Raw genomic sequence first — 54673 nt, forward strand, 5'->3', positions numbered from 1 at the left:
TCTCTCGCATTTTCTGTCAGCTGCCGTTGAATTAAATTAAAGACGAAGTGATCAAGCTTCAATTAATAGAATAACATTTTTTTTTCTAAAACAAGCATCTTTTTTTTTAAATATGAGTACATAAAACAGAAACGTTCAACTTGTAAGTCTTATGGGCACTATAAAAGAGTTTTCGAAATTTATGCAATATTTCAAAAAATTATGCAATAAAAATTCTTCTGAATTATCATAAAATTCAATTTTTAGTTTCATTTTCAAAAGAATTTAAATGACGTAAATAAGACTCTTTTTGGCGTTCATTCAAGAATATTCCTGACCAATTCTTTCCTTGTCGGAATCATTCATTTTTTTTTTTTTTTTGTCTTATAACAACATCATGTTTTTCCAAAATTTTACAATGAAGGACTTTTTAATTCCACTGCAGTTTACTTTCATATGTATTAAAAATCTCTAGTTTATCTTTAAAAAAAAAATTGTTTTTTTGTTTTTGTAATTTATTTGGAGGCAACACTGGCTTGCGGTCATTCAACAGATCTCAAGCTAGTCCTGGCAGCTGTTTCTTTAAACCAATCCAGATCGCTCTGGTCCAGACAAAAGAATGTAAACCTTATCCTATGGGGAAAAAATTACTCCCAAATGCTTCCTTACAAGTGTAGTAAGAAATTCCATGAACATCAGTTGTTAACGCTAGTTAAAATTAAAGAATCGATTAATTTTCTATTTCAAAACTTTTAACTTTAAATAATCCACGCCACGATTCATCCACCATGATCGCATTAAGTTATGTCCTTTGTAATAACACTGTGGATAAACGTTGGTGTCAGTGGATGAATGGTAAGATTGAAAATGATTTAATACACATTTGCATTAGAAAAAAGATTTCCTACAATAAAGATTGTATTTTAAAAATTAAAACAACAACTTAAAACAACTGCAGATGATATTGGATATCTGTTTCTGAGTTTTTGCTAAACTTTAAATCATCATATTATCGATTTGGCCATGAATCCGGTAGAAGAAATAAGTGTTCATTCTTAAGGTGATATGGAATATAATCTTTTTCATTTCAAGAAACCAAACTACTTTCTAAAAATTTATTTGACAAAATATATACTATTAAATCAGTGATGTATTTTCATATAAAAATGGCATATAAAATGAAGTAAAACAAGTAATATTTACCTTTTCCGGCCCAAATTTTAATTTTAAAAATTAATTTTAATTAATAATTATTTAACTAATTGTAATTAATAAAGCAAAAATGCATATAAAAGCAAATTACTAGTAGCGTAGCTAAATGATATCATTGGACGGAAAGGATTAACTGCATATGTGCGAAAGCTTGAATGGTATGACACCCTGACAGTCTTTTTCAGAACTTGAGAACATGAGAAGTTGGTCCCTTTCAGCAGGTCGTCCTTGATAAAGTGAGATCGTTCTTGCAGACAAAGAAGATGCTGAACAAGGTATAATATAAATTCAGAATTTGGACTTGATGAAAGAACACACAAAGAACACAACGAGCAGCCAGAACACAACGGCCCAGAGAAAATTGTAATCGCCTTGGTCTGAATTCATCTGAAAAAGAAAATAAAGATATTTAAAGATATAGCTTTTTAAGATATTTAAAAATAACTAACAATGCAAATATTTTTGACATGTATATACTTTTTTATTTGCAAAGAGTAGAAATCATTTATAAATTCCTCTTGGCAAGCTAGAAAGCAAAGGTAGATTCCTTTACATCTACAACTGTCTGGCAACATAAATTATTGATGTTAAAATCAATCAAAATTAAAGATTGAAAATCACTTTTGAACCCCTAACTTCTAAGATATTGTAGTTATAGAAAAACTTTACAAGAGAAAGTTGTTCGTCTTAAGGAGGTGCTAATCTGGCTAACTGGATTTGTTTTTCTGTCTTCAATATTAAGAAAGTTGTGGTGAAATGAAAATCCCTTCCCCACCATTTACATCACTTTTGGGTCAGATGGAAAATTTACGAACATTATATATATATATATACAGGGTGATCAAGAAATAACAGTATTGTTCGGAGCCCTGTGGCGTGTTATGTACTGGACGAAATATAACAAAATTTGGACACCATACCACATACACATTAAAGTATGCGGTTTTGATTTATCAAGAAAAAAAATTAGTACCAAAAATGTCGATAAGGGAAATCCTGGCGCTGCAAGCGCATAATATGTGGGAAAAGAATACATAACTGCCAATGAAAACAGTAAATAACAACACACCAAGTATCAATGAAAAACGTTTATTATAGTAACTTACAAATTTAGCTCAAGGTGACCAACAACTTGATATTCCAATAATTGCATGCGGTACACGAGGTTTTCGACGGTGGCTCGCAGCATATCGGCATTTATTCGTTTGACATGTAACATTATTTGATGTTTTAAAGTAAGAGTGTTAGTAACATGCCCTTGACACAGAACGTCTTTCAAGTGAACCAGAAACTGCACCACAACAAGAAATTACCAAGATTCAGATCAGTGTCATCAGATAAAGGTTGTTATCTTATACGGATTAAATTTCAGGATCTTACGCAATATTTACATCGGGATAGGAGTGTATTAAATTATCAAAATTAGTGTGTTATATCAAATTATCAATTATCAAACTTTGTGTATAAGAAAGATGATTCGGAGATAATTTTTTGTACTTTTCGGAAATACGGGTATTTTATTTTTTTTTTTGTATTCTTTCAGGTAGTAATAAGACAATAGCGAGTTTTATATGTCTGTTGACTATCTTCAGACTATTTGAAATCTGGTATGAAACAGGTAGGACTGGTCTCCCAGAAATTTTTTCGCAAATTTGATAATGAATGCTCTTATGTAACCAAGAAACATACTAATATACTAGAAGTTAGTATTTTGACAGTAGTTGGTACTTTTCTTGTATTAGCCGTATACCATTGACGAAAAACACTTATGGAAGAGCCTATTAGAGTGCGATCTTTGGCATTTTTTCAGGCGATTAATCGCTGAGGCGCAGTTAGTACGAAAGTACTAGAAAAGGGAATATGTATTAGGAATGTTTTTTTCCAGACTGATTAAAACCAAAATTTGACGGAGAATTACAATTATAATGACAAAATCACATATTAAGTTTCATATATTTAGTCATTGCGTTTTTCAACTGTCGCGTTTACATTCTCGTGGAAAAACAGACCCAGAGACTGCCTACCAGCCAATAGACAGATTATTTCCAAATTCGATAAATATTTACATTTTCAATAATAAACCGATGTACCAAATTTTATCCATTTAACTCTCTTCGTTTCACAGTTATCGTGTTAACTTATATTCGGGCAGCCAAACGGACAAATTTTTTCTGAACGGATTTCGTTCAAAAATTGAGGAAAAATCCACAACTTTGGAGTAGAGCCCATGTTCGTTAGATTAGTTCAACACGTTTTGGAATCGTATTCACAGTGAGACAAGACATGATTCCAAAAACATGTTTTTCTGACTCTGGGCAGTCTAACACGTGGAGATTCGTCAAAATATCCCATTAAAATATTTTGACGATTGCAATACTTCTTTTTTGAGTACTTCGTAGAAGAGAAAGTAAAACCGATAATCATTATAAAGGCACATTAATTCCACATATATTGAAATTGTAATTCTGAAAGAAGACTAATTAATTATCTGACAAACTATATATTTTCAGGATATATATATAATTTTTTAAATTGTCTGACAAACGGTATATTTTCAGAAAATATAATAATTTTTAAATTTATTTATTGATAACGTATTGACCTTCTTTTTCGAGAAACACGCATTTAGAAATTTTTAGATGGCTTTTATTTCATTTTTTTTTTTTTTTTGTATCGAAATCGTCTACTTCGTCCTTAAACTAACAAAAAAGTAAAATTTTAATGATCGCATATAAGTTGCTGAAATGATTCTGATAACTACGTTACAAACTAGGGGTCTTTACCTCCTGTTCGATAATTTTTGGCAACCCGCAGAAAGATAACATAACAATCCATCGCACGCATGCTGTGTTCACACTGCTTACTTCGTTAAATACAATGACTACAATAATTTGAGTTACAATCATAAATTTGGCTATAGTACATATTTTGAAAGGGAAAAATTAATAAAAGTAGTAGTTTTTTAAAAAGTATAAATGCAAATCCAATTTAAAAATCAGCGGGAATGGTTACTCCAAAACTTTCTCGCATACTCTCTAATAAACTTGTGATGCCAGAGAATGCCTTACGTGGCATTTGCGTACAACAATTATATTAACTTTTGGCGTGAATTTAGCATTTGTACTGAATCTATCGTATCGTCCATGGCAATATTTTTTTTAGCGATAAATCCCTGGCATATGGTTAATAGCATCCAAAAATTGAATTTATGTTTTAAATGCGTTTTTCTCAATCGATTGAAACCAAGATTTGGCACAAAACTGCACTTGTAATTACAAAATCCAATACTTCAATTGGTATATTTAAGTCATTGCATTTTTGAATTATAGTGTTTACATATTTCAACATACAGTCAAATGCAGACACGAGAATTCGTAGTAGAGTGAATTCTCTTTTTGAAATGTTATTCTCCAGCAAGTTCTATCTGAAAGGTTTCTACATTTGGCTTCATTAAATAACTATTTGCTGTGTGTTTATTATTGATTTTTAAAGACTTTGTTTTTGTATACATTTCAGTTATGATATTCTGCCAATGGTTTCAAGTTTTTTTTTTTCATAGAATGAAATATAGTTATCTGTTATAGACTTTGTTCGACTCCTAATTATGTCATCGTCAAATTACTGGACAAAATTTCCATAACATTATTTTAAAACAGGCATTATGAATTTTTGTTGTATTTATTTTTATAATAGATAAAGAGATTTTGAAATAAATATGTTCCCATAAATTAAAAAGAAAAAAAAACCTCTATAGGGAATAAAATGCATTTATTTTTTTAAACTGATTCAAAATCAGTTCCACATAAAAAAATTTGGTAAAAATAAGACACAAAAAAAATACCGTTTCATTTTGAGCAAGGAAACCTGTTACCATCTGGTCAGCAATCTGAAACAAAACAAAAAATGCAATAAAATTTTATCAAAATTTTTAAGTAAGTAAAAATTAATTTCTTAAAATATTTCAATGAAAAATTTCAATTATATTAGACATCTATATGACTTAAAAACTTTCTTATTATATAAGATAGATAATTGACGGAAAGATGACTTAATTGCACAACAAGCTCTTAATTTTCTTCTTATTTTATTTGTCAAATATAGTTATATTTTTAGATTTTATGGTAACCACCTAAATGATTAGATTCTTCACATGATTTAAGAAATCTAATCAGAAATAAATATTATTTTATGCCCAAAATTTCACAGAGAAAGAGAAAAGAAATTGAAATCAACTATTAAAATTAACAAGATCTTTAATTATAAAGTAAGTTTAAATGAAATGAGTTATTTTTTTAAAAAAATATCTAATGAATAACGAATTTCTTTTGAGAAGAAAAGTTGCAATTTAATGGTTTAAAGTAAAATTAAAACATCTTTAACTTTCATTACAAAATTTTGTGAATCATATTCGAAACAAATTTGTAATTTGTAATTTTAGGTTAAAAAATTGCACAGTTAAATTTATGCTACAATATATATATATATATATATATATATATATATATATATATATATATATATATATATATATATATATATATATATATATATATATATATATATATATATATATATATATATATATATATATATATATATAAGAAAGTAAGAGATGAATTAAATATCTAAAATATTTTTTTCAATAGAAATGACAGGACTAAGAAATAATATTTTCTATATATAGAAACCATTTTTAATTGAAAATCATCTATCTGATTAAACTATAGGAAGATTTTGCTAAAACTTTCTTTATGTTCACAAAGGAAAATTTGTAGAAATTCATTCGATGGTTTAGATTTCTATAGTACACAAACTATTTATGAATTCTCATTTTTATTTTCTCATCGTTTTCAGAATTTTGTCTAGTAATAAAAGAAAATTAATCAGAGCCGAAAAATAGACTTTACACTAATTTTGATATGAAAATAAACTAAATTTCATCTGCTGATTTAATATATCGGGATAGGAGAGTATTAAATTATAAAAATTAGTGTGTTATATCAATTTAACGATTATCAAAATATAAAACTTTGTGTATAAGAAAGATGATTCGGAGATAATTTTTTGTACTTTTCGGGACAGCAATTTTTTTTTCAGGTAGTGATAAGACAATAACGCATTTTGTATGTCTATTGACTATCTTCAGACTATTTGAAATCTGGTTACAAACAGGTAGGACTGGTCTCCCCGAAGTTTTTTCTCAAACTTGATAATGAATGCTCTTATGTAACCAAGAGACATACTAATATACTAGAAGTTGGTATTTTTACTAGCAGTTAGTACTTTTCTAGTAGTAGCCGTATGCCATTGACGAAAACCACTTTTGAAAAAGCGTATTAGAGAGCGATCTTTAGCATTTTTTTCCGGCGATTAATCGCTGTGATGTAGTTAGTACTAAAGTACTTGAAAATGGAATGTGTATTAAGAATGTTTTTCCCAGACTGATTAAAACCAAAATTTGACGGAGAACTACAATTATAATGACATATTAAATCACATATTAAATTTCATATATTTAGTCATTGCATTTTTCAGCTACCGCGTTTATATTCTCGTGGAAATAGAGACCAAGAGACTGCCTGCCAGCCCCTAGACAGATTATTTCCAAATTCGATAAATATTTACATTTTAAATAATAAATCTATGTACCAAATATTATCCATTTAGCTCTCTTCGTTTCACAGTTATCGTGTTAAATTATATTCGGACAACCGAACGGACAAATTTTTTCTGAACGGATTTCGTTCAAAAATTGAGGAAAAATCCACAACTTTGGAGTAGAGCCCATGTTCGTTAGATTAGTTCAACAAATTTTGAAATCGTATTCACAGTAAGACAAGACATGATTTCAAAAACATGTTTTACTGACTCTGAGCTGTCTAACACGTGGAGATTCGTCAAAATCTCGAATTAAAATATTTTAACCATTGCAATACTTCTTCTTTGAGTAAGTACTTCGTAGAAGAGAAAGTAAAACCGATAATCATTATAAAGGCACATTAATTCCACATGTATTGAAATTGTAATTCTGAAAGAAGGCTAATGAATTGTCTGACAAACTATATATTTTCAGGATATGTATAATTTTTTAAATTGTGTTATTTTATCCAATGATCACGTATTGGCCTTCTTTTTCGAGAAATACACATTCAGAAATTTTTAAATGGCTTTTATTTCATTTTTTTTTGTCTCGAAATCGCCTACTTGGTCCATAAATTAACAAAAAAAAAATAAATAAAAAAATAATAATAACATTTTAATAATCGCATATAAGTGGAAATTTTTGGTGAAATTTTTCTGATAACGACGTTACAAACTAGGGGTCTTTACTTCTTGTTCGATAACTTTTGGCAACCCGCAGGAAGATAACATAGCAATCCATCGCACGCATGCTGTGTTCACACTGCTTACTTTCGTTAAGTACAATGACTACAATAATTTGAGTTTACAATCATTATTTTTGCTATACTACTTACTTTGAAAGAGAAAAAAATAATAAAAGTAGTTTTTAAAAAAGTATAAATGCAAATCCAATTTAAAAATCAGCGGGAGTGGTTACTACAAACCTTTCTCGTGTACTCTCTAATAAACTTGTGATGCCAGAGAATGCCTTCCGTGGCATTGGCGTACAATAATTATGATATATTAACTTTTGGCGTGAATTTAGCATTTGTACTGAATCTATCGTACCGTCCTTGGCGAATTTCTTTTTGGAGATTAATCCCTGGCATACGGTTAATAGCATCCGAAAATGGAATTTATTTTTCAAATGCGTTTTTCTCAATCGATTGAAACAAAGATTTGGCACAAAACTGCACTTGTAATTACAAAATCCAATACTTAAATTGATATATTTAAGTTATTGCATTTTTGAATTATAGTGTTTACATATTTTGAATTATAGTGTTTACATATTCTGAATTATAGTGTTTACATATTTTGAATTATAGTGTTTACATATTTTGAATTATAGTGTTTACATATTTCAACATACAGTCAAATGCAGACACGAGAATTAGTCGTAGAGTGAATTCTCTTTTTGAAATGTTATTCTCCAGCAAGTTCTCTCTGAAAGGTTTCTACATTTGGCTTCATTAAATAACTATTTGCTGTGTGTTTATTATTGATTTTTAAAGACTTTGTTTTTGTATATATTTCAGTTATGATATTCTGCCAATGGTTTCAAGTTTTTTTCATAGAATAAAATATAGTTATCTGTTATAGACTTTGTTGGACTCCTAATTATGTCATCGTCTAATTACTGGGAAAAATTTCAATAACATTATTTAAAAATAAGCATTATATATTTTTGTTGTATCTATTTTTATAGTTGATAAAGAGATTTTGAAATAAACATATTCCCATAATTTATAAAGAAAAAAAAAACTCTGTAAGAAATAAAATGCATTTATTTCCTTAAACTGACTCTAAATCAGTGCCATATAAAAAATATGTGGTAAAAATAAAGTAAAAAAAATAAGAAAAAAAGTACCGTTTTATTTTGACCAAAGAAACCTGTTACCATCTGATCCGGAATCTGAAAAAAAAAATGCAATAAAATTTTATCAAACTTTTAAAATGAGTAAAAATTATTTTCTTAAAATATTTCATCGAAAAATTTCAATTATATTAGACATCTAGGTGACTAGAAAGTTTGCTTATTATATAAGATAGATGACTGACTGAAAGATGACTTAATTGCACAACAAGCACTAAATTTTCTTCTTCTTATTCTTATTATTATTATTATTATTTTATTTATCAAACATAGTTATATTTTTAGATTTTATGGAAACCACCTAAATGGTTAGATTCTTCACATGATTTAAAAAATCTAATGAGAAATAAATATTATTTTATGCTCAACATTTCACAGAGAAAAAGAAAAAAAATTGACATCAACTATCAAAATTACCAGGATCTTTAATCATAAAGTAAGTTTAAATGAAATGAGTTATTTTTTTAAAAAAATATCTAATAAATAACGATTTCTTTTTAGGAGAAAACTTGCAATTTAATGGCTTAAAGTAAAATTAAAACATCTTTAACTTTCATTACAATATTTTGTGAATCATATTAAAAAAAAATTTAAAGTTGTAATTTTAGGTTAAAAAAATTGCACAATTAAATTTATGCTACAATATATATATATATATATATATATATATATATATATATATATATATATATATATATATATATATATATATAGTACATAAACTATTTATGAATTCTCATTTTTATTTTATCATCGTTTTCAGAATTTTGTCTATTAATAAAAAAAAATTAATCAGAGCCAAAAAAATAGACTTTACACTAATTTTGATATGAAAATAAACTAAATTTCATCTGCTGATTTAATATATCGGGATAAGAGCGTATTAAATGATCAAAATTAGTGTGTTATATCAAATTAACAATTATCAAAATATTAAACTTTGTGTATAAGAAAGATTATTCGGAAATCATTTTTTATACTTTTCGGAAGCAGGTTTTTTTTTCAGCTAGTGATAAGACAATAGCGAGTTTTGTATGTCTGCTGACTATCTTCAGACTATTTGAAATCTGGTATCAAAAAGAAAGGGCTGGTCACTCCAAAATTTTTTCGCATACTCGATAATGAATGCTCTTATGTAACCAAGAGACATACTAATATACTAGAAGATGGTACTTTTACTAGTATTGACGAAAAACACTTATGGGAGAGCGTATTAGAGTGCTATCTTTGGCATTTTTTCTGGCGATTCATGAAGTTAGTACGAAAGTACTAGAAAATGGAATGTGTATTAGAAATGATTTTTTCCAGACTGATAAAAACCAAAATTTGACGGTGAATTACAATTATAATGACAAAATCACATATTAAATTTCATATATTTAATTATTGCGTTTTTCAGTTATAGCGTTTATATTCTCATGGAAATAAATACCTTCCTCGCATACTCTCTAATAAACTTGTGATGCCAGAGAATGCCTTACGTGGCATTTGCGTACAATAATTATGATTTATTTTGGCGATTAATCCCTGGCATATGGTTGATAGCATATAAAAATTAAATTTATGTTTTAAATGCATTTTTCTCAATCGATTAAAACAAAGATTTTGCACAAAACGGCACTTATATTCATAAAATCCTATACTTAAATTGATATAGTTAAGTCATTGCATTTTTGAATTATAGTGCTTACATATTTTTGAACAGACTTATATACAGTCACCCCACTGTTGAAATTAGCTCAAAACTTGATAGGCGTCTACACTATAGATTTTAAAATTGTGTACTTAATTTTATCTATCTAGCTTTCTTCGTTTTGTAAGTATCCCGTTAACTTATATTGGGGCAGACGGACTTCCTTTTAACAGATTTTACTCAGCATTTGATAGAAATCTGCAAATTTGGTGTAAAGACCTTATCCCAAATTTCAACCATTTAGTTCAACGCGTTTTTGAGTTATCTTTATCACAGACAGACAGGCATTTACCAAAAACTTGTTTTGCGAACTGAGTGTGATCTAAAACGGAGAGATTCGTAAAAACCTTGAGTTCCAATTTTTTGACGATTACTATACTTTCTCTAGACTTCGTATTCGAGAAAGTAAAAAGACAAAAAATAAAAGTACTTACAATTTCTCTAATGAGTTTTTTAGCATGTTTTATCTGCTTTGGGGTGCCTCTGATTATAAATGTCTGCTCATTAGTGTATGATGGGAGCTCCTTTGCTTTCTTTATAGATGCACCTGATTGTTGGGCGATACTTCGTATAGTCTTTCCGCCTTTTCCGATCACATGACCACATTTGTCAATAGGTACGGAAAACTGGAATGAAAAAGAAGAATGAATTCATATTATCAAAACTGCATTCAATATAAGTTAAGTCAAAGAAGATATTCGCTGGCACATTAACAAAATAACAAATTACCCAAAAATAATAAATTTTCAAATTACCCATTACAAAATAACAAACTACCCAAAAATGCCCAACTTCAAATTATTGCCCCAAATTAACAAACTACCAAAAAATTACCCTTCAAATTTTCCCAAATATTACTCCAAATTAACAAATTCTGAGAAATAACCCAATTTCAAATTACTTTAAAATAATTGCCCAAAATTACCGAACTTCAAATTACCCCAAAGTAACAAAATTTACTGAAACCGTTGAATTGATGATTCTCAAAATATTGCAGGTCGTGCACAATCACAGGTTAATCGTGAAAATAAAAACAAAAGTGTGAGTTACCAGCATTCTATTATTAAGTGCATGATAAACCAAAGCTGTACTAATATCGAAACAATGCTAAAGAAAATGGTAATGTAATACAATACAAAATATTATTTTATTCTGCAATATCTAGATAGAAATCATTTCAAATATTACAGAATCATAAAATGAAATAACTTACATCGAAATATAGATTAAATATTTTTCATACTTCCGAAACTTTTCAGTTTTTAATTAATGATTTTGTTTCAAATTTTCAGCTTAGAAGAGATTATGCATGATTCCGCATTTAGTACAGCTTGAGTTTTATAAGGTATAATGTATGAGAAGAAAAAAACTATCCTTTTTAAAACCAGCATTAATAAAATAATACGGTATTTCAAATATTTAATCAAATATTATTTATTTATTTATTATATTTAAAGTTTGCTTGTTAAATAATATATCACTTTGTTCCACTTAATTAAAAAGTATCACAGAAAAAACATATTTTACAGTTGATTTATTTTTTTTATAAAATATGTTTTTATAGAAAAATATCAAATATAACTTAAATCTAATATAATTATAAAAAACTTAATCACCTATATTTTTAAAATCATATTTATAATTTTTTTAAACAAAATACAATCTTTCCATGGTTTGATTTTGTCAAAATTTGAAAGGAGTCTTTCAAATTTTGAAAGGAGCTTTCAGTTCCTATAAGAAAAGGAACTCTTTGGTTTCTATTTCATCAAAGTATGTGAATTAGGTTGAAGAAATAAAAACTAAAGGAATGTTTAACTAAAGTTTTAAAATGTTATTTAATTTTTCCTCCTGTTTTATCTAAATGTAATGAACTACTTCATGAGGTACCGATAATTATGGTCCAGCCTCTATGATAGATTATTGGATGATGGAATTCATCTAATTTTGTCCTCACAAATGCACATTCATACAAAAAGACTCCAACAATTCACATAATTTCCATGAGAGCTGAATGAAATTCAGCAATTCAGCAAATTTAAAGTTCGCAAACATAATTCTTTTAGCAATCTGTTTGTTAACTATTTTAATAGCTATAAAGCAGTAATATTGCTTCCCTGCACAGTTAGTCTTATAATAAGGAAGACAGTTTTGCAGTTATTTTAATAGAGGCTGAAAGGATATCAAGTTATGTGATCTGCGACCATGGTAACCATTCCGAGAAGAATATGTTGACAAAGATGAAAGTTCTCGATAGAGCATGATTTTTGACTATATATCTATATCAATCTTCCCCGACAAGCTATGGAAAGAACTTGTCACGGAAAGTATATAAGCGAAATGCAGACATGAGAATTAGTATTAGAGTGAATTCTTTTTTTGAAATGTTACTCACAAGCAAGTTCTATCTGAAAGGTTTCTACATTTGGTTTCATTAAATAACTATTTGCTGTTTGTGTATTATTGATTTTTAAAGATTTTGTTTTTTTATACATTTCAGTTGTGATATTCTGCCAATGGTTTCATGTTTTTTTTCATAGAATAAAATATAGTTATCTGTTATGGAGATTATAATACTCCTAATTATCTCATAGTCTAATTACTGGGTAAAATTTCCATAACATTATTTAAAAACAGGCATTATATATTTTGTTGTATTTATTTTTATAATAGATAAATAGATTTTAAAATAAATAGGTTCTTATAAATTAAAAAGTAAAAAACCTCTGTAGGAAATAAAATGCATTTATTTCCTTAAACTGATTCTAAAAAAGTTCCATATAAAAAAAATTGGTAAAAATATAGAAATAAAGACTAAAAAAATACCGTTTCATTTTGAGCAAGGAAATCTGTTACCATCTGCTCAGCAATCTGAAACAAAAAAAATGCAATAAAATTTTATCAAAATTTTTAAATGAGTAAAAATTATTTTCTTAAAATAATTCATCGAAAAATTTCAATTATATTAGACATCTAGGTGACTAAATAGTTTGCTTATTATATAAGATAGATAATTGACTAAGAGATGACTTAATTTCACAATAAGCTCTTAATTTTCTTCTTCTTCTCCTTCTTATTTTATTTGTCAAATATAGTTATATTTTTAGATTTTATGGTAACCATCTAAATAATTTATATGATTAGATTCTTCACATGATGTGAAAAATCAGAAATAAATATTATTTTATGTTCAAAATTTCACAGACAAAAGAAATTGACATCAACTCTTAAGATTACCAGGATCTTTAATCATAAAGTAAGTTTAAATGAAATCCCTTATATTTTTTTTAAAAAAAATATCTAATAAATAACGATTTTATTTTTAAGAGAAAACTTGCAATTTAATGGTTTAAAGTAAAATTAAAACATCTTTAAATTTCATTGCAATATTTTGTGAATCATATTCAAAAAATTTGTAAATTTAGGTTAAAAAAATTGCACAATTAAATACTATATTAAATACTATATTATATATATATATATATATATATATATATATATATATATATATATATATATATATATATATAATTTAAAGATAATGGAAAGTTAATTTTTTCTGCTAATTTTTATGGAAGTAATTTTCCAAATTTAATAATTAGGACTTAAATAATTATTAATAATTATTCTTTAATAAATTAAAAGTCTAATTAACTTTTTTTAAATATTCCCAGGATACACATTTTTGCTATCCAAAGCATGTTCTATCAAATTCGATAATTAGGACAAATTGTCCCAATACTGAACCAACAAACAGATAGATAGATATACAGAGGTAAAAAAAAGACACTTTTATTATTAGAAAAGATAAAGAATAGATTAATATATGTATGCATAAAATCCAAATAACGTTAAAAAAATATCAAATTTATTTTTTATCAAGTCCATAAAAAAACATTGATTTAACAAACTGACTGAGATTTAATAAAATGCAAATGTAAGCAAAATCAACTGCATTGCAAAATTGCAAAATCAAAATGTAAGCAAAATCAACTGTAATGTAATTTAATAGGTAAATCAAGTAACTCTTATCCTTGGAAGACAAATGACGATATTTTTAAATAACAGTCTCTCTCTAGAATGCACACAGCAAAACGTTTTCAAAATTTAATCACAACAAATAACCAAATTAAGAATTTTTCATAAATGATTAAATTACATTAAATTCAAAAAATTCCTCTCGGCAAGTTGGGAGGCAAAGGCAAATTGATTCTAGGTGCATCTAAGTTCCTATGTGGCAATATAAATAACTGATGTTAGAAACAGGCAAAATTAGGGAGTGAAAATCACATTAGAGGCCTTAACATCTAAGATATCGCCATTATCGAAAAACTTTAACTTCAAAAGTTGTTTGTCTTAATGAGGCACTAATTTGGCTAATTGGATTTATTTTTCTCTCTTCCATATTAAGATAGTTATAGCGAAATGAAAATTTCAGCCCCTCACCATTTCCACCCCCTTTGAGCTAGATGGACCATTTACGAACCCGTCCGAGTTTTTTACATTTCTAACAACATATTCCAAGCCACTTAAAATTCAAACAAAATTACTCTGGTTATCCTTTTTAAAGAAAACATGGGCAAAGAGTTATACGTATATATATATATATATATATATATATATATATATAATGAAATTTTAAAACTTAATTTAAATCTTAATTGATTTCCAATTTTTTTTATCTCAAATTAGTCCATGCTAATTTCATTCTAAAATTTTCTCTTATTTCCTGATCCAATTCCCACTTTTTATTTCATTGTTTCTATACACACTTAATAGAATTGCTACTTCAAGAAATTCTCACCCTCTGAGTGAAGAGATAAAAATCCCTAATGCTTACAACATTCTTTTAAAGATACCTAAGATTCCCTTTCCTAAATCGAAACGCGTCAAAGAAATCCCTATAAAAAATCTCATAGTAAAAGAAATGAAGTTATAAAATTTCATAAGTTTCTTCAATTCGCCCACGCTACTGCTAAAATATGTTTACGCACATACAGATATGTGAACTTTTGAACGAAGGGTGGTTTGGGATTCTAGGGACCATGATTGGTGAAGAACTGAAGAAATTTTCCCGAAGTCTTGATATGAAAACCAGTGCAATAGGTAGTCTTCCTACAGGAATCTACCTAAAAAACAACTGGTATGACGCCTGACTAACAAATGTCAAATATTAATGTTCCATATTACAAATAAAAAAGACTTACTTTAACATTTTCTGCGTCACCCCATATCCTTAGAGGTTTATCATATATTGAGTGTTCAGGTCCATCTTGAATGAATGCCATTTTTGCTCCACATTGTTCCTTAAAAGGAATGAAAGATTTATTTTAATGCTATATTTCTTTTAATTTCAATACTATAAAGTACTTTTGTATTGTAATTAGTAGATATCTGGCTACATAAATATCTTTTCATGCCTTCAATATATATTTTATTTGCTACTTTGAACCACCATTAATTATTTTTTAGTGAGACCAAACAGTGAATTGTATTAGGGTGTCCCAAAAATTTGTTTCTCATCGCCGTTTTTAAAGAGATTTGTCACTGGAGACGAAACTTGAATTTTATAAGAAAATGTACATATAAAGCGCACTTGGTGTAAGGGAAATAGGCCTTGAACTGTCGCAAAACCGGGACTGCACTCCAGAAAAGTTCATTTGTCCATTTGGTAGGACTGGAAAGGTGTAATTTTCTACGAGATCCTTCCTCAAGGTAAAACAATAAATTCTACGAAATACTGTCATCAACTTGATCAATTGAAAGTTGCTATGGCAAAAAAACGGCCAGAATTAATGAACCGACGAGGCGTTGTTTTCATCATGACAACGCGAGACCACGTATTGCACTAGTCGTAAGAGAAAAACTCTTACAGTTTGATTGGGATGTTTTACCGCATCCTACATACTTTACAGATCTCGCTCCATCTGATTATTACTTCTTTCTGTCCTTAAAATTTCTCTTCGCGATAAGTGCTTTAAATCCATCGGCGAAATAAAAACGCATCTCGAGAATTATTTCTCGTCCAAAACACAACAATTTTGGTAATCGAGCATAATGAGGCTTCCTGAGAGATGGAAGAAGGTAATAGAGCAAAAGGGTTCTTATATAACAAAATTAATAATATCTAAAACAGTATATATTCCATATTCATTTCATATTAGAAAGAGGAAAGAAACCTATGGGACACCATAATATATCTAAAATATTTTAAAACATTACAGTTAGGAAAAAAAATGATCAAAATGCCATTCAAAAGCCACAATAATTCAATTGCTATAAACTACAGCATTTCTTAATTAGAGTTCAGTGTTCCCCCCCAAAAAAATGAAGGATTGAATGTAAGCTAAGTGTGAAATACATCGCTGTACTGAAAAAGAATTTCATATTTCCCATAACTAAAATGCAATTTTATAATTAATAAAGCATTTAAATTTTGCTAAATACAATTCCATGGTAGATTTCTGACTAGGGAGTTGACTAAGACCGTTAAGTTTGTATTAAGTTGAGAGTGATTCAATTTTAAAATGTTATCAGTCTGATTATCAAATAAGTAAAATTATGAAAATTACAAAATTTATTCCTAATAAAATATTAGAATTTGAATGAGAATTTACATTGAATTATTAAAATCATTATTAAATAAATTGCAATCTAATTAATCAGTTATTTATGATATGCTGGAATATTAGCTAATGATTTCACTGATTTTGTTTCCTATTAACACAAGATATTGTATGATATTTTAACGATGTTGTTCTAAATTCTATAAAATACCGTGAGGGTATCATAATAATATTGCTATTAGGGTATTCTATTTAAAAGTTCGGCAAAATAATAATTATTACTGTTACACTTGTTTAAAATATATTGTTTTCTCTTAATTGTCATAGTAATTAAATTTTTTTATTTTTTTTATTTTCAAGTAAAAAATTTATTATTTATGGTTAAATTTTCAAAAAATTGATACATTTTTTTCATGATATGCACACTATAAATAAATAAATATATTTTCACAAACTATAAAATAAAAAAATTAAATCAAAAAAGCATTAATATATCTATTAAGTATCGAGTAAGTAATAGTGTAGAAATGTCCAACTAAATTGACAAGTTATTAAAAAAGGGGTTACAAAACGCTTAAATATTCCACTGTTACTACTGTTTTGATTGTATGAATGTTGAAAAATATTGCACCTGTAAATTCTTTATCTTTTCTCCTCCTTTTCCTATTAATAGAGCTACTTTAAGACCAGGAATCATCATTTCAGTAACAATCTGCCCATCGGGAACATATCCAGATTGGAATGAATTACTGGAATATTCACTTATGATTTGTTTAATCATAGATTTTCCAGCCCTATTTGAAAACAACAAATATTAAATGTACTATCTATAACTGTACAAATAGAGCCCAAACTACCTGTATGCTTCTAATTTAAAATTTTGAGAATATTTTCTATAAAATTAAATATTATTTATCATTTTATCTTCTGTAGAATAATTTTTTATATAAAATAAATCTTTATTTACCTTAAATAATTCATTTACTAACATAGAATATTTGAACAAACATTTTAGAAATATTCTGAAACACGAAACTGTTAATATTCTGAATGAATAACAAAATGCTCTGAAAATTGAATTACTGAAATCTGTTTCAGTACGAACAAAAATTTACAATTTCATCAAACATGTTCACATCAACAGTCAAGATATCAATTAACAGGTAATTTTTTTAAAATAAATAATAGCAAATATTATACAATATATAGTACTTCAAAAAAGCAGTATACTATTGATATAAGAAGTTGGCAACATATATTTTTGGCAAGAAAGCAGTCTAGATATTTAGAACAATGTATTCTTTAATCCTAAGACTTAAATTATTATTTATTCATGTAATGGCAGTATTTTCATTCATTAGATTTCACTGCCTTCTTTTCTTTTACATTCCTTGTGCGAAGTTCAATGATAAAATTAAAGCTGCAGACGTATTATAGTTTCAATATGAATATATAAAATTAATGACTCTTTAGCAATTAATTCAAAAATTTATTGACACTTTTCATGAAAATATTTTATCAACTTTTCAATGAAACAAGATACTGCTTTATGATGTTTTACAAAATGATCTTAATTTCCATATGGTTTTCTAAATGTCTGATAGATCTCCTTTAAATATTATTAAATAAAATTATCCATTAGGTAAATGTTTAAGAAATTTCAATAAGTATGCAAATGGATAGTAAAGCTTTATCCCACCAAAAACACGAAGCACAAGCAGCAAAAATATAGTCGAAGCATACACAAAAAACAGCACTCGTAGAAACTCTCAACACGAGCAGACAGTAAAACGCTAAACAGAAAATAGTTCTGCACAATCAACAAAGAGCTCGCTCCATGGTCAGCACTCGAAAGAGTAAATTGAGACTGATGTGGATGCCTCCGCTAATATAATCTCCCAACAGGGATCATATTTTCTAGAAGGATAACAAATCTCGGCTTCTACTACAGATAGCCTTCTTTTTTGTTGCCAAATGAAATCGCCAAGGTCGGTGTTCATTGACTTCGCATCCATTAATACCTGCACATCTCTGTTTTCAGCGATATGACTAACATTGCAGAAAAGTAATACAACATATTCGTAATAGTACTTATCAACTTGTTAATACGTTTTAATCTTTATCAAATGATAAAAGAAGCACTTAGAAACATATGATAGAACATTAACTTAAGGCTTTGCATGAAAGCAAAATATATCATGTTTCTTTTTGTTTTCAAAAAGAAACAGCAGAAAGTTTATTATATATATATATAGCAAAAAAAATGAGATACAAAATTTGAGAATCAGTGGAATTCCAGTACCAATAAAAACAGGCAGACCAATCAGCGCTTTTCACGGAGGTCAATCTTATGTGCAGCTAAATAGTAAGTACCGAAATAGTGCACCAAGCTCTATCTCTACCATCATCAACAGTATCCAGATATTACAGAATATATTAATTAAAACTATTTGTATATTATTAATCTAACATGAATAAATTTGAAACAAATTTAAAAGGAAAATGCATCCAAGACCTATCACTTTTATCGCCACGCAATTGGGTTGCTGAATGCAAAAAACAAGTTGCTAGTAGAATATAAGCTATACCAAAAATAAGGCTATTTTCTCGAAATGGTAGGCTATTGCGTTTTAATATTATAATGAATGAACATTCTTAAACCATACTAAGCCATTATGCTAAATCTGTGCCCTTCTCTCATCAGTCCTGTACACTATCAAGTTCGGTTGCAGTGTTTCCAACATTGAACTGCATTAATTAGAAACTACAGTACACTCCTGAGTATCCGGTTTGCGACCATCCGACCTAGTTTTCTTTATCGTAGTTAATTAACCCCCGGGGGGGGCACCTCGAAATGAGGATGAGATGCTTCCGGCATGGTGGTTGGATCTCGCCACTCTGGAGGGTACACTAATAGGTGGGGTATCTGACTCCTCCCATCGATGACGGGACGTACTTCCTTCGGGGAGTGTTGTACCGTGGCCGGTGATGGCCCTTAGGACTCAACCACAGTTCCCGCCAATGTTGCTGTTGCGGCGGTCCGGTCATTCAGTTTTATGGTTTAAATCCGTGTGCCTTCGGGCGGGTCGGAGAGTTAGATGGTTGACTTATCGTAGTTAATTAACCTCCGGGGGGCACCTCGAAATGAGGATGAGATGCTTCTGGCATGGTGGTTGGATCTCGCCACCCTGGAGGGTACACTAATAGGTGGGGGATCTGACTCCTCCCATCGATGACGGGACGTACTTCCTTCGGGGAGTGTTGTACCGTGGCCGGTGACGGCCCTTAGGACTCAACTACAGTTCCCGCCAATGTTGCCGTGGCGGCGGTCCGGTCATTTAGTTTTTATGGTTTAAATCCGTGTGCCTTCGTGGCGGGTCGGAGAGTTAGATGGCTGATTTATCGTAGTTAATTGAGGAAGGCAAAACATTGGAAATGGGTGTCTATCACGATCCTCCTAGGCCAATCGTGTGCAAAATACAGGTTGTGACAGGAAAAGAGCAGTGTTCTGCTCACTATTCATAGTTTCGTCAGTGTGTAACGGATCGCAGTTGTTGCCGCTGTTCCCGATTATAACTGCACAGTACCTACATGATTCGTATATTGTTTTTAGGGTATGCTTAATGTTTGTTTTTTTTTAAATAACAGAATTCATGTCAAAATGTTAACATTTTATATCCTTTAACTTACTTTTTCTCTAATAAATTCTAACAGGGCGGTATATAAATATATATAAACTACCAGTACAGAGCCTTCTATTTGAATTCGACACGTTGCCAACAACTGCTTCAATGTTTCACCGGGCAGCGGCCGCGTTCACAATCTACGTGGCTTGAGCTGAATGGGGGGCTTAGAACTCAATAAGAAATGAGAAAATACGTATTGTAACAGTGAGTTTTGGTATAAAAATTTTGTCAAAGAAATGAGTTTATAGAACTCCGGCTTGTCCGGCTTTTTAGATATCCGGCTTACATTAGATACATTAGGTGGAACACTCGCGAGTGTACTGTAGTTCCATTTTCAACTGTGTCCTCACGAGGGCAGGGCAATGTTTCCGGCGACATACAAGGAACATAAGGGTCCTAAGAACTCTATGCTTCGCGTACCTATAAAAGGCACTATAGATTAGGATGCTATTTCTTGTAATAACCGAACAGATTTGTAAGTCATTCAACTATTAAACAACTGTACAGGACCAAAATTCTACAACCCATTGAGTTGTCATTTCTTTCATTATCGACTTATTTTTCAATAATTATCATTAACATTTTTTTCAATGATAATAAATTTTATTGGTTTAGTTTAGTTGCATTAATGTATCGTTTTATCCCTACGAGTCCTGACAGGCCTGATATCGTCCCGTTCGACAGGGGCCTGTCTCAGTCGTTGTGGGGCAGTTAAATGAGTTTAAATAAGCAATCGTCGAGAAATAATTTTCACCCCTTAAATTAATTTAACCGTCCCAAAGCGCCTGAGTCAGGCCCCTAACGAACGGGGCAATATCGGATGGTCAGGCCTCATAGGGTTAAAGAAACACTAGGGTTATTTTGGAACGGACCTCGTAATTTTGAATTGCGGCCAGATGACGAGGACGACACCTGAGCTAGCATCCCCTCTCCAAAGTTCCACACCACACCAGTGGGAGGACGTTTGGTCAAGACGGATTTAACGTGCACCAGACCCACTTACACGACGGTTCCTCGAGGGAATCGGGTCTCGAACCTGACACCCTCCGTTTCCGAAACTAAGACCTTACCACCAGGTCACCTCGGCCGTTTATAGGTTTTATTGGAAATCACTTACTTAACTGATTCCTGACTACCAGTAAGTGTGCAAATCCTATAAAAATTGTCATCGCTTCTAGGATCCAGTTGAGCCTTGCATCCTGTTTTTGTCTCTATTCTATGAATCTGTTCACCACAAAGTCCAATTACTATGAATAAAACATCACGATTCGACATTAAAGAAGTTGTAAACTTTAATATATTTACAGAGATTTTAAATACATTCAACTAGTTAGGAAAGATAACTTCATTTCAAGAATATGCTTTCATAACAGATTTCTTTTAATAATCATAGAATTTTTTTAAAAAAATTGTGGTTTGACATAGTAAGGTATTAAGTTACTTTATAATGCCGAATTTCAGTGGTATAATGAAGGTAAATGGCACCCAGAACATGATATTCCTTTTACTTTACAAATTATTTGGCTTCAAAAAGTAATATATACCTATTGTGTCTCCTGAGACAGGTGCATCTACATTTTTCTTTTACATTGCAGCTCATCCATTAGAGTTGCAATGTTGATGCAAATTTAAATTTATTTTCATTTTTTACGTTGGCTGAGCTGTTCTGGTTGCAGACCAAACTTGGCTCACTGCCAATTGTGTAATAGCCTTTTTTTGTTTATAAAATATATTCGTTTACTTTTATTGGAAACCACAGATGGAAAAATGAATCATCCATAATACTTCAATTCAAAGAATTACGATTAAAAATTGTGGAGGCATTTAGAGGTAAAGTTGTTTTTAAAAAACAAGTTGCATTTTAATCGTAATGTGAAGTTATTAATAATTAATTCTCGTAAAATATTTTTGCAACATTGCTCGTTTTTTTCTGTAATGAATAAGAGGCCTATATATATTTGTGTGTGTGTGTGTGTGTGTGTGTGTGTGTGTGTGTGTGTGTGTGTGTGTGTGTGTGTGTGTGTGTGTGTGTGTGTGTGTGTGTGTGTGTGTGTGTGTGTGTGTGTAAATCTATATATGTATGTATATGACAAATCTTTCTATATATATATAAAATAGTGAACGTGTTTCTACAATAATAGTGAAGCTGTCTTTTAATGAAATAAACTTGAATGAAATAAATTAACATTTTTGATCAAAAAGTTTATTCTCAGATCAAAAATAATTAAACTCACTTTTTCCAGCCATTTTATCAGGTACTAAAAACTGTTCCTCAACAAAATTTCCACCTGTTTCATTCCTAAAAATTAATATTTTTTATTAATTCAGCTTATATTTTATTAAGGATAACTAAATAAAATAGAGTATAAGTAGTTAAATACTTACCTCTCGTACATTTCTGGAATTCGGTCAAATTCTAAAAATTAAACAAAAAATTAACGCTTTAGGTATCTATTACAACGAGATGATCAAAAATAATAAGAAATAAAATTTCTTCAAAATCCCTTAATATTATCTAGCTATCCCATATTTTTATACAATGTTGAAGACTTTATTTCGTTATTTGTACACTGGAACAAGGTTCCTTAATTATTATTATGAATATATACCACTGCTTCCTTACCATATTAGTCTTATGGCAGGAAAGAGAAATTTACAGTGATTCTTAATGGAGGTCTAAACAAATAACCATCGATCTTGGAGACATTTGGTGATTTCTCTATAAATTTGGCGACAAAATTGAAGATTCTGAAAACGATGCAAATATTATAATCTCTCACTTAGGAATCGAGATAGGAGATGCTTCTAGAGAATTCAACATGACGTCACATTCCTTCGCGAGATGAATTAAATCCGAGGTCCACAGACGAGTTAATTACTTTCTGGAGTTGTAGACGTTGAACATAAATAACCTGATGAGTGATTTGTTGTCTGCTTATTTGTTAATTTCAATAATAATTCTTATTTTATATATATTGTATGTGTTTTTACAAGCCGTCTTTGAATTTTTTTTTCAAACATTCCTAAAACAAAGGTTTTTTTTTTTTTTTTTTTTTTCCAATTCATGTTGTTGCATTATATTCACCGTAGATACATACATCAGATAATTACCGCAAGGCTATGGCATATAAATTTTACATAAAAAGATTTAAATAATTTTCAAAATGAATTCGAAATAACACTCTTTTTAAAGTTTTTAGATGCAAATTTTCAACATTCAGTTATATATACATTAAAGCACCATATATACGTTTCTCGTTTATAGGTCGTTATGTCACAATCCTGAACGATTCGTAGCATTGCAATGATAAAATATTTTATTTATACGATGCAAAGCTTGGAATTTTTACCACTTTTGGTGTTGGAAACTCAAATTTCTTCAGAGCAGAGATTACATTGGTATCGTTATCATAGCTTCGAAATTATTCGCAATTAATATATTTAATGGGAGACAAATTGTTCGGAGATAATTTAAGAAAGTACGAAGAAGCAAATCAAGACATTAATCCATGTTCCTATGAAGATGCAATTGACTCCAGTGAGAAATATCGAATTTATTTAGTTTGTCAAAACACTAATAAAGAACTTTCAAATAAGTTAAATTGGTTTATAATGACACATTTAATATTCACAGAACAATCAACGTATCAGAGAATGAATAAAAAAAAATTTCACCTAAACCTCTACTGCACAGCAGGCACATAAATTCATATAATGTAAATTGTAAAATGAATAATGTACAATTTATGTCAAGATATGCAATAAGAGTACGACTTTTCCTTATTTTTATAATATACTTTTAATTTTAAAATTTAATTATAGCATTCTAATCTAGGTAATTGTAATTCTCTTCAAATAATACTCATTCTTTCTGGTGAACACCATTTTATTTTCAGACACATTTTGTGTGCCTCTTCAGGTAGACTGTTACAGATTAGGACACCACTCACAATTGGATGCCACGTCTAGGTCACAGAATCGTTCTTACACACACTACGTTCAGATACAAAAAAGAATTAACAGAAACTTTGTACTCGACAGATGCGCCATCTATCGGCGAGAAGCTGTAACAGTAATAATTCGAAAATACTACCATTAAAACTGCAAAATAAATAAATTTAAATTAGTAGCATTTAATTCGTAATAATCAAAGTTGTCTATTACAATTTCTATCTTAGTTTTCATTTATATATCACTTTTCATATATAATTTCTGGTGCCTCTGCTTTTTTTAAATATGTGCATAATTTTGGCCACATTGACTATAAGCTCCTTATGGTTGTGATCTTAATATTGAAAAGAGTAACTGAATTACAGGCATTAATCCTCATCAATAATATTTATTATCGTCTCAAGCGACCAGTTGGTTCACCAGGAATATTAGTTAATTTGTTTTCAAATAAATCGTTTACATATAGTAGCTTAATGTTCATGATCCCGACAAATTGTTTGCCATTATCGCCGTGTCATTTTAATCGTCTTACTCTGTGCATTTTGTTTATGAACTTTTCTTATGGAAGCAACCCCATAATATCATAACGATGTTAAAAACACAAATATCTGTTCAACTATCTTCTAAATTCCGCGCATTGTAACTTCGCTTCTCATTTGTCTTATAAATTATGCAGATATTAAGTAGACCAGCAAAAATTTGCACGACTTTTAAATCGAATCTTTAAAAAAACAATATGTTAAATTTTAAAACGGTGTAAAAATTATCTTTGTATAGTGACATTTTCGGAAGTTATAGTGGAAGAACAGCCAAACTAAGCTTACCTTTTAATTTACGAAAATTCTAACAAAAATTTTTAAAAATCGCTCCAAAGTGCACATTTATACCTTCCATGATATGTATATGCCAAATTTGGTAGCTGCAGGTCAAACGGTCTGGCCTGTAGAGGGCCAATACACGTACATACACAACATTTATCTTTATTATTAGTATAAATTGTTCACTTTTTATAGAAATATCTATAATTATAAAAGTAAATGTTTGTGTGAGCGTATATATCTGCCCTGTCCTGTCCCCATCGCACTTATAGCCAAAAGATTTAGCATACATGCAGACGCAATGATGATTTATTACGCTTTGAAAGCAAAACTTTAAAATTTAATGTAAAACCTTTTTTTCACTTTATGTTAAGATTGTACAAAAAAAATCACTGCGCCATCGAAGAGAACAAATAAAGTCATTTAAAAGAAATTTGTTTAAAAATTTTTACATAATTTACTGAATTTTGAATACAAAATTAAATGATTACTTTTCCTGAAAAATCTAAAACAAAAAAAATAAAAAAATAAATAAAATTCTTGTATAAGACATTTTATTTCGTTGTCTTTTATAATTTTTTTAATTTTATTAATTCAATATTTCTCTCTAATTAAAAGCAAAAATAAACAAAATACCTCCAATTTTGTTGATGAGTTCAAAGATTTTACTTCTTCGCTGATTTGGCAAAGAGCCAAATTAGGAAATCAAGTAACATGAAAATTATTTTTGTGTAATTTAAATTATAATAGCATCGTTTTCAAAAAACTTTTTAGTTTGTTTGTTCCTTTGAGAGAGGAAGCGTTATCGTTTTCAATTATTTATTTCGATTTTTATTATCTGCCATTTATCGGATGATAACATTGTAATAAAAATAAAATAAAAGTTAAAACTCAATATATCTCTTTACTGCCATTTCACGACTTTGGTTTACGTCATTGTAGTTCGATTTCACTGGCATTCATCATATCAAACATGGCAAAGTCATGCGAGTTCTGTTAGTATAGCATATTTACAGTTTGCTTAATATAAAAATTTCATTTACGAATATAACTTAATAATATAAATTTAAAATGTTTTATTCTTTGATTATAAATACTCCTTTAAAGGTCTAATGAATTTTAATTGAAAATCCCTTCATGATGGTGCATATATTTTTTTATTCTTATTTATGAGGTACAAAATTTTAAAAGTTTGAGAATCCCTGTACTAGAGAATTCCAAATGAAAATAATGACCGTTAATTATAAAACTTTAGAAAACAAGTATAAAATCAAATTTACATTGAAACTCAAGCTATATAAACTAATCAAATGAACTAATGCTCACCAAAAGACATTTTCTTGTTTTCTAGTGGGCCTTTTAATAAATTGGGATTTTAATAGGAATTTCCGATCTAGCCTTCTGAAAAAAAGAAATTAACATTGATTTAGAGTTAATAATTTTTTCAATATTTCAATTATACAAATTAAGATACCTTAAAAATTTGAAAAAATACATATGCCAAATATGAAAAATATTCATTTGGTTATAGTTAAAAAATATGCTTTAATTCAATAAGTTTAATTAAAAATTCGTAAGCAAAGATTAAGTTTTTGCTCACATGAATAAATGTTTGAGAACCTCTGAAGATTTGTGATTTGTGATGTTTTTTTTTTTTTGGCTGCGCCAATCCAATGGTAAAATATAAAAGTAAAGTAAAACGTAAGTTCAAAGAGTAAATTTAGTTAAAAATCAAACCTGATAGACCAGAAAACAAACTTATAAAAAAAACTATGTTTCAGAATTTTACAATTCTGGGTTTAAACAGAAAACAAAACGGCAGTTAAGAAAAGGATCATTGTTTGGGTACTATTGATCACATTGAATAAACAGAAATTGTACGTACTAAATACAAGTATAAAATCTAATAGCCTTTAAAAATTTAAAAATATTTGGGTGGTGTTTGTCACCCACCAGGTCCTGCAGGTTCAACGAAGTTGAATGAAAAGAGAACCTCTGAAGAATCTTTTGAGAATATAATAAGTATTAGTTGTACAGATCCATTAAAATTCCACTTAATGTTAATGCTACTCATATTCTTTTTTCCAGACTAGAGTGGTCTGGATTGGTTAAAAGCATAACTAAGCTGCCAGATTTTGGATGAAATCTGTACAACCATAAACTATTGTTATCTTAGATTGAATTATGAAAGCAAAATGGATTTAACGAGAGAGAAAACTGATTTGAATGTTAAAGACAAAAAAAAAAAAAAAATTTCCAGAAACAAAAATTGACATAAAATGAATGAATACAACGGTGCGGAGCAGATAAACGCTGTATTTTATATATATATATATATATATATATATATATATATATATATATATATGACACACCACAGCTTGAGAGTGCCGGCCTTTTATAGTTCAGGGGACGCAGGACTAGAATCTTCTAGACCAATCAGGCGTATCTCGGTTCCTAATGGACGGATCGACAAAATTCTCGAAGTTTCTAGCATTATCCATTTTGTCGCCGAAGTCGCTAAGTTTGTCGCCAAGCTCTGGGATCACTGGCTCGGCATCCGATAGCACCACGCATCATCTCTTACCGGCTGAACCAGGGTTTCATCGAACTAATTGGTGCAACAAGAGATTAATTAATTTTATTAAGCCATTATTTATTGAAATAAATATTCATCTGATGCGACATTTTTTTTTATCATGTAACGAAAAAAAAAATTTTTTTTCACAAGGTAAATTATTGGATTCAAAAGTGCCTCACATTTTAGCTATTGTAAAGGAAAGGATTTTATACTAACAACGTTTGATCAGAAATTAACTTCCTAATAAACACAGATTTTATGAATTCACCATCAAAACTCTCAGGATAATCAATATGAGGATATATATTTGTATGGGGCTAAAAGAATTTTTTTTTTCTACTTTTTAGTCCATTTTAGAGTGTAGTACATAAAAAAATCATTTAAATAATTACCTTCTGTTTTTTAATCTTGTGTGTATTAAATTACAATTGATTTTAAATTCCCAATGTGTTAACAACTAATAATAACACCATGCATCCATAATGAAAGTTTTTATTCGATTGCAAAATTTGCATCGAACACACAAACAGATAAGAGAGCGAATTAATATTTTATTGTCACCCAGTTCTGAAATTTGTTTAAAAGTCTGTAGCTCATCGAGAAGTTAATTTAAAAGTGATCGCAAAATTTGTTCAGAAAGCGAGTTAATAAAACAAAGTTTTTGAGCACTCCAAAGAGATGCAATGTTTTTAAGAGGAAAAATGGATGCTTCTATTCAAAGTATTTTCAACACCCGTTGAGTGGAGAAGTTTGAATGGTGCCTCTAGTTCTAAAGAGAATCGATTATTAAATTTCACGACGCTTTAGCAGAAATTTTTTACGCGCTAAGACAGAAAGACGTCATCAGAAGCCGTTTTCCTATTTGAATCCCAGAATTTTTCATCTCAGATGCGTGTTTTTGTGATATTTTAGAAGTAATCGTGTAATTTAGTTGCCTCCTTTAAATACCAATACTTGATTTATGAAAGAGTACAGGGCCAACATAAGACATTCTATATGCACTTGAAGAAAGGCTTGAAAAAGACGAATCGCTTTTTAGTGGATCCTATTATAAAATAGCTGAAAGTTGAATGTTGATTTAAAAATACTACGGCTTGTGTTCCCACAAAACCATCTTTTTATGTTTTGTGAAGACTATTTCAGGAGATTTGCTTATTACCATTTTTGGACCACATTATCAAAGACCTGAAAAGAGAATCTTTCTTCAGAGGCTATGAATTTATTTCGGCTTCAATTTGTCTCTCCCAAACCGGATATAAGCTCAGAAGATGAAGGTCCAATGGCGGAAATAGTAAATACTTACCGAGACCTCATCTATATTTTGCCACATCTGTAATGAAAAAGTTTACATTATGGGTTCAAAAATGAAAATGATTCATTTTTAAAAAAGAAAGACTTTTCAGATTTAGTTTTTGAAGACCTCGGAAAATTGTAATATTAACCGCAACATCCACAAAATTCTGGGCAGCGGTTGCCTGGTGGTAAGGTCACGACTTCGGCACCGGAGGGTTTCAGGTTCCAGACCCGATTCCATCGAGGAACCGCCGTGTAAGCAGATATAGTGCACGTTAAATCCATGGAGACCAAACGTGGAAGTTTAGATGGGGGTGCCAGATCAGATGTCGTCCTCGTCATCTGATCGCGGTTCAAAATTACGAGGTCCGTCCCAAAATAGTCCTAGTGTTGCTTTAAAATGCGACGTTAATATAATTAAACTAAGTCATAAAATTATGTGCATTCTTGCTACTCTTCCAATTATTGATAGTGGGACACGATTTTTCTACTCTCCCTGGCTGAATAGTTGCCTTCGAGGTAATATTTTTGAAGAAGTTTAGTTATATTAACATCCCGTTTTAAAGTAACATTAAGGCTATTTTGGGACAAACCTCACAATTTTGAATCGGTGGTCAAATGACGAGGACAACATCTGAGCTGCCACACCCCCTCTCCAAACTTCCACACCACACCAGCGGAAGGACATTTGAACCCGCGAACTTAATGTGTACCAGACCTGCTTACCCGACGGCTCTTCGGTGATATCGGATATCGAACCTTAACTCACCGATCCTGAAGACGAAACCTTGCCACCAGGCCACTGCGACCCTATAACTTCGAAGAAATACTCACCTCAGATGCGTCCTTTCGAGAAATTCTACTAGACCCAGGAACCGTAATTTTTAGATTTGTCAAGAGGCACTAAGAATTTGTATTGTAAAAAGAACTAGATTGATACTTTTGTTTAATTCGTAACTACAGAAATGCTTTTTAAAATTAAAAATACGCCCATAGAAACTTATTAAACATTAATAATTATTATACGCTATTATATTCCAAATGTAAATAAAGAGGGGATAACTGGCATTTTGTTATTATTTAGAATCTTAATCAAATTTCCTAGGATTGCATCAAAAATGTATTATGTTCAAATACTTTATGAAGAATTTTATTTAAGAAATTGTAGAAAATTTTCAAATTCTTTTAAAATAGTTTCACAACAAATTCTTTATGTTACGATTAGCACCAATACTTTCTTTCATTTTTAAACGAAATTATTCAACTAAAGTTTGAAAGTATCAGTTGTAATTTTGTATTTAAAATAAAGCTATTCGACATAAACAGCACAGTTAATACAAATATCTTATTCTAGATCAATTTAGTAAATTGTATTATTCTCCCAAAATCCCCCAGAAAATTTCAATGCCGAAAACTATATTCTTGAGTGACCCCTCTCAATAAAATGTAAATCTGTATCCTGCATAAATATAGTTACCACATTAATCATCTCACAAGCCACAATTAAGCTTTAAAATAAAATTTAACTACGACTTTTTTCAGTAAAAGAATATTTTATAAATTTTACATATATTTATTGATAAATTAGCTTTCATAACTTTTTTAATGTAAAATTCGTTATTAAATATGAGCCAAAGCGCCATCTATCAGCAATCAAATATTCAACTGCATGTAGACGGCGGATGAAGCTATGTTGAGATATTGCATATTAGACTAATACAAATTGTATATTAACTAATAATATTGCATTTTGTAAAGAAATTTTAAAAATATATCTACCGTTTGATGATTTTCTGATTATTTTTCGCATTCTCACTAAATGCTTGAATATTAATGCAGTAAATCCAAAAAACAGTTTTGTATGATCGACAAGCTCCCAAGCGTTAAAACATCGTTGATTCGCCTATATCTACTTAATGATGAAACCGACCATAAGCGAAGTAAATCTACTCATAATAATTTAAACTGTCAAATTTCTGCACTAAATATAATCACAGACAACCTATCTTAAGGCAGAGATTTCCTAAAGATCTTGACAGAAAAACATTCTTAGGTTTTTTGCATTAAAAAAAAAACTCAGCACTAAATAATAAATCACCTGATTACCCATATACTAAACGCATATAATTCATATTTCACTGAATAACATCTTAGTTTAATTCTAAAAATTTCATAACATATAATTATAAAAGCTACTACTACATAAGATTCCAAGGTAAATATACTAACTTAAAAATTAAATAAACAGTTTTACACTACATACCTTAAAAAGCATTAAGAAAAAATCAGAGTGAACCGAAACTAAGTCAAGGGGAGTTCTCATATCCTAGGAATGCTGATTTGTTTACATTTATTTTTATCGCCAAATTTCCCTTCAGTTAATCGTCGCACAGCTCTTTCTGGTAACCCTTAGATAACCGGAATATGTATTCCTTATGACGTATATATGTTAATGTGTGCATTTATTCCTACACCGCGTTCGGATGTTTCACAATGAAAGGTGACAATACTTCGCATATTTCAGAAACTTTCATAACAAATGGGAAGCATTTCAGCTGCTAATGAAAATATGCATGAAACATAAGGGGAGTTTTCATATCTTATGAGTGCTGGCTTGTTTACATTTATTTTATCGCCAAATTTCCCTTCAGCTAATTGTCGCACAGCTCTTTCTGGTAACCCTACGATATTCGCAATATGTATTCGTTATGACGTATTAATATGTGCATTTTTTCCTACACCGCATACTCCACTTCTGACCAAACTGCTTCGATCTGTATTCACAGTAAAAGCCAATCGAAGATGGCGCCTCAAAATTTTTTCCTTGTGTACACCGCGTTCGGATGCTTCACAATGAAAGGTGTCAATACTTCGCGCATTTCGGAAACAAAAGGAAAAGTATTCGGGGCAGATTTCAGCTGTTAACGGAAAAATGCACAAAACATTATCATTTGAGATTATATAGTTACCAAAAAATTTAATTTATAAAATTTTGATTTAAAATATAGTTAAATATCCTTCCAATACAACGATATTTTATGATTACTTACCTTGCTGTGGTCTTAAAAATGCCTTATTTCCCTTTAAAAAATAATAAACAAATTATACATTCAGCTTAGATTTCTATATTTTATGCAATTCTATTCTTAGCTTTCTAAATAATGAATAAAAAGTTATTTAAGTCTTCATTTGTTAATTTTTCAGTTTAAAGAAGAGACAGAAGTTTTTCATATTACAGAAATTAATTAAATGTATAAAATTAAATTTTTATATATTCATCAATTAATTGCTCTGTGTCAGTCTGCCTATTTAAGAATAAGTAAAAATTATAACTCAAAAAACACAACCAGTTTGATAATTTTAATTCAGGTCGTACTATCATCATCAAAATTGTGGATTTATATCTAATTCCGAACTCAATCAGTGGAAAGGAAAACCTCCAAAATACACATATATATATATTTATTTTTTCAGTACAATTAAGCATACAACTCATAATATATTGCACATATATAAGAAAGTCAATAGGAGAACACTCGCATGGGTTTTTCTTAGTTACAAATTCTCAGACTTTCAAAAATAAAAAAAATATTGCAAGATTTCCTCCCTTCTACTTGGAATCTGAACCTTTTAAGATCAATCATGAGTACCACACATATGGAATGAAAATAGTGCATTGCTATCAAGAAAACACAATTGTACAAAATTTCAAAACACACCAGCAAATGAGAAGGTAAATTGATTACAAAATTCTATTGTTAAAAATCCAAATTAAATAAAAAGATGTTAATATATATATATATATTAGTTGTTACTTAATGCACATTTAGTCAAAAGATTTTAATTTTCATGACTGTTCAGTTTTCAGTTTGAATGACTTCATTTAATATTTCACATATGACATTGATAAAAGAGTTAAAATTCATTAATATGATAATGAATTTTTTCATTAATATGATAATGAATGATGATTGAGACAAAAAAATAACATTTTAAACCTTCATATAATGGGAGAAATGAATTTCATAAAAACATAAACATTAAACATATGAAAACATAAACATAATATTTAATAAAACACACTTTAGTTTCGATACTAAAAAGAAAAATTTTTTTTTTTAAATTTTTTTTTAATTCTTAATTTGTACTTAATTATAAATAAGGAATATAGAAATCAATTTTTCACAATTTCATTATCAAGTAGTACCACTCATATGAAATCAAAATTTTAATTGATAGTTGATAAGCAGCCGATAATTAAATTCAGAAAATAATAAAATATTGTACAATCAATGAGAGTACAATTATAAATAATCTCAAAGAACTAGTATGTCAGGAAATAAATGAAAAGAAATATTCCACCTTTACAAACATGAAATAAGTCAAGTCAATAAAAGTGTGTAAAAACAGAGTAATTTTTTTTACTGACACTTCAAAATTAACTTCTAATCTTACAAAAGTTATTGAGATCAGTGCTTCACTTTTCATATCCTAATTTAATTTTTCTCTTGTGATGTAGTTAAAAGAAAATTGAAAATCACCAACATGATAAGAAAGATTGTTTTAAATTAAACTGTGGACTGTGGAAATAATCCTTCAAGCCACAATTAAAATAGCAATTTTGGTACTGAAATAGGAAAATACATTTCCACTATTTTAATCTTTGAAATATAAGATCTCATATTCAGCCTCACCCACCAATAGATTTAGTTAGTTTTCTTTTTTCTGATAAGCAATCAATGTAGTCATCATAATGCAGTGAAAATATTTTTTTAAAAAAAGTCAAATGATACACAGGGAAATAAAATTTCATACAAATTATGCTCCATGGTGGGAAAAAAGAAATTATTATGATTCACTTGAACAATAATTGTACAAGTCTCAGATGCAAAAGAGAAAAACTGTCAGTACAACCAGAGCCAGATTAAGCCATGTATGATTCCTTGAAAAATCAAAATTTGCATCCCTTTCTAAAATCAGATATTTTTATATTTCTTTAACAAAATCTAAAAATTCAATGATAAAGTTTGAAGGACAGCTTTCTGGTTAAAACATATAAAATTACTTTAAATTTCTTTGAAAATATCATGAGAGTAATTTCGAGATCCCTCCCCTCCAAAAATACTTGTAGGATCTTCAGTCAATTACTTACTTATAATCCTATTTTATATACTTTCATAAAGACCAGGATAATCAAAAAAATTTTAAATAATTTTGCATTTAAAATACAAAAAAAAATAATTGAAAAATAATTTTTAGTAAAATTCATAGCGTATATTGGACAAATTTTTTTCATAAATATCCTAAATCAAAATTATGACAGGTATCAACATTGCACTACTATATTTAAAAGTAACATTGAATTAAAAATAACAGCTTTTCATGGAATAAGATGGGAATTATTGAAGGTGCAAGCTTTCTAACAAAAGAATGTAGCCTAAGTATATTTTTTAATATACCATGATAAGAACAAAGATTATCTTGAAAAACTTTAATAATGAAAAGTTTAATTTTCTATAGTTTTAAAACTTAAAAATTTAATAACCAATATGTATGAAAGAACATATTTTTATTCCAAAACAAGAAACTAAATACTAAAAATAAAAAAAATTGATGAAAATTATATTTAAGTGATTACTACATTATAGGCCCATATTTAACAAATTTGTTTTATTGGAATCAAAGCAACAACAGATATGTTAATAAGAATTATAAGTTAATAGAAAATGTTTTCTCATACAATTCAAAGATGTGTTAGTTAAAGTCTATTCATGAAATTAACTAATGAGCTAGTTAAATGCTATAAGAAATTATATAAATTCTGAACTTAATTTTGCAAAAAAATATATGAAACATCTCACATATATTCACATATATATTACTTCTTTCTTTAAAAAGGGGAAATAATTAATATAATTCTTTTAAATAAATTATTGATGGTAAAATGTTAATTTTGTAAAAATGACTTTATATGAAACTTTCTTTTAAGAATGTTTAACATTCATATGTATATTTAAATTACCTTTTGAAGTAAATCCTTTGTGACATAGTTCACATACATAAGGTTTTTCGCCAGTGTGTGTAAAATAATGCGATTCTAAATTACTCTTTAATTCGAAACATTTATGACATATGTCACATATATGAATTTTCTCTTTTGTATGTATAAGAAAATGTTCTTTTAAATGACTTAATTGAGCAAATGATCTGTGACATACTTCGCAAACATACAATTCCTTTTCAGTATGTGTAAGAAAATGAGCTTCTAAAAGAATCTTTAGAGCAAATACTTTGTGACATACTTCACATTTATATGGCTTTCTTTCTGAATCCAATTGTAAATGAAGCTTTAAATTACAATTTTGCACAGACTCTTCATCACTCTCTTTAGGCTCAAAAGGTTTCTCATTTGTAAATACAGTTAAAGAAGTATCGTTTAGAGTATATTTTTCAGAAAACGTCTCATAAAAGTCTTCTGATTCAAAATGTCTTTCACTTTCTTCAGATTTTTCTTTGGCGTGTAAACGTTTATGACGATTTAGAATAGAGGTTTTTGAAAATTCTTTACCACAGACTTCACAGGCATAAGTTTGGATTTTAGCATGTAAAATCTTCTCAGAAACTTCTTTGTAATATTTATTAAGTTCCTCTTCTGTATGTTTGCGTAAATGCATTTGCAAACTAGACTTGCGAGTAAATGCTTTCTGACAAACTTCACACTGATGAGGTTTTTCATCTGTGTGAGATAATAAATGGTAATTTAAACCACTCTTTTGAGCAAATGATTTATGACATATTTCACACACATGAGGTTTCTTGTTAGTATGTGAAATGCAATGATTTTTTAAGCTAGACATTTTAGAAAATGCTTTCCCACACATTTCACATTCATAATGTTTATCTGTGCCACGTTCTTTTTTCATATGTATTTTTGAGTGATTCATACAGCTATTCCTATGAGCAAATCTTTTGCCACATATTTCACATGCATGAGGCTTTTCATTAGTATGTAAAAATGCATGAGCTACTAAATTTGGTTTTTTAGTAAATACTTTGCCACAAACTTCACAGGAATAAGTCTGTACTCTAGCAAGTGTTTCACAATTTGGATCATATGTATTCTCTCTTGTATGGCGTTTACTATGTCGATCCAAACTAAACTTTGTGCTATATTTCCGGTCACAGAATCCACATGCGAAAATTCTCTTTGCATGAGTGAGAAAATGTAATTTAAGGCCTGATTGCTTCGTAAATACTTTATTACATATGTGACATGAGAGGCCTGTCAAAGTATGGGAATGTAAATGATGTCTCAAAACACAAATGTATTGGAATGATTTATCACACAACTGACATGCGTATGGCTGATCCATTTTAAGTGAAGCCATTTGTTTTCGAATGCCAGATTTTCTGTCAATTTTATAAAGGCAATGAGTATAAACAATTAAATAATCGTATTTCTTTCCCTAGCAAAAACAGAAATTACACCAGAACGTACCAGCAAATCCGGATCTTCAAAGTGAATGACGAGAAACCGAAACAGTTTTTTTCACCGTTCATTACTCGGATCCGACAAGTGCACTGAGAGCTACAGAAAGCCACAGATGTGGAGATATTGTTGAACGCTGGGATGACAGCCTTTGTAGCTAAAATCCCTTAATCCCCCTCATTCAAACAAACAAACAAGATACAGACTTCCATTTACACCTACGTTCCTACACAGCTACGTGTGAAGTAATGACTATGCTACGCCTTGATTGCTTTTAATAAATATAAATTACTGTTTATGTTTACTGTTAATGATTCCACTTTTTTATATCACTTATTTACTGTTAGGATAATGAATTTTTTGAGGTAATAGCGACTTATGATGTCCCTAGAAGAAACTATAGCAACACTAAGAAAATTTTCTCATAAATATAAACGGTTTTTTTTTTTTAAATCATGTGTGCACATGATGTTGTTTTGGTTTGCAGTTGTTAAACCCTCAAAATGCGTTGGCATTAAAGTGGCGATTTATCGCTTTTGAGGCATCAATTTTTCGCTTTTAAGATTATTAGAAAATAATGCAGAAGGTTGTCATATTTGGCAATTTATCGCCAACTGAAGTTACAACTTGATTTCCAAATTATTCATTCTCGGAATTCTCCCGAATTGTCTTAATTAATTTAAGTCATTAACCAGTTTAAACTGGTTTGAAACAATCACGAGACTATCAGATTACGCATGCGTTAATATTTAGAAAAACGATGGTCCCCCCCCCCCATCTCAAAATCGGTCGAACTCCAAAACTTTGTTTACCAGTTATAAAAATTGAAAATGAAAGATTAAAAAAAAAATTATCATTTTCTATGCAGAGTATAAAATGAAAGCGTCTGCATGCTGAAACCCTAAAAACTCGAGAAATACTTAACTAATTTTGGAGATATTTGTACCATTTTGTAGCGCATTTATTGGAGAAGATTTTAGTATATTGAAGTCATATCAAAATAAAAAAGGGAGTTCTATAATTGTGATTTTAATTACTTTCCTACTACGACTCGCGCATGCGTAAATAGCAGTATCTGTGCTTTGCACTTATCCGCGCGTCAGAGGAAATTTCCAACTTCGTATGTGCAAATCCCAAGAGCTGTGGTATTCATATGCAATACATTTCTTTGTTTACGTCTGATTTTAAACAGTGATTCAAATCTCCGCATCTCCAAAGGAAGGAAATTCAACTGTGAGCGAACGACATTAAATACCAAAATGTAGTGAATAGCTTATAAGCCGGTTAACAGCTACGCTACACGAGCAATTGCTTTTGTATTGTGGTTATGTTACTGGACTCCGAATCAAAAGGTTCCAGGTTCTATCCTCGCTCATATCAATCCGCCACACGCTTCGTTTGTTGCGTGATAATGAAAATGTAGAGGAAAGAAACGTTAGATTAGTGAATATCAGATAAAGAGTGTTCACGCTTTCTTCAAAGAACAGTCTTATGCTGAGCGAAGCAACCGTCTCTCTTTAAATCGAACTCCAATTGAATTACAGACAGAATGAATCTCGCCTGTCTGCTGACAGAGAATTTAAATTTGAGACACAGGAGAAGTGAAAGAACAAACGCCCCTGATACTTGGTCCGAAAAGAAGTCCTCCGCTCTGATTTTCGATCCATGTGTGGATTACAGAAATGATGCCTCGGTTTCAGTAGGAACAATGTCTATAGTCTGTCCATATTGTTCAGGTTCAGGAACAGCTTACAGTTATTACAGTCAAAAAATAATTTATCGTCAAATTTTAGCGAAATGGCCGAATGTGGCGAGAACAGCAGCAATAGGGTAACGGTAGCAATAGCGCCACCGAAAAATTGCCAACCTCGCAAGACGCACAATGACTGTATTTCAAAGCTGAGCCCAGCTTTAAAATGGAAAGATGAATCAAAAAGCATGGAAAATTCAAACCATTTTAGCAGTCTAAATATGGAACAGCGTTGATATACAATCATTTTCAAACAAAAAATAGTTTATCCCCGAATTTTAGCGAAATGGCTGAATGTGGCGCCAACGGCAGCAATACCGTTTCCGGAACGTTAACGGAAATATAGAAAAAAAAAAAAAGTCAATAAATGCAGTAAAATAAAACGTATGCAAAAATTTTTTATCGAAAATAACGACAGTAAGCAGAAGGAATACGTGCAGCAGGAAAAAATCAAGGGAAATGAACAGGAAAGATCCAAATACAGTGGGTGTGGGTGTGTGTTGGCGCTCTACAGGCCAGGCCATTTGACCTACAGCTAACAAATTTCGTACATGTATACCTTAGAGGTTGGGAATGTGCACCTGTGTCCCTTTTTTTTTTAAATTTTTATTTAGAATTTTAATTATTAATTAAAAACTAACTTTCCCGCCAAAAAATCTTCCATTTTCCAAATGAGTAAGGCTTCAGGTTTTTTTTTTTCCCAACAGTAATGAGGCTAGGATTAATATTTTTCGACGTATTATCTCAAACGATTTTGTTTATTTTCTTAATGTTTTATACATTTAAAATTAAACATTGTTAATTAATCGATCTTTCAGATTCATTCTGAAGTACTTTTGAATTAAAATAACTCAGAATAAAGAAAATTAAAAATGTCTAATCTGCATAGCGTTACCCCAACTGGCGTAGAAAAATTCACGCATTTGCGTTATCGTAACTGGCGTTGAAAATTCACGCATGCGCATTCTGTTCTGATTGTTGACAATATTATCAACGGATGATTCTTGAATTAAATTATTTTTAGGTTAGTTGCATGCTTTTGTAATTAAATTGTATTTATGTTAGTTATATATATTTTTGTACATGCTTATAGTTTTAAGTACATCGTTTTTTAAGTAGTTTTTTTTTAAAACCTGTTTTAGACCGAATATTTTAAACGATTCATTTTATTTTCTTAGTGTTTCATGCATTTAAAATTAAACATTGTTAATTAATCGATCGGTTCATGATGAATCTGAGAAAATTTTGTTGACAAATTCTTGAGATATTACATAAATTAAGAAATATATTCTTTAGTCCCCATAAAGTTTAAACGCTCAGTGACTCTATTATCAGTAATCATATTATTAAAAAAAGGCTTTGTTTCAGTAAAAAATATTATTATATTAATTGCAGATTAATCATTTACACTTTAATTTAAAGCATAAATTCTACGAGAGCTAACAGAAAATTAGAGAGATACATATTACGTTATGACTGAAAGCCTTTATAATATTATGAGGGAATTATATGACTACCAAAATTTCAAGTTTTAAAATATTTTAATAAAGAATCTATTATAGTAGGAATTGCATAAAATATTTAATTATTAAAATTTAAACGAACATTACGATTGGCGAACCAGCTGGTTTCCAAAGGCGGCTAGTTTAATATAAAATTTATAAGGTTGCTACAGAGGTGGAGTTAGCCGAGGGGCAATTGCTTCTCTGTCTGCAACCTCTTGCCCCCCCCCCACCGTCGGCAAGAGATTGAACGTTCCATCGGTAAAAGTCTTCGCCACTTCATGATGATTGTAGAGAGCTTCATATTTGGATAGATAATTAAGTTAAATCTGTTAATCTGTTTAAAGTTAAAGTTAATCTGTTTCAATCAGTCGAAATATCCAAGTACCAGTTAAAGTAGTTCGACAATATTTGTTAAAAGCAATCGATAAAGAGGCAGGTCAATAAAATGCCGCATTTTGTGGATAATTTTTGATGGGTCGACGACTATGAACGCAATACGATGGATGTCAAAGAAGTGAAATCTGCAGATTTTCAGGCTTTTGATTGAAATATAATTTATCAAGACTATAATCTGCGTTATTTTTGGCAATATATCCGACAAGATGAATAAGATATCGCATTCTTCCGACAAATGCAATGGAAGTCAGCAGAATTTCAGACATTCGATTCAAATATCGTTAATTCAGTTTATAATATGCCTTATTTTTTGAAATATAACTGATAATTTGACAAGTGAATAAGATATGACATTTTGCCAAAAATTTTTGATCGGTAGACTAAGAATTCAAGGTATTGGATGCCAACTATATATAGTCACAGATATTCCATCCAGATTTTAAGTCCATAGATTTTCAGACATCAAATTTAAATGCCGTTCATTTTTTAGACACAAATACATGTGCCTGAAAATGAAGTTTTTAATCTTTAATATACATTGAAAAATAAATACACGGGAATCCTAATGTTTAAGTAGTCCATTTTTCACTAATACATTTTTATATCTTACATAAAATATTAAGTTTGTATATATATTTACAAAATATTTTCTCTAACTTTCTTAAGAAACAACATATTTGTATCTTTTCAGCATTCTGTATTGTTCGTGTCGGAACTATTGTAAATTCTTGTTATAGACGCGCGCTTAATCCTCATCAGATTCGAAAACATCTGAGTTTCTGCTCATTGGTACAATTCTTATAAAAATTACTTTAAGTAGGGGACTAAGCTAACAAATCGACTTTTGAAGGAAAATCAAATTCTTTTCTTTATTTATTATTCTGCATTTCTAAAAACGTTTTTATAAAACTTTTTAAATTTAGTTTTTAATTTTTAGCTTCCATGGTAAGAGCATACTTTTCTTCACTTAACATGACGCGTCATTCTGGTGCAATCTGTGTTTTTATCTATATACTACAATCTAGAATGAAATATATTTTTTTCCAAAATTAGATCTCAGTGCAAGTAAATCTCAAGAATTTCGTAAAAAAGTAGACTCAAATACTGACAATTTTTTAATAATCAGTAAAAGAAACTTTTTTCTAATATCTTTGTAAATTTTTAATAAATGTAAAAGGTTAATTTTTAATAATAAAAAGGAAGCTAAATAATATTTAATTTCTTTTAATTAAATGAAAAAGGTTAATTTTTAATAATAAAAAGGAAGCTAAATAATATTTAATTTCTTTTAATTAAATGTAAAAATTAATTATTACAAGTTCATGTGAAGCCACATTAGAGAAATTGTGCTTGCTTCCTCTCAGATTTTTCTTGTTGCATACATATATTTTCTTATATTACAACGAAACAAATATTAACTCCTGAGTTACTACTTGTTCACACAGCAATGTGAAGGAGTTTCTACAGAACTGTTATAAATGAATATCTGTCTAATTAGGCGAAGAAAATCTGCTGTTATAGCCGTCGAAACTTCTGACATTCAAAGTTCATAATCCTAGTAGCACACAAATATTATACAATATTGTATGACATTGGCCAATATTCGCAATATTGTTTGATAGTGTGGAATATAGTTTAATTTCATATAATATCGCACAATATTGTACAATACTGTGCAACAGGCTGTGCTGCTTGGGAACATTATCAATTTTGTTGCAGAAGGGTTGAACATTTTTTGCTTTGTTTTAAAATAACAATGTGCAAAAGAAATTTTTTACAAAATATGGCTGATGAAACTGGAAAATTATATAAAACTTTAGATTTCATAATTTTTTAACAGCAAATTTATGGTTTAAAACAACATAATCCTATTAGTAAAAGATACTGTATGATATCTCCACGATGCTCCTCAGTATTCTAAATGCCGGCCGATATCATGAAGATATCGAAGCAATATTGTCAGGAATTTTGTGCTAATAGGGAAAATACAATTATATGCTTCATATGCAATATTTTTAGTTTCGCAAATATGAATTGAACAAAGAGAAAGTATAGAAATCGTCAAAAAATTCAAACTCATGATTTTGACTAATTACCAAGTTTCAAATCTCTTCAAGTCCGAAAAATACATTTTTGGAAATATCTCTCTTTCTATGAAAATTATATTTGAAAATCTTTTTGTAGCAATTTTCGGTGCAACTATGTTAGACAGAAAAATTTAGTAATTTTTTCAAATTTTGATTTTTATCCGGATGTCAGAATACAAGTGATCACAATAAGTACAAAGCATAATAGGCATGTATTAAGTTGTTAAATTAAACACAAGATTTAAAATCTAATGTGTCGATCTGTATTAAATTTTGAACCAAATCTATCATAGGGAATTGATCATTTGTCTGTTTGTGTTACGCATGCGTGTGAAAGTGTTACCCCCAAGTCGCAACAACGTTAGAAAATAAAATTTCTTTAAATTTTAATATCCAAAATCATATCTTTTTTAAACCAAATTTTACCAAATATAAGATTTTATACCAAATTTGTTAGAGATAACTCTCTGCCGGTCTATATAATTTCAATTACTGTCCCTAGTAGCACATATATATTGTACAATATTGTATGATATTAAACAATATTCGCAATAGTATATTGTTAAATATTAAATTATTTTATAAAATATCGAACAATATTGTATAATATTGTGCAACAGGATGTGCTACCTAGGGTACTAAAAAACTTTAAATGATGACGTAAATAATTTTAGTCTTTTTCACAATCTAGAATTATATATTTTATCTTTCCATTTTCTTTCTAACGTATATATATATATCTATGTCACCAGAAGATTTTAGTTTTAGAAACTAATTGTTCAGTTTTTAGTAAATGGTGGGAAATAAATGACAATAGCCTTTGCAATTTCAAATAAATTTTAGTTTAATTCATTTGGTATTTATTACGTAATAACCACAAAAAAAATCATAAAGTGTTTTTCTTGGAGGCTGGCAAGGAGAGCGAATAGAAGTATGACTCTTTTCTTATTTTCATCTCTATTAATAATAAGTAGATTTGTGTGTGTACATGTATGTGGGATTGTGGTGGCGTTCTATAAGCTAGACAGTTTGGCTTACAGCTATCAAATTTGAAACATAAATACTTTGGAGAGTGGGAATGTGTGTCTCTGAGCAATTTTCTTTCGAGATTTTACTTACAATTTTAATTCATTAAAAATTAAACTGAATTTTGAAGTTTCTCTTCGATCACTTCCAAGAATATAACTACACAAAAATAATTTTTACACCGTTTCAAAATTTAAAATATTGCCTATTTTAATAATATCAATTTAATAGTAGTCCTAATTTTTGATGGATTGTGGCCATTTATTTATTTATATATTTTTGTCTAATTTCTAAAAATAAATTGCATTATTATGGCTTGAAGCTGAAATCGTTTTCATTGTTTCGCCAACTATCTGATCAGTTGCTTTTTTTTTGTTGTTGAAAGTTATTTTTTTAATAAGTGTAATGATAATATCTGTATAGATAAATGTATGTTAAATATCTGTTTCGATAAATGGTGCATTTACGCGTTTAATCCTTTGCGGTAGGGAAAGTAGTCAGATGCGTAATTATTCATATGTTAATGCAAGGATTCCTTCAATGCTTAAGAAAATATAGCATTAGGTTTGTTATAATTCTGAAAGAATGAGGTGAGAGCTTTTGGTATTATACAGCTTTTATAACAATCATTATCTAACAAGAATGTGAAAATAATGCGAACTTCGGAATGCCTTGTCAGACTTAGAGATGCATAATCCACGATTTTTTAAATAACAAATAATTTTTTTATTGTTATTTTTAAATATTTGTTCCAAATTTTGTTTTTAAATATTTGTTCCAAATATCTGCTATTTCAATCATATTATTAATTAAAAATTATTACTTAGTATAAAATATAAATTTTTTTAATTGTAATTAATACTTAATTTACTAATTTAAGTAACGTGTGATTGAATTAATTTATCTGTTTCAGCTTACTTCTTAAATTTGATTTTTTTTTCAAAACTATTTATTTAATTTCTTTATCGGAGTAAACAATTTTCTGAAAAATTTGAATTAAATATCAGAGGTGGTGGTAGAGATTTGTCGGAGGAGGGGGGGGGGCAAGACAAATCCGACAGGGGGTAAGCACCATATCTCTAATTTGGCTTCAAAATAACTGTTAATAATTAATTTTACATTTAATTAAAGAAAATCAAGAATTATTTAATTCTTTTTTATTCAGATGCTGATCCTTTTTTTCGTTAAAACTTTATAAAGTTATTTGTAAAAAAAACAGGTTCTCAGTTTCTTTTACTAACCATCAAAAAATTGTCAATATTTGAGTCTATTTTTTTATTAGACTCTTGAGATTTAACTTCTCTGCGATCTAATTTTAGAGAAAAATATAGTCATACTCTATTCTAGATTGTAGTATATAGATAAAAACACAGATTGTACCAGAATGCGGTGTCATGCTAAATGGAACAAATGTATACTCTTACTATTTTATATCAGAAGCTATATAAAATGATTGTTGAAACAAAAAGTTTTATAAAAGTAACTGTTTTAGAAATCCAGAATAATAAATAAAAAATATTCGATGTTTTCTTCAAAAACCGATTTTTCTGTTTAATCCCCTACCTAAAATATTTGTTAAGTAAGAATTGCAACAACGAGCAAGAATTAAAATGTGTTTCGAATCCGAGGAGAATAAGTGCGAATACTCAACAAAAATTTACTATAGTTCGGACATGAACAATAAAGAATGCAGAAAAGATACAATATGTTGTTTTTTAAGAAAGCCGGAGAAAATATTTTGTAAATATATGTACAAACTTATTATTTTATGTAAGATATGAAGAATATTCTTATGAAAAATGCTTAATGTTAGACTCCCCTTGTATTTATTTTTCTATATATATTTTCTATATATATATTCTCTCTATATATAATAGACTACCGACGGGGGGAAATTGCCCCCCTTGCCCCTCTGCTACCGCCGCCTCTATTAAATATATATGTCATTTCTTTAAAATGTTTGCTTTAGTTCTATATACTACCAATAGATGGCGCCAGCTGTAAACAGAATATATGCAAAGTCATGTCACAAACAATTAAAAATGATTTGTATGGAATAGTGCATCATTAAATGCGAATATCGAAAAGTCAAGGTCACTCTCATGAAGTGAAGCGGCGACTTCACACTTTCCAGTGAAATCACCGCTACGATAAATTTCAGTGATATGCAATTTAGAGATGCATAATCCACGATTTTTTGAATAACAAATAATTTTGCTATTGTTATTTTTAAGTATTTGTTCCATATATCTGTTATTTCAATTATATTATTAATTAAAAAGTATTACTTAGTATTAAATATAAAATTTATTAATTTCAATTAATACTTAATTTACTAATTTAAGTAACGTGTGATTGAATTAATTTATCTATTACAGCTTACTTCCTAAATTTGAATTTTTTTCAAAACTATTTATTTAATTTCTTTATTGGAATAAACCATTTTCTGAAAAATTTGAATTAAATATATATGTCATTTCTTTAAAATGTTTACTTTAGTTCTATATACTACAAATAGATGGCGCCAATAGCAAACAGATTATATGCAAAATCGTGTAACAAGCAATTAAAAATGATTTGTATGGAATAGTGCATCATCAAATGCGAATATCGTAAAGTCAAGGTCACTCTCATGAAGAGGAACGGCGACTTCACACTTTCCAGTGAAGTCACCGCTTCGATAAATTTCAGTGATATGCAATTCAATGATACAATAATAGCAAGAATAACCGGTCCGTTCACTTTTCAACCCATTCACAGATTTCTCCTTTTCTGTTTTGTTCGAAAACTTCCATTGGACAGATCGTATCGATTGTTACTTTCTATCGTGATCCAAAATCTGTAATCGAAATATCACTCGTAAGATCGTATCAATAATTTGAATTACACCCCTCTTTGAAAAGTATTGATCACTGGTATTTGTGACTTTATGATATTGGTTACGTAATAACCGCTCTTAAAATATTCGTCATCCCTAATTATAAAGTATATGAACCACAGGGCAGGAGGAACCGAGATCTCACTCTCATAAACACAAATGGAAACTTATTTAACGTGACAAACGACACAGACTGTGGCACCTCTCGTTGCTGCGATCAGAATTAATAGAAAATAACGTCTTTCGAACATAGCACACATAGCCGACTTTTCATTGCCATGACAACCAAGTGAACAAGAAGCTTTTTTTTCGGAAAACGGGGAAATGGGTTTAGGACATTACTAACTCATTGTAATGTAAATTCGGCTCTGATGGCATTTTATTATATAGATAGTGGGATTTATTTGTGATAAAGGAATTAATGAATTACAAAGGACAAAAGCGGAATTTTGCTTTATTATTTATATGTATTCTAGAAAGCACATTAAAACGATAAAACAGGAATGCTTCTTACGACATTTGCTTTGAAAAGCCTAACAGTGATCTCGAATTGAAACCTCAAAGAAGCAAGATTAGAAATTTCGATGAAAGGTCTTTTGGAAATAAAAAGTTAGAAATATACAAAATTTTACTGCCGAACAGAAAAATAATATCAGTTTGAGATTGTAGTTGTTTTTCTTTTGACCAGATATTGTAATTTGATCATTTGATTATTGTAGCCTTGCTACCCAAACGAATAAAATAGTAAATGCTTAAAGATCTGAAAAATAAAATATGTGCACTTAAAAGAATATAAATTTCTGTACTAAACAGAGGAATAGATGAATAATAACATATAAAATCTGCGAAATTTAAATATGGTGTGATAATCAATAGCTTTCAAAAAATGAAAGAAAATTTAGATGTAATATTCTTCTGCCAAATCACAAATATTAATGACTCCCTCATAGATAGCTAAAATCAAATCTGTTAGCCTTGCATGGCAATTGATTAAGCAGATACAGTACTGTGACCGTCTTTGAAATAATTAGATTTACAGATAGATGTCTAAATGTTAGTCTTCGAGCGATAAAACGACGAGCTGACTTTTTTTGCCCTTTGCGTTAAGGGATCGTCACTGGAGACGGACGGACAGGAATCACCGAGATAATAAGCGCATCAATTAATCCTACATCTCGTTTCCAATGGTGTAGGGAAAAATGAATTCGACAGCTTAAACTTCGAAACAAAACACCTTATTCTGAAATTAAAATAATGGTTCTGCAGCCAAAAATCTCGATTTGTGTTCATACAATCAAAAATATACCAGCTATTCTACTCAGACAAACTGTTTACCAGGCACAGATGAAAAAAAATCTCAAAAGTATTTTCTGCACCTTTATCGTAACTTGTATATCAACAATCAACTGTTCTGTTTCTAGAACATATTCTTCCAGTAAAATTCATAATGTATCTGTAAAATTTATAACCTATTAGAACAAAATGCATACCAACATTATTCAAATATCTTTACAATATTGGCCAGAATTTAGAATATCCAATAACATCATGAAAATATCGACAATGCTTTAATACAGTGCAGGTTAAGGAAGAATCGCTTTTTCAATCGTCAATCAGCTAAAGACTAAAAAGAACAATAAAAAAAAAAGTTGAAAACCAACATTTATCTAACATTCATAGAAAGTTTTTTTAAAAAATATTGAAAAGAAATAAAAAAATATTTTGGAGCATATTGCTCTCTTTCTAAAGAGAAATAAAAGAACACGGTGAAAATTCCGTATTTAAACCATTTTGATAAAAATATCTCAACATATCGAAAAAAAATCCTTTTGTAACAGCCTTCCACAATTCATTGTCAACTTTTCTGTCTTTAGGCATGACATGGATATGATGTTTTCGCAAAATTCTTCATCAAGTGACCTTGAGAAAGGAGGATATTCAAAACAACATAGTTACATGCAATGCTGTCAAAGATATCAAAAGAAAATGGCCCCTTCAATCGCTGTCGACAATAACATAATCTGTACGATGTTTCTCGATATACAGTGGAAGCTTTAATGCTTGATACAGTGCCGATCCTTATATTATATGTACTTCAATAAAGAAATCGAAAACAAAGCTGATTGCTTTTACTTGCACAAATTTAGCACTTCGGCTCAATGCTCTAGCGATATTTTACTTAACAATTTCGTATTTTATGCTCTAATTTTTTGATTTTGTATTTTAACTTTTGGAAATCTTACGGTTGGGCACCTCAGAAATGAGGATGTGAATCTTCCGGTATATCTTGGTTCTCGTCATCCTAGTGAGTACAAAAATGGTGGGGATCGGCTATCTCCTATCGATGAGGGCACATACTTTTCCTTTCCATGGGAAGGGTTGTACCGTAACAGGTGATAGCCCTTTAGATTCAACCATAGTTCCTACCAGTGTTGCTGTCACGGCGGTCCGGATATTCAATTTCTTCCTTGTGTCTGCGGTGTGTCGGAGTGGAGAGTTATGGTTAATCTTTTGAAAGGGTTAAAATTTATGTTACTTGTGCCTTTTTCTTTTTCGATGAACTTTTAGCATATAATTTTTTTTTGGATTCGTCTGAATATATAATATTGGAATAAGTTCAGTATGTTATGTACTGTCAGGAAAACCAAGAAAGAAAAAATGTTTTTCGAAAACTACTTGGACGCTTAGTTTCCATTCTACCAGTATACAATCTTTTCCAACGTACTAGTATCTATCTCCTTGGATTATTCATTATTCTTTCGCCGTTTCAAATTTTTAAACTAAAAACACTGCATTTTTTTGTCTCAATGGTGCCTGGGGATTTATACCCCTTGCTGTACGTCCGCTACGTCACTTGGCACTGGACGCAGCAGTTGAAGCAAAAGTAGCAAAGTTCTTATTCGAATAAATTTTTTAAAGAATCTAAGCTAACACCACATAGATACAGGTGATAGTGCCTAAGATAGTAACTGTAAGGAACTCTTCATACGGAAAATAACGGCGATAGCAGTTTACTGACAACCCCAAAATAAAATGCTTGCTATATATATATGTATTTTTAACTGCAGAACAGAACGCCGTCTCATACCCCCGTATCCGTGACCATTCTGGTCACTGAACGGTTTGGTAGGCATGTTACGGGAATTTTATTTAATTAGCAAAATATTTACAGTAGGAAAACGAAACAAAAATAACTATTTACAAAATTTACAATTATATAAAAAATTATATTATGATGAGACCATTTACATAATTTTTCAACTTAGAATTATAATTTGTAGTAATTAACTTAGAAATATAATGCATATTGAGAGATAAAATTTGTAAAAATATACATATAATCTGTGTTCACATTTTTTATGTTATAGTAGATCAAGATGCAGTTTAAAAAAAATCAGATGGAAAATGATTTGAGAAATGGAAATGTAGACAATCTCTGTTTGATTGAAATGTGTGACAGGAGACTACAGTGCTTGTTTTTCCCCTTAGTCTTTTTTGGTATGAGACTTGATGTTGAGTGCTATGGAGGCGAGAATAGGTCTCTATTTCATCTTATAAATTTAATTATACTGTGGATTTTTTGTCTGGAAAGTAAGTTGCCGGCGACTCTTTTCAGCCATTCCTTTTCATGGCTTGGTGATGGTTTTTTCATATGCCAGGAGATTGTAAGGATGCATTCCGTAGCATAATGAAGTGCGGTGCCTATCCTACCACAACTGCACTGGTCACTCTCAGACAGATTGAACCTTTTGAGGTAGGCAGGAAAAGGGCCGTGTTCTGAGAAGAAAATAATTTCCTCTCTGTTCCAGTTAGTGGGATTAAGGTTGACTGAAGGTAGGATATTAAAAATTTTTCTGCCTGTGACACCATTGCTCCAATATCCTTGCCATTCCTCAAGCATGTCTTTCCGGAGGAGGGCTTTTATATGTGGTTTTGGTATCTTTGTTTGCATATAAAATTGCCCATTTTGCGTTGCGTCCTTTGCCAGTTGATCTGCTTTTTCGTTGCCTATATTGCCCGCATGTGCTTTAACCCATGAAATTTTTATTGTTGGTTTTGAAAGCAGGACACCAAAAATTTCTCTTGCTTTTTGGTTTGTGCTCTTTGGATTTGAAGATGCCATGATACTAGCTCTATTGTCAACATGTATTTTAAAAGTATTATTGTTTGAAAACTGGGATGTATATTTTACTGCTTCATGAAGTGCAGTGAGTTCAGCTTGGAAAACGGTATTGTTCTCATTCAATTTTGCAGACCAGTGGTAGGACCAGGTATCATTGAACAGAACACAAAACGCAGCTCCAACTCCATGTTCTGTTTTTGAGCCATCTGTGAAGATATTGATATAATTTATTTGAGATAAATTTATTCCTTCATCTTCCAATGAAATTTGGTTGGGATTGAGATGCTGTGAAGGGTGAGTAGACCAACCAGATGCTTTCTTCTCTAGATCTTCTGGTTGTATCTCTGTTATATTATGAGGAAGAGGGATTCTTAGGCGATATATTGTCGTTAGTCTGGCTTCAAACTGTAATTGCAGGTGCAGGGGTGGAATGCCGAGAATGGTTTGTAGCGCTGCTGTTGGAGTTGTACGGTAAGCACTTGAAATATAGAGAAGAAATGGTCTCTGAATGGTGGAGAGCTTCCTCTTCATTCTATATGTTGGGTTTAGACACCACGCTGATGAACCATGGGCGAGCATTCTCTCAACTACTGTCTTGTAAAGAACTCTTTTGTGTTTCTGAGAGATTCCCCATGTGCTTCCAGCGATTCTTTTGAGGTTTTTGGTGCATTTTAATGGCCTTTTCTCCTTGTTTTTCTATGTGTTCTAGCCAGTTTAATTGGTCATCAATGTGGACTCCTAGATATTTAATAGATTTATTTCTCTTAATGATGTCTCCATTCCACATGATTCTGGGGCCTCTCGCCATTTTGCTGAATAAAATATGGGTTGTTTTTTCCGTGGAGATGGAAAGCTTATTATTTGAGCACCAGGAGTTAAATTTGGCTATTGCAAGTTCAGTTTCTCTTTCCAGGCTATTTTTTGTGTCCGCTTCGATAACCAGTACAAAATCATCTGCAAAGGCTTGGATGTGTACATTTTCTGGCCAGACCTGCTTGAGAATTTCGTTGGCTACGAGATTCCAGAGAGCAGGACCACTGCATGATCCTTGAGGGCAGCCTTGTTTCTGATCTTTCATGGCCCTACCTTCTGGAGTCATTAGGGTCACTTTCCTGTTTTGGAGAAGACTGTGAAAGAGGCGATTGATGTTTAAAGGACAGGGACTTTCATCCAGACTTTTGAGAATTTCTTTGTGTTGCAAGTTGTCAAAGGCTCCTTTTATATCTATAGAGAGCACTAAGACATGCTTGCCCTCTCTTCTTGCAACTTGAATTTTGTTTATCAGCTCATGGATGGCTGTGTCTACTGATTTACCTTCCCTAAACCCATGTTGACGCTCGCTGAGGCTATTAGTGGTCTCAAGATGATAAGTTAACCTTTGGGTCATTAATTTCTCTAGCACCTTCCCGATTGTTGGCAGGAGAGAAATGGGTCGATATGAAGATGCCAGTCTCTGATCTTTTCCTTGTTTTTGGAATAAAATAATATTTCCTATTTTCAGGGAATCTGGGAAGCAACTCAATTCTAGGAACTTATTAAAGAGAGTTGGGAAGATATTATGAAAGCGCTTGTGTATAATTTTAAGAAGGAGGTTGTCAATTCCATCAATACCGGGAGCTTTACCTGACGGAAGGTTGTCTATAATCATTGAAATTTCTTGGAGGGAAAATGGAGGGTCAAGTGGCTGCGTTGAAGTGTTTAAATTATAGTTAGTTGAAATAGCAGGAGATGGGAAAATCTGGTCCAAGATGGTTTGCGCTGCTTCCTTCAGACTTCCTTTTGGGTCACTGTTCATCAGGTATGGAATTTGAGATGGGAAAACAGATTTCCGGAAGGCGGCTTTGTAATGCTTTCCATATGGGTTGGAGGCTAAACTGCAGAAATTTCTCCAGCCCGTGTTTTTTGCTTTTTTAATATGTTTTTTGTACTCTGTTTTTTCTTTCTTGAAGATCTGGTATCTCCACTGCTTTTCAATTTCTGGTGCCCTCTGTGCTCTCTTTCTTAGTGCTCTTACTTTCTTTTTATGAATTTCCAATTTTTCTGTCCACCAGTTTGGTTTCGTTAACATATTTTTAACTGCAGCCGATATTTCACTATATTATTTATTTACGTTTATCATTATATTATTTATTATGTTATTTAAAGTATAAACGTTACGTTACGTTTTTGCAGATTCTTTCATCCCCACTTCTATAGTTATTGCATTTGAAATTAGGTCTTCCAACTAGGGATTGCAATACCGGGATACCGAATACCGGTATTTTGAGCCATTTGTACAATTTTGTAATACCGGTATTCACAAGTTTAAATACCGTTTTTTCGGTATTTACTAGAAAATTTTTAAATTGTCTCCATCATATGTTCAGGCATCGCCTACATAGCAAAATAGTATACGTTTATGTTTTTATGGCGAAATTAATTAGACTGTGAATACAAAGTTGCACTGTACAATCAAGAGAAATGATAAAATGCTGTTTGACAACGGATTGTAAAACCCTCCGTGCTTTTGCTCATGCGTTAGGATGGGTTTAATTCGACATATTACAAAAATATATACTAACTGAAAATAAAACAGAATATATGTTAATATTAGATTTTAATAAACGTTGGGCAAGTTTACTCCTAATGATGGAACGATTTTTGAAACTGATAAATCCAGTCCAAAAAGCAATAATCGACTGAAAGCTGCAAATTGATTTTTCATATAGTAAATACGACTTAATATCCAGAACTGTATCAGCTGTACTTGCAATAAAACTACTGTTGAGGTAGTATGTCGGTGGAATTCTAATTTATTAACAGCTAATGCAACAATAAATTTCATGTTGCAGTCACTGAAAGAACAGAACACATCACTATCTGAAGAATTATATATTACATTGAGAAATCGCACAGAAAAAAGGCATAAAGAAATAGAAAATGTCTTACGGTATTTACTTAATTATAATGATTTAAAAAATGAAAATGATAAAGAAGAAAAGAGACTAACAAATTCAAATCTAATCAAGTTTATAGTGAATTTTCTTAAATTTTTTTTTACCCACAAAAATATCCACATTCAGAAGAATTCGGTACAGTTATCGAAGATTATGATGACACTAATGTTGATAGTGAAAAGGAATTGTTTCTTGAACAAAAATTAGAATTAGCGATAAATAAAAAATTTCCAACAAACCAAAATACACTACAGAAATCAGCAATATCCAAAACCATCCGACGAGAAATCGATTTATTTGAAGATGAGGGATTTAGAGTTATATACTTGGAAAAAGTATATCGCGCTTTGCTAACAGTACCACCAACTAGCGTAGATGACGAAAGAGCGTTTTCGACATCTGGTAATTTTTGCACAAAATTCCGTTCCAAGCTAAATGGCAGTACAATTGATAAATTATGTTTTTTTAAGATCATATTTCAAAAATTTGTAATAGTACCACAGCCTGAATAGTGATATTTACATTTTTTTGTTATTTAAATAAATAAGATGTTCCTTTACATTTTTGTGATTCTTTATATACTGTTATAATTTATAAGTTACAAATTATTTTTTTGTGATATTTACACTCTCAAATAAAACAAAGAAACACCTGTGTTTTCTTTATTTTTCTAAAATTTTTAATACCGGTATTAAAACCAGTATCCCGGTATTAAGATCTAAAAAATACCGAATACCGGTATTGAATTTTTGGTCCGGTATTGCAATCCCTACTTCCAACCATCAATAACTTTTAATTCTATCAATATGGAAAGGCTGCAAACATCCATTCAACGGAACTAGTGCGGTCGCCTAGATGTCATTGCCAAATCCCTCCCCTTTTCATTATAAGTGATAGATTGAATACTAGTGGCATATACATTGATTGCTAGAGGTTCTAGTCCAGATGGGTTTTGAAGACAGAGAGATCTGAAAACATTCACAGCATGTCTGAGCAATAGCACATACTTCCTTAATAGCTATCAACTAAGCAGGGATCTCTTCTGTATATCAATCCTTTAAGAATGCGGGCTGTCAATAATAAGACTAAATGATAAAATACTAAAATGATCTTAGAAATGAGAGGGATAAACTATTTGGCAATTTATAAAATCTTAGAGTTTCGAATTAAAGCAAAGCTTCATTTTGTACAAAACATGTAGGTCTAATG

The 54673-nt window shown here is 30.2% G+C and overlaps 1 protein-coding gene across 2 annotated transcripts; it reads right to left on the reverse strand.

The window, feature by feature from the left end:
- Window positions 1-992: 992 nt before the first annotated feature.
- LOC129989123 (far upstream element-binding protein 1-like) lies at window positions 993-31845 on the reverse strand. Of its 2 annotated transcripts, XM_056097448.1 has the most exons (12): window positions 31538-31845; window positions 26727-26801; window positions 23017-23047; window positions 22866-22930; window positions 21749-21878; window positions 17577-17739; window positions 15587-15685; window positions 13206-13250; window positions 10817-11008; window positions 8684-8728; window positions 5033-5077; window positions 997-1578 (listed from the first exon to the last, which is right to left on the reverse strand). In XM_056097448.1, exons 2-12 carry the CDS (start codon window positions 26734-26736, stop codon window positions 1480-1482), a joined length of 924 nt encoding a protein of 307 aa, XP_055953423.1. In that variant the 5' UTR covers window positions 26737-26801; window positions 31538-31845; the 3' UTR covers window positions 997-1479. The 2 variants fall into 2 exon arrangements, with proteins under 2 accessions (XP_055953424.1, XP_055953423.1); XM_056097449.1 differs by lacking the exons at window positions 26727-26801; window positions 31538-31845 and adding an exon at window positions 27776-27951 and having other exon boundaries at window positions 993-1578.
- Window positions 31846-54673: the final 22828 nt, after the last annotated feature.

Source organism: Argiope bruennichi, chromosome 10 (assembly GCF_947563725.1).
Source record: "Argiope bruennichi chromosome 10, qqArgBrue1.1, whole genome shotgun sequence".
NCBI classification, from domain to species: Eukaryota; Metazoa; Arthropoda; class Arachnida; order Araneae; family Araneidae; genus Argiope; species Argiope bruennichi.

Coding starts and splice junctions, on each gene's coding strand:
- LOC129989123 (XM_056097448.1), bottom strand. Junction 22,931..23,016: donor ATTCCAGAAATGTACGAGAG/GTAAGTATTTAA, acceptor ATTAATTTTTAG/GAATGAAACAGGTGGAAATT. Junction 13,251..15,586: donor GTGACGCAGAAAATGTTAAA/GTAAGTCTTTTT, acceptor TTTTTGTTTCAG/ATTGCTGAGCAGATGGTAAC.